This window comes from Aplidium turbinatum, chromosome 12 (genome assembly GCF_918807975.1).
Source record: "Aplidium turbinatum chromosome 12, kaAplTurb1.1, whole genome shotgun sequence".
NCBI classification, from domain to species: domain Eukaryota; kingdom Metazoa; phylum Chordata; class Ascidiacea; order Aplousobranchia; family Polyclinidae; genus Aplidium; species Aplidium turbinatum.
In genome coordinates this window covers 21,727,004-21,795,555 of record NC_137483.1, presented here as the reverse complement: position 1 = coordinate 21,795,555, position 68,552 = coordinate 21,727,004, and the positions used below count along the sequence as shown (strand labels likewise).

The window sequence follows — 68,552 nt, the reverse complement described above, 5'->3', positions numbered from 1 at the left end:
CGAGTTTCTTCAAGATTCCATAGAGAAAGGAGTGACTAACTCTGTCGAATGCTTTTTCAAAGTCAGTTATCATGATGTACAAGTCCCTGTGTTGTGTTTGGGATGCTTCCAGGGCGGCTTGTATGTTCATTGTGACATGCTCTATTCTGCGGTTTGGCAATCCACATTTCTGATTTATGTTAAACTGTTTTATTCGCATCAACAGCGCACGGGTGCAAAAGATTGACACGGCGAGAGAGCACAAACAAACATAGCCAGGTCGAAGACTTTTCGAAAACCGGCCTGCCACACCCCGCGGCGGCGTGATTTAGGGGTGACGATGCACCCGGAGGGGTAAGTCCACCAGCTTAGGTCGCGGGGCCAGGCTGGGGAGTCGAGGTACCTGTGGATGGAGAGTGTGGATCGAAAACGTTACATGACCCGTCCGCAAATTTAGAATGGCGGAACGGGCCAGGGAGACAGGCTCTTTCTGCATTGCCCAGAAAGATGGCCTGCGACGGGCCGGGCGACCCGTCGCGTGTGGACGCTGGAACCGGCAGTAATTGACCGCCGGGCGGCGCCCACGTCTCCTTCACGCGACCTCGGCGCAGGTACTTGACTCTTATATCCGGTCTGCCAGTAGGTAGAGCGGATAAAATTGGGGTCTACCACGAGGAAGAGAGTCAACTAATTAAGGATAATTTGGCTCTCGTGGCAGACGAAATTCAAATAAAAATGTGGAGCAGAGGCTCGATTAATCAATAGAAACAAAAAATATAGGTGGGAATGTCATACATACTCACTGGAGAAGAGTAAGCTTTGATTCGGCGAGCACGGATGTGCACTGGCCAGACGTTGAGGCAGGTTCGCCCAGCTGGGTCGGGGAGGCTATAGCGATCGAAACCAGAGGCACTGATTGGCTACATTACCAGGAAAAAGTAGAAAATTGGGGTGGAAATTTTGAGGGTGCATCGAGTTGATCAGGGGATCGTGTTGATCAATGCGTTGAAAGCAGAGCGAGGTTGATCCGAGCGGGCAAGAACAGCGTTACGAGGCGAAGGCAGCGTAAGATAATTCGAAACAATTGATTGATTAATACATAGAGATATAGTGATGATTTAAGTTACTTAATTTCTGTTAAACCAGTCTCGATTCACAATGTAGCCTACATGAGACATTTTATTCCTTTCCTTTGTTCATTTTTGAATGCTTGGGTTTGATGAGACCGGAGCATTATAAAAAAGATGACACTGGTTTATAGACATAAGTTGATGATACAGTAGAATTCGCCTATAACAGCACCTCTAGGGGATTGCAAAAACTGACGTTATAGCCGAATTAACGTTATAGACGAACTACCGCAAACTATTCCAAAATTGTCTTTTGATTAAAGAAAGAGGTGTATAATCCAGTCAGGTTTACTGTGTACCACCAAACTGACAAAAGTCACGCAGAAAATACAGTAAACAAAGAAATTGTTTAAAAAAAATAACCTACAGCGAAAGGTACAGGAAATTTGCGCAATACAGCTCGTGATAGTGTTTCACGCGGGAAAAAAGTTAATTCAGTTAATTAAAGTCCCTGCTGCGAACGACGTAGCAAAATAAATGGAAGACATTTTGCAAGCAGCAGCGCTAACTGGATTAAAAGACTGACCATTCGTGGTGAAGGTGATGGCTTAAAGTGACGTTATAAACGAACAAAAGACGTCTGGGGACCAATAAAGGGTGCTGTTACATGCGAATTGACGTTATAGGCGATGCTGTTGTAGCCGAACTACAATGTACGTCAAAGATAGGAATTCTGCCGGGACCGAGAGAAATGTGACGTAATAGGCGAATTGACGTTATAAACGAAGCCGTTACAGGCGAATCCTACTGTATAAGGTGATGAATTTTAAGACAATTGATATAAGGTTATGACGTCTAAACGGTTTGCTGTCTTGCGCGCTCGGATACTTACTGCAACGTTTCTGTTATTGGGGAATAAGTTTCTGATCGCTGAAGTCGTCTTTTCTATGAAGTAGCCCTTCCACAAGTGAGCCCGGCGTTCCAAGCTTTCCAGACGCGGAAGGATCCTTCGATTGAAAGGGAAGCCACTTTTCTAGCCACCTCTGCTACCCCACGAGCAGGAACGCCCAAGGCCGTCAAAGCTCGAGAGCTTGACCTTCCGGTCTCCTCAGTGCAGTAGGTACACTCCAAATTTTTGCGTACGTCCCAACCTTTTCCAGTTAAAATTGTCTAAAAACCTCAAAAAATGTGGCAAATGTTAAAGAGCTTTTGCTCGCGATTTCAAATTTGTTGAAATAATTTTTTGATTTTTAATCGTGCTAAAAGGCAAAAATGTTGCTCCTTCGGCGCGAAACGTGCCGCCTACGACACTATATAAGTAACTGAAGCTTTCAGTAATGCGAAGGAGGGTCTGGGTGGCGACCTCCCAGAAGTAGATGTGATAATCCAATAAGCCCCCTGTCGATGTCAAAGTATCGTTCCCGCCCCTGCTTAAATTACCCCCCCCCCACTCTCAGGAAGTGTCCGGAGCAGGCATGGATTTAGGGGGGGGCAGAGGGGGCAGTTGCTCCGGGCCCCCCGATTTTTGAAGGGCCCCCCTATGTGGAAAAAAATGTGATTTTGTGTTATTTTTTTCCTTTTGGCCTTTAAAGTTTCTGAAAAATGCTATGCAGTACTGGACTGATGCTAGGGGAAGGTCTTGACCTATGAACCGGGTTTACCCATGAGCCACCCCCTTCAAAAAAAAATCTGTTGCACTTTAGCGCCAACGTGTACTATTTCTGAACGTGTTAATGTCTCAGAAGGTTCCATGGAAAATTCTGGGTTAGAGCTGAAAGGCGTTTTCCAGTTGTAAAAAAAGTTCTGTTTTGAGCCTTCCAGAGTAAATTTTTGGTGCCATTGATTTTTTGTTCTGGTACTTAAGGTTTAGCTCAGTGCAGGAAGCTGTATTTCGGATATGCAATGGTAGGCATTAGTGCTGAATCTTAATCAGATTGTGGCTAATAACTTGCTTTAATTTTTTAGTTCTGATGTAAAGCATGCCAATCAGGCTGGTCTTGACCCATGAGCCACCTAGGAGCATGACTCTTGAGCCATGGTTCATGGGTGATGCCATTTATTTCATAGTATGTATCACTGTATAGGTGTATTATGTTGTAAGTCTTAAGTGTAATTTAGCTTGGTAGGCTAGCTTTTAATAGTAGCCTACTAGCCTGTTCCTGTAGTTAAACCAACAGACCAAAGCTGTACCGGTAGGCCTATTTTCAAAATGTTGCACAATGACTAACAAGTTTTTAATCACTTTTTAATTTATATTCATAGTCTACTTATATGTTATTAGTATAGAAATTAAAACATATCACCTAGTTTGAAAGAAGCACAAACAAGGTAGGCCTAACACCAGGACAGGTGAAGCCATTTCCACATGCTCAACTGAGAAAAAAGTGACAAACCGTAAGTCTAAGCGAGTAAAATCAGCAGTCATCACTGACTCGCCGGCTAAAGCAGCATAAAATGCTACCACACCCAATGCTGCTGAAGATGTAAGCCTCCAGGTTGCTGCAAGAAAATCTGCTCAGATGGGACAAAGAAAAAAGAGAAATCTTTTTAAAGTGCTGTCAGAAGATTTAGAAAGTGAAGCAGAAAATGCAACTGTTCTGCATCTTAATGACAACACTTCGGATGAAAGTGAGGGGGACGACATGATCAATGATTCGAAAGATGAAACTACGGTTAGCATTGGGGACTTTGTGGTTTTTAAGTTTTGTGAGAAGCGACACGTGCACTATAGCCTATTGGAAAGATCACAAAAGAAAAAAATGATGAGGTTTATGTAAAGGTGTCATTTTTGAGAAGGAATCCGAAGGGAAATGATTTTGTTGAACCTGTTGTTGAAGACATTCACACTGTGCAAATATGTGATGTCGTATTGTTGCTTCCTCCACCAAATCCTTGTGGCTCCATTAAACGGACACAAGGGATCAAACATTTCTCTGTAGTTTGAACCTGCTACAACATTGAATAGGTTTTGTGTTAAATGCATAAACTGAGGACAATTTCTTTAGCAGCATGTATAATGTATTTTATTAATCAGGATCAACTGAAAAAGCTCTCCCTCCCATCAAAATTTGTAGATTTTCCTTCCTTTCTAGCAAAGTCCCAAATGGGGTGGGGGAGGGAAAATGGTCTGCTGAAATCTTTCCCCCACTTGTGCTCAGCCGAACTATTTCCCTCCCCCACCCTTATTTTGAGTAATTCTAGGAGGGGCGAAAAAACTACGGATTTCACTGGGGGATTGTTTAGTTGGTCCATTAATAGTACCTTTGTAGCTTACTTTTTGTATGCTTGTGTTTTTTTGCGTCTAAAGTACATTTCATAACAGAAATCAAACAAAATTGGTTGGTTTAATTGCAGTGGCTTATGGGTTAATTGCGGCGGTTCATGGGTCATTACCAGCAGCACCCTTGAGCCACTTTGAAAACTTTCAGGAATATGTTTATAACAGTTACGCTATTAAAGATATTGATCTGAAACTTGCCCATGATCTGCCCCAATAGTTATGATAAATGCTTTAAAATTTTGAGCGTTCTAACTTCAGCAAAACAAAAGTTAACGCAAAAAATCTAAAAAGTGGCTCATAGGTCAAGACCTTCCCCTACTGTAGACGTAGAGACGGCTTTTCGCGCCGTAGGCGCAAAAAATTTTTTTGCACGGGGGCCCCCCGATCTAAAAGTGCCCCGGGCTCCCCATCAGCTAAATCCGGCCCTGGTCCGGAGCCCCTGTTTCATGGGGTCAGATAGTCCAATTAGTTAGAATATTCGTCTGGCAGACCGAATTTCATTAGACAGCTAAGTAACATTTTAAATCCTCAATAAAACTATCTTTAGCCTACACTAAGAATATTACCACATTGGTGACCATTTTTATCTGGGAGATTGGCGAAAATATCTGGAATATTTTATAAAATTAGAAACTACACAAGCAAACAAAGCATGTTAACGCTGTACTATGCTCTTGCACGCTCAATAATAGGCTACAATATGGCATTTTATGTTGGGGTTCAAGCACACAAAAACTGCTCAAGAAAATTTCAACAATGCAAAATCGAATCATTCGCACAATAACCTTCAGCAACAGAAGAGCAAAACTTTCACCACTGTACCAAGATCTCGACATAGCCTACTTCCTATCAGTAATTTGCATAAACTAGAAATTTCTAAATTTGTCTTTAAATTTAAAAAATATGCTATCACCTGGCTACTTTGAACCTTACTTTCAGGAAATTACTGAGGTGCATTGCCATGGCACGAGAGCTTCTCAAAAAAATAGCTTTCACTTACGTAGTGTCAGCTCAAGGCAGTCTGAAATTCTTAGGCCCAAAAATATGGATTGATTTACCTTCAGAAATAGTTGGGGCTACGAGTATTAAAACTTTCACGAAAAAACTAAAAATTAATTATATGAATGAACTTGGTCCGTGACTGTTTTTATTGTCACAACATTGACGATTATTTCGGATTGAACATCGTTAGTAGGGGGAAGGCGGGGCAAGTTGTGCAACGGGGCAAGTCCCAGTTTGAAAGGAAATAAATAGCGTAATGAATCTTTAACGCCATTATTATATTTTACCTAAAATGCCTTTGAAGCACGTGAATCAGTTATCAGTTTTTTGGGCAGGTTAGGCTTGATCAACGATATAAGGTGTTTAGGTCTTAGGATCTAAATTCGGATGCAAACGAAATTTTGATTTTTTGGATGCACAGTAGAACTAGTCAAACTTTAGCAGTAGGGGTCAGTAGACATATGATGTAGTTGTATTTTCGCAGGTAAAATTTTTTCGTACATTTGTTAGTTTTACATAGTGAGCATTGCCTCATCAGTCATCACCTATGCTAAGATGTCCAAAAATGATGTTTTATCAGATTGGTTGAAGTAAAACTGTTGACAAATGGTTAGCGAAGATGTTTGTTGCTGATAAAAATTTTCTTACATGAAGGTTTTTGTAAAAAGAAATCATTACAGGGCAATTTTGTGTGATGCCGATGCAGCGATATTATAAATGATATTAATTATTTTGTAGTGACAAATTCTTGGTGTGGAACCCCGTACAAGCCACACCCTTCTATTATTGTGGCTGTGCAGTGCATGTCACTCGGTGGTGTCACTCACTCGGTCAAACGTTGGTGCAGAAGGAAACAGCAATCGTGGACGCCTTTTTTTCAGACAGGAGCAAGTCCTTGAGCTTTTCGAATATCGAGTTAAAACATCTGTTCATTAAATACAACACCCCCATCTACCAATGATTGTTATTTTGTCCCACGTTACGCCTCATCCCGACTCCAGCGCAACATTAAATATGCCGTAGTGAAAGTCTGGAACTCCTTACCAACGAGCATGCGTAAATTGTCATTTTATTCTTTTAAAAAGCAACACAAATATTCACTCATCGCCAAATATTAGCACGACTAATTTTGTACTACCTCTATGTTACCGATTGGCTACTAAATGTTTCTATGCAAGACTATCATCTAACACCTTGTCTCAATTTTCGTTATTGAATTATTCATTGTGTTCTCTATACTATGTCGCTTATTCGTAGTGATCTTTTAGATTACGTAACTAACTGTTATCGCAATTCTAGATCTTCTATTAGAATCTGGGGTATCTGCTTGACTCGAAGACCCATGGTCTCTTCGCAGATTCCCGTTGCTGGGAATTCCTTTTTTATTGTACTATATTTACCTACAACAAAATAAATCAATCAAACCATTCCTTCCAGTGCTGCGGTGGAGAGACTTTTTTCTGTTGGAAAAGATGTGCTCAAGCCAAAGCGGACAGGACTTAGTGACTCTCATTTTGAAATGCTCGTGTTTTTGAAAGATGCGTAACAATAAATTTCCCTTAGAATGTGTTTTCTATAACGACGTTAAAATGACAGTGTAAGCGAATGATAACATTCGTTTTCAAGGTCATTTTTGCGTCACTATAGGGACTTGAAGAGTGTTTCCTAGTGTCATTTTAGACAAAAGTAGCGGTAGCGCGCGCTACTTTGGTCTAAGTAGCGGGTGCCCAGCACTGCCCACCTCTGTATGTCATATGTGTAGTTGTGTACTGTATATCAGTAGGCCTACTCCTGGTATTGGAACTGTGTGGTAGGCTGATTAGCTGTGCAGTGTGCATTGTTCATGCCAGTATTATATTTGCACATTGGTGCTGCGGCTGTTACATATACACTAAGGCAGTAGTTCTTAACCTTTTGCCTTGTCGGTACCACCCTGAAATTACCAACCAGTTCCCGCACCCCCTCCTAGGATTGGCTTAGAAGTAATAGTCGCCTACAGTTCGGAATTTTTGTTGAAACCTGGTAAAAACAACTTTGCTTCGTACGTCATATTATAACAAACCTTGATAATTCAGCATCCCCGCACCACCTAGGCACAGGTGTCGGACCCCTTAGTGGTGCGTGCACCCCTGGTTAAGAACCCCTGCACTAGGGTGTCCCACGTTTAGGCGACTTTTCAGGAAAATTGGGTTCGGGTCAAATTCTGACTGGATTTTCGTCACTGATTTCAAAAATGACGTTATTTTTTCATTATGACGTCACCTTGATGTGCCAGCTAGCGGGATTTTGTGATTTGACCTTATCACGAATATGGTAAGAGCTAGAGAGTTGGAACTTGCGCCAAGATGACCGAAAGGGACGATTTCTTATTTGTTGTCAACACAATATGAAACGCTAACTGCAACAGAAAAGGAGTTATTTTCAAAAAACATGTTATTGCTCATTTTTGGACAAAATAACGAGAAACATGGCAATTTTGCTACAGTGACACTTTTATTTCGATTGTTAAGTTGCTGTGCTACGCTACATTGTTCAACAATTAAGTACAGTGGTAGTAGTCTAGGATATTGCATTTACAATATTGATTACCTCACAATTGATTTTTACATGCATGTTGCAATTACTTATATTAGCTAACTTTAAACCCTTCATCATTTAGTTCAAAGATCTATCAAACAAAACCACCATTCAACAACACAACACAGTTCAATGGGATTATTTATCACACCATACTGTGCAAAGCAGCACAAATGCGCAAGTCTGTTTTGGCCAAATCATTTTGGTCATCTCCAATCAAGCCGTTCACAACGCCTTTCAGTCTGCCAATGAAGCGCTCAGTTCCTCGATTGTTGTTGTTGATCACTGATGAAGAAGAAAAACATGCAATGCATGGAGCCATCTTACTTTCTTTGGAGAACAAATCACGTAAGTTGCCACGCTTTAAAAGCGTCTGCTCGATATCAACGTTTCTTGGAAAACTTTTCTGTCTTACCGCATCAGCAGCAAAAGGCGGAGCTTCAGCGTGGGAACTTAAATCAACCTTTTTAAGGCTCAACCATTGGGATGCATGCTTAACGAAATGTTTCAGAACATCGCAAGTAGCCCTAAAAAGGACTGTTTTGGTAGCCTTAAAAAGAGGTTTTGAATTTATGAGCGCTAGGGATACTAGAGCAGCAGATATGATTCCGCAATGGCTCGAACAGCTTCCGGAAAATATTGTTCCTGTGCGAATTATTGTCTCCACAAAAATTTCGTCCAAATAGCCACAAATCATATCTCTGCTGGTATCCCCCATTCTTTTCAGCTTCGTTTTACAGTTCAGCCACATGTTTTCTACGTGATTGGTGTGTTTCAGTGGCTGACACGTAGCGATAACGGTGGTATACTGTTTGGTGCAGATACCTAAAAAATGCAATATGAAGTGCCGTATAACTATAATCATTTTTTTAATTTAAAGATTGGCTACAAAACGTACCATTCATCTGGCAACTAGCATGCTAAATGATTGTTTTGACACAAATTCGTTTTTTAGACGATTATATCCCCACAATTCCGTATCAGTAGGCTACTGATTAGTTGTAGGCTACGGTCATTAAAACTTCTTCAAATTCTTTCTATCAGATACACTAAGTAACTTGCGGGTAGTCTACGTGTCGAGGGCTGCAGATGATTAGACGCAGTCCCTCGTTATTTATTCATGGGAGACACTAGGCTAACACAGGTCTATTGACTTTATTGCATCTTTGCAATGAAAGTGAAAGAGAAACAAACACTCACTAGATAAATTGGAGTATGCACACATTCGTCGGAATGGATTTCGGTGCCAGGAGCAATGTAGCGTACAATTTCCGCCTGAGAGTAGCTCGGTCTCGGCGTGGCACCAGTTTGAAGAAACATTTCCTAACAAACATTGGAATTAGAACCACTTTAAACCTGGGGGGTGTTTATTGACGTATCATAGCTTATTGTCTGCAAATAACAAGTAGCCTATATCGATTACAAGATATTGGCCAATTGTTGTAACAACTGTGTTCGTTGGACTTAACCACTAAGCAATTATTACCATGCAGGATTTTCACCACAAAGATGTTGGCTCAAAACTGTTATCATAACTTAGCGTTTAGTAGGGCTGAGTAATAGGGTGGATAAAAAAAAACGAATTTTTAAGTTCAGCTTAGTGCATCTCCCAAAAGATGCAGTTTGGGCTATCTTTTACATTGGTACTTGAAAAAACATTTTTTGACCCCGTTTGACCCCTATCCAAGAGCTCTCTAGTGACCGCCGAACCAAAATTCCTTAAATTGGCCATAATTTTTTTTCTAGTGGGTGCAGGCTTGTGGTTTTGGTGTCTATCCCCACTAAATCAAGTCTTGGGAAGTCATTTCTGCAGTCTAAAACCCTCTATGGGCTAGCAAAATGACATCAGAGCCTTTATTCAGCAAAAATGCTTAAAAAAGTTGGGAATTTATTGTTTTTTTTAAAAAAGGGCAAAGAAAAACAAATTCATAATGCTTCTAAAGGTATTGCTGTTAATACACTGAAGCAAACATATAAAAGCAAACAATTATCAAATGAAGTTAATTGCAAAAGTGCTGCCTTTAATTTTTGCATCCAATTATCCATAGCATTACAGTATATATTGGACACAAAATGCATGACAACGGGTTTAGGCGAAATCAGTACCATATGTTAGTGTTTTGTTGAGAAGCTTATATCAAATCCTGCAGACATATCTTTCTTAAAAGAAATGATGACAGACAGGACAGCCACAATAGCCGGATTTGACTCTATTTTATTCGCACGAGTCAGAAGGAAAGAAAGTAGGATTCTTAGTGCGGAAAAACGACAAAAACACTCTAAAAAAAGAAACGCAAAAACTGCTTCTACTGTAGCTCTTAAGATAAGGAACTTCTCTGGTCAGCTTGTTTACATCACATCGGTGAAATCGTTGTGTCACATATCTTTGAAGATTTAAAGCTAGAGGTTTCAAAATAACCAGAAATGAGCATCTTCATGAGACTCCGCAAGAACTGGGATCCTATTCCACAGTGGCCAACTGCTAAGTACACTGGATATCAACAGCTTTCCAATAACAACACACGATCTCATTCAGAACCTCAAAGATAACATTGCTCAACTTGCACAAAGCAAATACAAGTTCATTTGAGGCGATTATAAATAACTTATGAACTTGTGCATTGCTTATATCAGTCCTGGTCTACAAAATGTGAAATTCTACCATTCTGGGGCCACACACAAGGCCAGATGGATGGCCAAATTGATTCATTCCTATCGATTGGTGCTACTGGAAAATCAAAAAGCTAAGTTACCTAAGGGAACTATCACATCAGTTTCACAAGTGGCTAAACTCAAAGATCTCATGAATTTTATTTCACTCATCTACTGTACATATTGGTTTCGGTGTAGTGTTGCTGTAGATGCTCCTTGGAACTGTTTGACTATGTACAAGAACATTCTCAGATATGGAGCAGTGCATTAGTTGATATCAGATGCTGCTGAATGTAGCTTCAAACGTCAATTTTGGTATCTCTCTGCTGAGACGGTACCACTGGACTGGCACTGTTCGGCTCTGAAGTTCAGGAAGAGGAAAACATCAGATGGCTGATAAACTTATACATGTAAAACCTACAGATCCTGTTTTTACACCAGCAGATCGGTTTGGCACTGGCTAGCTACGGGAAACCACGTTTTCCATCAGAAATCAATCTAGAATCAAAACTGACAGATTTTATCACAAAGGAGTCTCGGTTTTTTTCTCTGTTTTATAGATAAATGATGATTTTCTTTCTTTATCAGTAGAGAAATGGTCTGAATCAGAGTCGTACCAGAAAGCTGTTTACAATGTGGCTGAACATGGAGTTAAACTGAGCACCGATTAATTATCTACATAGTGCCAGAGACGAGGAACACTATCAAAACACTTTAAAAATAGTGGAAGCCAACAGAAAAGACACACCTAATTTGAGAAAGAGAAAAAACTAATATCCTCTTGCACAGATTAGACTAGTCAACCACATTGCCTTCTGTGACAAAATGTGTTAAAGGGTTACTGTATACATACAGATTTAATACCAGGCTTTCGTGTAACAAACTTACTAGCCTATTGTTAACTTTCTATGTGTATTTGATCTATTTCCAGTGCAAAATTAGAATTTTTGACCACTTCCGCTCACTAGAGTTGTATTTTTAGCTATTCCAACGCGTAAAAAATGTGAATTCACTGACAACTCGTATAGACAAGCATATTCTTTTAATTCCCTGTACGATAGATAGTCGAACAGGAAAAGTTTTATGCATATTATTTTGTTGAAACATACAAATTCTGCTGAAAAGCGTGGAAATACCGGTAATTCAATATTTACTTAATGAATAATGGGAAACCTGAAAATTTGAATGGGATGGTGGCCCACATAAACGTGCCCCAATTCTACTGATTTTTGGACCAGCAAAGATTATTGGTTGGTGGAACAACCTCACAAATCTACAAGTCAATAGTACAAAAAAAAGTAAAAAACAAGGGGGTTGTGTGCACACAACCCAGGATGTGTTCAATGGGATGCTTATTTAGAAGCCAAATGCAAGTTTTGCCTCTATTAAACATCATATAAACTCAATTAAGTTAAGTGTGATCAGATATTTACAAACATTGAAATACACAATATCTAAAGCTGTAATAAATGCAATAGTTAAGTTTACACTATCAAATAAATATATATATATGCAACATGCAGCTGCACTAACGTATGCTTCTGTAGTCTATTGGACCTCATATCACCTCACCACCTCATTGGACTAGAGGCCAGTTTGCACACAAATGGTCACATCGTAGTGTGTTTTACCTAGGTTACACTCTTTTTAGTATATATTTCATCCATAAAACTTCCCGAAATATCTAAAAATGCCATTTCTTTCCCATAAAATGCCTTTATTGAGCAAAAATGTCATTATGCAATTTTGGCTGCCCATGCATCATTTTAGACTGCAGAAGTGACTTCCTAAGACTTGATTTAGTGGGGTTAGACACCAAAATCATTAGCCTACACCCACTAGAAAAAGTATTATGGCCAATTTAAGGAATTTTGGCTCGGCGGCCACTAGAGCGCTCTTGGATAGGGGTCAAACGGGGTCAAAAAATGTTTTTTCAAGTACCAATGTAAAAGATACCTAAAACTGCATCTTTTGGCAGATGCACTAAGCTGAACTCAAAAATTCGTTTTTTTTGATCCACCCTACTGAGTAACCTTCTTCTTTCCGATCAACACCAGGCAATGTATAGTCTTGTTGGGCCAAGCATATTTCAGAGGTTAAAGACGCCAAAATAACAGGTCGTTGGCCGCAAAAGGTGCTCAATTGCTTTTTATTTTGAAATTGTTTACTTAGAAGATAATTCTAAGCTGCTTACCCAATACCAGAACATTGGTAATGTTTTGGACTTGGATAAATCAAACATATCAAGAAAGTACGTAACATGTTAGTACTGTAACCTACTTTGTTGTGGTATCAATTCCACCGAACATCCATTGTTGGGGCATTGGACGCCCTTGTGCATTTCCAGGTCTCCGTCGTGCGACGAGAGATTCGTCAATGGCCACGACGTGACCCGGTCCACCGATCTGACGGTTATTTCTTAGCAGATCTTCAGAACAGACCTGCAAAGTTATCAAAATATACCACTATTGAAACTAAACTTCAAAGACGTAATCGAGAGCTAGGCTAGAAACCCTTTGAAACCTTAGCAACGTAACGATTGGGCAGTGGCGTAGACCAGTGCTAACTGCTACTCAAACTTTTTTATACAGTGTACTGGCAGAGATCTTATTGTCATTCGGCGTACCGTCACACATTTAAGACGAAAAATAACTAGCAATAACAAGGCCAATCTTAGTTTTACAAGTGTACATTGAGCAAACTCACAAACAGTTTTTGACTAACATTTCCCCAACGGTGTGCGCTTATCAAGTTTTTGCAACGTTTAGACATACAGCATAAGATGAGTGTAAAGAATAATAGAATGTCTGTACATTTGTTTTGCGCAGGTTTTAATTCGTTTCGATTCCTTTCAAAAATTCTAATTTAATAATTGCTTATTCTAATTTCATTATGTTTTGAACACAATTAGTCTCTTTAGATTTGATGATTTCATCGAGTCATTGTTAAGCACAACTCCGCAAACGACATATTGCGGTTTTGGCAGACTAGCACCATCAATTGCTACAAAATTTTGACACTTTCAATATCACTTTTGCCCAAATCAGAATCAATTAGGTTTGAAAGTGAAAGTTTCTTATTGATGTATTTGGTGGTCTGCCCCTATTTCGTTTTCCATACTTCTTCTAGTAGTCGCCTTTAAATAGAATTATAGCGAATCATATGGCCAAAATATTTCAATTTCCTTGTTTTAATTGTTTATAGAATTTCCGTACCGCTTTGCATTCTAAACATATTCGTTTGTGATTTTATCCTTCCATAAAATTTTAAGCATTCTTCCATAAATCCACATTTCAAATCTTTTAAGTCGTTTTACTATTTGAAATGACTAAGTCTATGTTTCTGCATTGTAAAGAAATGTGCAATCCAATGAATAAAACTATTACAATGCTCAAATTAACAAAAACATTCAAATTTTTGTTATACCTATACATTAGGGTGTCCCACTTTTAGGCGACTTTTCAGGAAAATTAGGTTCGGGTCAAATTCTGACTGGATTTTCGTCACTGATTTCAAAAATGACGTTATTTTTTTCATTATGACGTCATCTTGATGTGCCAGCTAGCGGATTTTTGCTATTTTGGCCTTATCACGAATATGGAAAGAGCTAGAGAGTTGGAACTTGCGCCAAAATGACCGGAAGGGACAATTTCCTATTTGTTGTCAAGACAATATGAAACGCTAACTGCAACAGAAAAGGAGGCATTTTGAAAAAACATGTTTTTGCTCATTTTTGGACAAAAAAATGAGAAAAACGGCAATTTTGCTTCGGTTTTGCTACAGTGATGCTTTTATTTCGATTGTTAAGCTGCGCCACCTTGTTTAACTATTAAGTACAGTGGTAGTGGCTAGTGTAGTAGTGGTACACACTCTTGAATGTCTCTTCCATGTAAATGAGATTTATTTTACACACGCAAAAAGCTTTTTGGAAGGCAAAGTGAAAGGCCCTAATGCATACGAAGATGGTGGTTTGATGAACACAATTAAGAAAATACCAAAACTTAAGCCCCAACATCTGAAAATCCGACAAGATTGTAAAGTTTCCATCACAGCTATAGCCGCAAATCATTTAAAAGCCAAGATTTTATACTTTTCTGAGCACAAGAAAGAAGCTAATGATTCATCTTTTCGTAGCGACCATATGTGTCTTCTTGCTCTGGCAGCTCATTTAGTGATGGATGTTCCAGGAAATTTGAACCCCTACTTTTTTATCGTCAAGAAAGCGTGTCCCACGCGCGTTGAATAACAACAGCGAGTGGTTACTTCAGAATGCTAATTTTTGGGTATTGTGTTGGGCCTCAGGATATCCCCAAACTTCAACGTATGGTTTCTTTCATTGTTTGTGTTTATTTTCGAGCATTTTTAGTCATCCATCTTAAACCTTCCGCTGCTGAAGGTCCCTCAATTGTACTGTTTACAAGAGATTAATTACTTGCATATAAATCTGTTGATGAATCAGTATTTAACGCTGTTCTGAAACATTTCGTTAAGCATGCATCCCAATGGTTGAGCCCTAAAAACGTTGCTTTAAGTTCTCACGCTGAAGCTTCGCCTTTTGCTGCTGATGCCGTAAGACAGAAAAGTTTTCCAAGAAACGTTGATGTCGAGCAGACGCTTTTGAAGCGTGGCAACTTACGTGATTTTTTCTCCGAAGAAAGTAAGATGGCTTCATGCATTGCATGTTTTTCATCTCCATCACTGTTTCGGCGTATGATCAACAACAACAATCGAGGAACTGAGCGCTTCATTGGCAGACTGAAGCGCGTTGTGAAAGGCTTGATTCGAGATGAGCAAGATGATTTGGCCAAAACAAACTTGCACATCTGTGCTGCTTTGCACAGTTTGGAGGGATAAATAATTCCATTGAACTGTGTTGTGTTGTTGAATGATGGTTTGGTTTGATAGATCTTTAAACGAAATGATCAAGGGTTTAAGGTTAGCTAGTATTAGTAATTGCAACATGCATGTAAAAATTAATGCTGAGGTATATAATCAATTGTAAATACAATATGCTAGACTACTACCACTGTACTTAATTGTTAAACAATGTAGCGCAGCACAGCAACTTAACTACCGAAATAAAAGCGTCACTGTAGCAAAATTGCCGTTATTCTCATTTTTTTGTCCAAAAATGAGCAAAAACATGGTTTTTCAAAATAATTCCTTTTCTGTTGCAGTTAGCGTTTCATATTGTGTTAACAAATAGGAAATTGTCCCTTCCGGTCATTTTGGCGCAAGTTCCAACTCTCTAGCTCTACCATATTCGTGATAAGGCCAAAATAGCAAAAATCCCGCTAGCTGGCACATCAAGATGACGTCATAATGAAAAAAATAACGTCATTTTTGAAATCAGTGACCAAAATCCAGTCAGAATTTGACCCGAACCTAATTTTCCTGAAAAGTCGCCTAAAAGTGGGACACCCTACTATACATTGCTCGGTTTTATTTATCAGCATTAATCAGAAGGAACATGCAAAGAGATACCTTGAAATGCGTAGGATGGCGAAACTTCTTCTTGCGGATCTCACATTCAAATCTAGCTGTATTCTCGTGAATCATCCCATGGTAGGCGAGACTGTGCGACCTGGTGAATCTCTGGCCGCATACTTTGCACTGGTAAGGCTTGATGCCTAACAAAGATCAAAATAAATGTCGAAAATTGAAATCACAAGATAGAAATCAGAAGTTTCAAAAATTGCAAAACTACAAATGAAGCGAAAAACAATCAATGCGGAACATCTTGCTGATTCAATAAAACGAAAAAACTAAAGCGACCTACGTACTAATGCTGCACTTTGCGCTACAACGCAAAAACAGCCAATTTAGCAGCACGAGCATTGTTTGCTTCATGAACAGGAGATCAGAATCGCTGTGAGCTTCATATCATAAATGCTTAGTCATTTATCCGTTCATGACTCATCATTTCTCCTTGATCATCCCTCATAGTTCGTATGACTCGAGATGGTTTTCATATCATTTCAAGTTTGTGCATAGCACAAGCTTGATCAAATAAGATCACAGTGTAAAAGTAGTATGATTTGAATACAGAAATAATGCCACGCAAAAACAACATTGACTGAAATAAACGTGAAAAAACAGACATTAGAACCTTTAAATAGAAATTTTTAATTAAAATGTTGTTTTTGTTTGACATGTGTACTTGCACTTTGGACAGCATCAACAAGAAAACTTGTTTGTAGACGCTTTCGTGTGCTAATGTGCAAAAGCTGATTTCGGCAATTTGTCAACAAAAAAGTGTGGTCTTTGACTTTCGTGTCCGTGACGTCATGCCTTGTATCACATTAAACCAGATTTTTTGTCTGGGGGAAAAAGATGGGGACGTTTATTAAAATCCGTGAAATTAACGAAAACTTGCTTTTAAATTGAAGGAAAAACTACCTGCGTGTGCACTAGGGTGGGTCAAAAGAACTTTTTATTTCAAAACGTGGCGGCAACCCCTCCGATTATGAGGTTGGTACTAGAAACTTCCCCAAAAAAATTTGAGCAGGTTTGTTCAAGTATTCGCCAAGCAATGACCCTTTGAAATTTTCAGTATAGGAACATGATAGGCCATATAGGAAAACGTATGGTAAAAAAAATTTTGGGGGGGGGGCTTTTAAGTGATTTTTTTATCTCTATGCTCTTGCTAACATCTACGATAATAATCATTTCTGACTGAAATCACCACATATCTCGTATCAATCGATGTTTAAAAGATACAAGAAAAGTTTAATTTGATCGAAAAATAGTAGCAATATTATGCCTATTTTTGTAAGGGCAATCCCAGGTTTCCCTTATTTTCCGTTACTTCAGGCAAGGAAATCCTTTTTACCGTTAACATATAATTGCGGTGATGAGGCAAACGAAACTGAACTAAACTCCCAATACGTCGATAATTACATATTGGAGGATGACAATGTGGCTTTTTTGAAATCTGGATAATCCCGCCTAATCTGGATAATTGCCCTTTCTACACAAAGAAGAATTACATTTCTTTCTTCATCAAAATCATCATGGGTTAAAATCCCTTTGTACTCTTCCATAATTCTCACCCCTCGGTCTGCCACATCGTTTACAACTTTGATGCTGTGGGAAATGGGAAATGCAGTAAAGGATGTAAAGCAGTAATGGTAGTAACAGTATAACAGTATTAAATAACAGTATTAAATAACAGTAATGGTAGTAGTAATGGTAGCAGTAATGTAATGCAGTAAAGGATGCAGTAAAGGTGTGTGTGGGAAATGCAGTAAAGGAAGGAATGAAGTGGAAGGCCATGATGATGAGTTCTGCCATGGCATCGAAACAGTGACAGACTTCTGTTATCTGGGTGATCGGATAGATGGAAGTGGTGGATGTGAAGCAGCGGTGACAACAAGGGCAAGATTGGGCTGGGCAAAGTTCAGGGAATGTGGGGAAATGTTGTATGGCAGAAAATTTTCACTAAGGATGAAAGGAAAAGTATATCGGAGCTGTGTGCGGCCTACAATGCTATATGGTAGCGAGACATGGGTATTGAGAGAGAGTGAACTGACAATCCTGAGAAGAACGGAAAGGTCAATGGTGAGAGCAATGTGTGGGGTGAAAACGAGAAGGGAAAAAAGGACTGAAGAATTGTTGGATATGCTAGAGATGAGAGAGACCATAGACCAAATGGCAAGGGCAAATGGAGTAAGATGGTATGGACATGTGATAAGGAGGGAGGAAGGAAGTTTTCTTAGAAAGGCCACTAGATCTAAAGGTGGATGGGAAGAGGAAACGCGGTCGTCCAAGAAGAACGTGAAAACAACAAGTGAAGGATGAATTTAAAAAAGTCGGACTGAAGGAGGAAGATGCAAGGGACAGGGTGAAATGGAGAAGAGGGATAAAAACAATTGCTGCGCGGAAACAATCGGCCACCCCCACTAGTGGGGAACAAACCGACGATGGATTATGATGATGATGATGCTCTTTATCACTTTTTCCAATCTTTTATAATTCTGAAACTCCGGCCATCTTTCTACTGCATACTTCAAGAAACCAATGTCTCCCATACTGACTTGCAGCCTATGAAACAATAAAGCAGATCTTGCACCAACAAATTCATGCAATTTTGTGTCAACGTATTCTATGATAGACATAGCGCTATATAAAAAACAAGCATCATTATGATTATATTTGCATCAACTTCATCAATTTACTGCAGAAGGTCAAAAAAACAAAATTGGCAGAAATCACATGACTTACATCTCCCAATCGGTTTTCAACAAAAAAGTATAGCTCAATAGCGTCGCCAGGTTTTTATTTAAAAAAAAGAAGTTTTGCAATATCTAAGGAAGGGGGGCGCTAAAAGGGACCAAACTTCATGTTGCACACTGTATATGATAAAGTGGGCCTTATAAAGTTAAAAGCATTTTTTCAACCTCACCTGCTTGCGGTTCTTCTTGGCGTTGTCACCGCATTACCTGAAGTCTCCGTTAATGTTGATGCACGATTTCTGTCGTTAAAAAGAAGCTAATGAACACAACTGGCCGATGAAAAATACTGCAATATCGGATATGACTCGTTGCTCAGAACAAAAACTGACATGAAGCAGAAAAGGATACAACATATTTACTACCTGGCTAGATTTTCAAATGATGCTCCGGCATGCATCATGCGTGCTTCAGCAACCATATGTGGTTTTGCATCCAATCCAACTCAAGAAAATGATGGATAAAAATTCCGCATGCAGGAAAAGACGCCAATATTGACAAAAGTCAGCAACTGCGAGTTCTTTTGGTGTTTGGGATATGCCAGCAACGTATTTACCACACGGTGGCCACCACTATTATTCAACATGAAAGGGCCATTCCTTTTCTTCATCATTTACAACAAAACCGCATGGACCAAATTCTACAAAAAAAAACAAAAAACATTCAATAAAATCAATGTGAATGCGTCACAATGTGAATGCCTGCCACACATTGTGCATCTGAGTGCACACACACGAGCACTACCAGAACTAAGCATCCGATAAAGCCTTCTGTGTAAAAGAAAATTCTCAAACAGAAAGCACTAGAATTTATATACAATATGTCATGAGTTCTAAATTAATGTCTTTGCACTGTGACACTGTAAGTTATATTAAATGTGAAGTAAAACACAAACCTTTATTTCTCTTTCCGATGCAGCATTTGCCTGCTTGCCACAAGTATAGAATTCTTGTTGCAGTGAGATTTTCTTTGCAATATACTGGGCATATATCGCCTTCGTGGATTGTCTTCAACTATTTCGTCACGTGTGGAAGTTGTTACGTTATTCAAACGATGAGACCCCAGCTTAGCCGAAGCTACAAGTTTGGACGCTACTTCAGATTGAGTTGGTTGGCATCAATTTTGAAAAAGGCGGTTACAGTATTCAGTGGCACGTGAAAAAGTTGCTGAGTTATTGAAAACAGCGGTGTCATGACTTGTCGTTTTCGCCTCACAAATGTGACTTGTAACACCGTTTGAAAATGGAATAGTAGCCTATCGTTTATATTGTTTGAATTAATAGACAAACAGTTGTCACAGGGTTCTGGAGAAAGGCGTTGTGAAATATTTAACGAAGGAATTGGCGAGGAGTCTTTATTGGGCTATAGTATAAAAAAAAATTCACAAGTCGATTTTGAGTTGGTAAAACAGTTGGTGAGCTATTGCACAAAGATTCATCTGAAACACATCAATTAATAAGCTAAGCATGACAGAAAAAGCTGGAAACATACAACAAACAAACACTATACAAATGCATTCGACATACTATTGCGATAAACATGATAGCGAATAGTCAGTTATTTTGACATAAACATATGCTATATAATGTAACTGCAGACAGTGCACACCGTTTCGACCTCCCGGTCTCATCAGTGTATATATTTATATAGTTACCACACTCGCATCAATCAATGATTTTTGCAGTTGAATATTGTAAATATAGAAGACTTTTGAAAAGGTGATATGGTATATATAATAATTTCAATTCCAAATACCTTTTGTAAAATTAGAAATAGCTTTCTTCTTATTTCCGCGGTTAATGTTCACTTTTGAAATGTCTCAATTGTCAGTTTTCACTGCTTTCCTTCTTGCGGGTCGACGCAAATTGATTCGGTTTCGCAATGTTGATGACAGGGTCCTATTTCCGAAACTACGACCTTGTTTCATAGAAAACCGGCTCCTCATTGTTGTTGCACTGTCACTATCTGATGATTCTATTATCACAAAGTTAATGCTGTGATCAAACATACTTTTGCACATACAATGTATAACAATGTGCCGCTGTTCTGTCATGGTGTGGGCCGCTCATTTGCACATACAATGTATCGCAATGTATGTGCAATTGTTTTGTGTATCACATTGCACTTTCCACAAAGTAACATTACACACAAAAGTTCATATCTTTACACACGATGGAACAAAATGAAAATGTCAACAGCAAATTTACCATGATTAGGAAAAGCAGTATCATCAACTTCTTCTTTCACAGCCTTCAAGCATGGATAAATTTTCATATTTGCATGAAATGTTGGATCTATAAGTCAAATGAAATGTTTTCAAAAGTTAAATAGCTTTGTGTCATTAAATATATATATACTTTAGGAATTTAAAAAATGCATATTACAGCGTCATCAATAATTAACGTTACAACTTCACACAACTGTATTTAACATCAATATTTAGCGTTTTTGCAATTTAGCGCTAAAGACCAATCCATCAGTGCGGCTACCTGGGCGGACTACCAATGGAGCTCGCAGTGGAAGAAGAACCTTTCAAGACTCCAAAGTTTCATCTCTGACACCGGCCCCCACCCAACCGGAATGAATTTGCCAAGGAAGGCCTGGGTGCGGCTCAACCGTTTGCGTACTGGCGTCGGACTATTCCGCTCCAGCATGCACAAATGGGAGATGGCTTCATCCGCGATCTGGGAGTGTGGCAAGGAGGAACAAACCACAGACCACACCATCTGTAACTGCACCATCTACCATGCGCCACTGATGTGCGTGGTTTGTGTGAACTGGATGACGAATCAATTCAATGGCTGTTCGACACCTGCCCAAACATCTATTCTAGACCGCGAGCGTGTCGCCTCCACTGGTGACGTGCAACCCCGGATAGTCACTCAAAGACAAGGGGCGGCATTAGTGATGGACTGATGGTGTGGGTCGCAGTTAACAAATCAAGAAGGTGTTCATTGATTTTTGCGGACCAAGGAGTGAAATTGAACCAAGAAACTTACCGAAACGATATTCTTGTTGCCAGTGGCGGCTCGTCATAAGGGACTGCGGGACTGCAGCCCCTCAACATTTTTGTGCATATGTGAATTATAATACATATAGATAGTTTTGCCATGTTTTTTTACTTTATTTCGCTTGAAGAATTAAAAAATTTTTAATATTAATTTTTTTTGTAATAAAATTTTTTTTTTGTAATAAAAAAATTAATTGGCAACTCTGGGTCTGCAAATTTTGTAGGTCCGGTGTTGCTTGTTCTTTTTTTTTATGACGTAAGTTTTTCAGAAAAAAGTTTTCTAGCATCACTGAACAGTAAACAAGCGCAGTGGGGACTGCAAATAGAACAGACCCTGGTCAGGGATTCCAACTTTGGTTCTCGTAAATCTTTCGGGTAAGCGTGTGGAAGCTATTGGTGATTAGGTAAAGGGATCGTAGGTTACTTTACTTGATCTGTGTTTTGAGAAGTCACTGAGACAGACTGGTTTTGATGTGAAGTAAAGGCAATTACTGTAATTATTTTTAATCATTTCAGACCAGTAGAAGCATGAGATGTATTGTTCACGCTTGTCTTGAAAAGAATTATTAAGCTTTGATATTTTCAAGTAAGACTTCAAATATGTGATACAGATTTGTACACTTAGAAAATCGGTGTCCGGTACGCAACTTTCTAAAAGGTACCATTAAAAAATCCCCTTTGAACAACAAAGGAAAAAGGTAAATAATACCTAAATCAACTCATCGGTTTATCGCTGGCTGATTTGGCGCTAAGGGTTAGGGCGGTGATAGTCATTGCACTGACGTGGGTTTGATTCCCACCACGGCTATGCTCTTTTTTCTTCCGTTATTACCAAACAAAGTTCGAAGGGGATTTTTTTATGATACCTTTTCAAAACTTGCGTCCGGTACAGGTTTATAATTATTTACATTAGGTTACTGGTTGATGCAGCCCCCCCATGTTTTAAGACCACGAGCCGCCACTGCTTGTTGCCTTGGGCAAAGAAACACTTTAAAAAACGTAACTGGTCATTCCAACAAGATTCTACTCTTCACATGGAGCAAAGAGAACGCAAAACTGGCTTTCAGCCAATGTGCCGTTCTTCCTTTCCAAGGAAGAATGGCCTCCTTCATCCCCAGACCTGAAGCCCCTAAATTGTGGCATCTGGTCGTATCTGGAGAGCAAAGTTTCGACAGAACACCACCAAATTGTGGAAGCACTGAAGGCTAATCTGAAAAAGAATGGACCAAAATTCCTCAAAGAGTAATTTGTGACTCTTGCAGCTCCTTTTCGAAGCGTTTCCGACTTGTTATCGACGCAAATGCCGGACACATTGAGTAAAACTTGTTTTTCTTAAATATTTATTTATTTGATAATAATATTATATGTTTATTACTCAAACATTGTGTAGCATTTCTTAAATACAGTCGTTTGAAGTTGTAACGTTAAATATTGATGGCCTATTGACCCTCATGTATATGTCAAGTCTGAGCACTTAACTTTGATAACAATTTATATATACCGTAAAGTAGATGACGTTCGAATGTGCTTCAATTAGTAAGCACTTAAATGATGTTCGGACATGGATAACATTACCACAAACGTAAGTTAACCGAACTGGTCAAGTTTTGTTCAGAATGGACTTTCCACAAAGTAACAATACACACAAAAGTTCATATCTTTACACACCATGGAACAAAATGAAAATGTCAACAGCAAATTTACCATGATTAGGAAAAGCAGTATCATCAACTTCTTCTTTCACAGTCTTCAAGCATGGAGCAAGTTTCATATTTGCGTAAAATGTTGGATCTATAAGTAAAATAAAATGTTTTCAAAAGTTAAATAGCTTTGTTTCATTATACTTTAGGCATTTAAAAAAATACATATTATATGTCAAGTCTGAGCACTTAACTTTGATAACAATATAGACGAAATCGGTTAATAGTATACCGCTTAAACGAATCAATTGTTTATTTGAATCAAAACCTGAAATCCCAAACCAAATCCAATCTAATGTTAAGTAAAAACATCGGTTAAGCGTATACCGCTTAAAGGAATAAGTCGGATAAAAGCATCAGGATTTGCTTCTAGTTTGCATACTTCATTCATTTAATCGTATAATTGTACCCGTTAGCGAAAAGAGAATGTCTCTTTTTTGCTTCGCATAATTGTCTGCAATGTTCAAAGGCAAAATGAAGCAAAGGTGAGACAGACGCATTCGATCAAAAGAAAGACAAGTGTCTGTAATTCCAGGCCATAATCTTATGTGCTTAACATCGCACTTCAAAGAACCAATTTTCGCACAACTGGGCTTCATTAAAACAGAAGAACACACAAAAGAAATAATCACACTTCCCAATAAAGAAGTTTAAACGCTTTTGATGTCATCCGTTGGCGACTGGCTTTCCAAGGAATGGACGTGGACAAATTATGACAAATTATTTCGACTTGAGAGGGAAGTATTGGAAAGCATGTCCAAAAGTTTAAACCAGAAAACTTTGGAGAATTTTTTTTAATTGCTGAAAAAATTAGCCTACTGTTGTGAAATGCAGTGCGTAATTTTGTTTGTGCAGTTTCGTTCAGTTGAAGAACATTGCAAATTAATTATTTTACCAGACAGCGCAAAAGACTTGAAAAAAAAAACTTTGCGGTTCAAAACAAACAATGAGTGTGAGCCGTGTTTTTCTACCATACTACTACTTTTGTAGGCCATGTTCCATACTCAAAACTACACAAGCTGGTACGGAGCTAAAAATAGCATGGTTGAATCAAAAACGTCAACGTCAAAGTTCGCGTTGTGACCTCACAAAGATCGGTGAGATTAAAAGAAGTCCGATTGCCGCAGTTTGCCGAAAAATGCTTTGATCATACACGCTCTCCCACAGTCAGCAAAGCTGGTCTTTTTTACATTGTTTCAATGTCTGCAGACAATAAATCAATGTAAAAAGGGCCAGTTTTGCTGGCTGGAACATACAGCATAGTGTTATGTAGCACAGAACTAGTAAACTCTTTAAAGTGTAACCAGAATTGTAAACAGTTGTAATGTGCGTTGCAGCCTAGTCAGCATGCAGAGTTGCAGACATCTTCTCAACAATTACGCCCATTCACAATAAACCTTTTTTTATAGTAAATTGGTTAAACGAATCAATCGTACAATCGTATCAAAACGTCTGGCAAATAGGTGATTCGATTAACCGATTTCGTCTGTATTAGGGTGGCTCATTTTCCTTGATGTTCTTTAAAATTTTTGTCAGTTTGGAATAATGTTCCATTTTGCTCACTGATATTTGCAAACCAAAACTTTTTGTTGGGTTCGGACCTTTGACCCTGGTTCACCCAAGGAGAAATTCTGAATTTTTCTGAAAAATTAGTAAATTTTGAAGTGGTTAAGCAGTATCTGAAGAGGGGATTTCTCAAAATTTGACCACGTGATTTTGACGTCACTTCCACTATTAACTTCCACGTGGAACATCTTCACCCTACTCCAAGTCTGAAAGTCACTAATTTAGTTGATTTTACAGTCTTTTCGCAGTCAGTGAATCTATAACATATAGACCAACAAAAATTTTTGGCACAAAGGATGAGAGTCATTTTAGAGTATTTCAGGGCCCCTGATTCCGAAAATGCACTTAGTTTTTTCGAATCGGCTCTAGTTTTCGAGATATTTGACAATAAAAGTATTTTTGAAATAGTTACTCAAAAGCTTTGAATTAGCAAATTACTTATTTTCAGCCCTGTTTACCATTATGATGTCATAATTGTACTTGTCTAGTTCAATTGATTCATATTGCACGAAAGTTCAAAACGCAAGCAAAGGTTGAAATGAACTGTGTTTAACGTAAGGAAGACATAAATATTCAATGTAAACAGTTGTGAATCAGTAGGCCTATATCACAAGAAAAATATCCCGAAAGTCATGTGTTTATGAATGCAGCTTTATATTGAAAAGGTAGGCCTACTGAAATGGATACTGTACAAATGAAATTTTATTCTAAGCCTTTGCTAAGGCCAAGTCTTTGCTGGTCCAAGTTTTTTTCTGGTCTATAGGCTAAATAAATGGCATATAGGCTAATAAAATACGCCTTTGACAAGTAGGATGCTGTACAAACAACCCAGATATATTTTACTGCATGAGGCTACGCAGAGGAGCAACGCATTCTGCAATAGACACAGCGCTATATGAAAACAAGCATTATTATTACTTTGACATGAAGCTGGGTGATCAAGATAAGTCCTGGGTTCCTCCTAAAGTATGCAAACATTGCACTCAAACCCGTTTCTGGGCTCAAGGCTAAGAAGTTCAGAGTGCCATGGCATAAAGAGAGCCGTGGAATCACCATGAAAATTGATACTTCTGTACGGTGAGCATGTTCAAAGGAAGTTGGAACATCATGTTTACATGAAGTGTGCAAGGCAGTCATTGCGTGGACGTTGCTATTGCTGTTTTTTGTTTGCCCTCTCTTGTTTCAAGTGGTGATTTGCTTGAAACAATAAGAAAACGGGCATGACTGAGAGTAACCTCAATACCTTCAGTAATGCTTTGGAGCAAGGTCAAGTTTTTTCTCAAAACCATTTATGCCACCTACTGTAGTAGTTAAAAATTTAGTTATCAAAAGTGGTAGCTGGAATCTTGGCTAACTCAAAAACTAGAGCCAATTCGATAAAACTTAGTGCATTTTCAGAATCAGGGGTCTCGGGCTCGAAATACCTTAAAATGACTCTCACATGTCCTGCCTTTATATAAAAAAAATTTTGTTGGCCTGTGAAAATCGATAAACATCGTCAAATGATTCAAGAAACTGAAAGCAGTAGATATTTACTACAGTGAACGGTGCACAAAAAAAATCATGTCTGAAATGTGGTAGAATTCGACATTTTGAAAGTAATACACGTGTCAGTGTTCATGGAGCTGCTAATTAAACCACTTTGCTTGCTACAAGTTTGTGTTACTGCCTCTTATTGTGTCCATTAAGATGCTAGAGTGCATTAGAAGATAGCGAGTGAGCAGTTTCAGGGATAAGCAAAAATTCAATATTTTGAAAAAATTCAAACCAGGTCAACCAGGGTCAAACGTTACTATTTTTTTGTGAAATATGGTATAGGAGATACATTTACCAAAAGGAACAATATTACAAACTGACGAAAAATTTTAAAAAAAATAATTTTTTTTTGAGATTTTGCGCCAGCCTAATATATATATACAACACATCTTATCTGAAAAGTTAGGCATTAAAATCACAACAGTTGCTGTAATTTTTGTCATCGTAGTCCAAAGGTCTAAAACCCGGAGCACGTCTTTTAGTTGCTGACAGTTAGGTGTCTGCCAAAGGTATGCGCACACTGTGGGAAAAAATATTTAGATACGATGTACTGTGGCGCCCGGTCATTTAGGTGCTATTTCCAGTGAAGTCTATTTTGTTAGGTGCTTGATGGTAATACTGCAGATAGTGGGGTACGCAGGATTTTTTCAAGGGGGGAGGCATTCCAAATGCTTTTCAAATCATAAATGAATGAAAAAAAACGCTCATTTGCTAATTATAACCAGGAAGTTATATTGTATAAGATTAGCCTAACTAATAGCCTATCATACTCCTATCATACATACTCAGTCCTCGAAATTAGCGGCGGCACAAAGCAATTGCCGTGGTAAATACCGCCGCAAACGTCATAATGGCCATTCTGCTACGGCAATAAAAATGCCGTCGCAAAATAAGCATTTAATTCGGACAAAAATTGTTCAAAATTTCTCCCTGTGTTATTTAGTCGCAGAGTGAGTTTAATAAGCAGAAACATCGCACCAAAACCTCACCTCGGACTATTTTACTTGCTGTAAACACTCACGCAGTCAGTCTTCGAAATTAGGATATTTTTACTTCGCAAAAACGTTGACGAGGCCAAACGGCAAAAGTTGAAATTGCCTCGGCAATTGCTGTGAACGTTTATTTGTACCAAAACAATTTATTTGTACCAAAGACAGGCAAGACACAACAATAACACAGGGTTGAGCATTACAACAGTATATTACATATTTACAAATAGTTCAACATTCAAACGTTTTCGACTTAACTTAAGTCCTCATCAGGAATCTGTAAATAATTATAAACTACAATAAATTTCACTTCTTGACAGTGACTACCGTAACTAACTAACTAACTAAAAGCATCGAGAAACACGCACGATTAAAAGCACTGGAGTGGAAATTTATTTGTTTGTATTGTATTGTACCGAAAAAAATGTACCAAAACATGTAAAACGAGAAGAGAAAAAAATAATCGAATAGTCTATCACGACCGCACTGTTTGATTTGTTGTAATGTAATAATACCAAAAGTAGCGATAAAGCGAGCAACGCGATACGCATGCTGTTACGGTGATTCACGTTAAATATTGGGGGGGAAAAAGTAAGTTAATTTTGGGTTGATTCAACGTTCAAGGCAGCACAAACCGATTTAATTTTCCCGGCGGGTTATGATGCGTAACAACAATGTCTAATGATAAGAAATTTACGTTTGTTTTACATTAATTCGACATCTAGCGACGTTGAATTATCATGAAATAACGTTAATTGCGGTACACGACAACTGGGCGAGACAAAGTGGGCGATACCCACTTGGGCGAGACCAGGTGGGCGACGAGACAAGTGGGCGACGGACCAGGTGGGCGACGAGTCAAGTGGGCGACGAGCCAAGTGGGCGACGGACCAAGTGGGCGACGAACCAAGTGGGCGACGAACCAAGTGGGCGACGAACCAAGTGGGCGACGGCCAAAGTGGGCGACGGAATCGAAAGTTTTAGCCGTTCGGAAAAAATGTGACGTTTAATTTTTACTTTAAAATACAATGGTTGATTTGTAGAAGGGAAGCCATGAGAGTTCTCACGCTGAGTTTCACGAAGCAAGAAGCAACATTTTCATTATTTTTTGTGTAATAGCGCTTTGCATTGTGACATCATCTTGTCACATTATTTTGCAATTTGCGGCGTCAGGGTTTATCGTGAAGCTTAAGAGAAACCTCTCAGGAAAGAGACAAACGAATGGCCAAAGAGTGGTTGAAGTCAGTTGTGAACGTTCCCTAACCGTTATCAAAGCTTGTCAGTATAAAATATGACTTTTAATTTTTACTTTAAAATACAATGGTTGATTTGTGGAAGGGAAGCAATGAGAGTTCTCACGCTGAGTTTCACGAAGCATTGGAAGCAACATTTTCATTATTTTTTGTAGTCTAGTAATAGCGCTTGCTGTTTGATGTTAATTTGCATTGTGACATCATCTTGACACATTATTTTGCAATTTGCAGCGTCAGGGTTAATCGTGAAGCTTAAGAGAAACCTCTCAGAAAAGAGACAAACGAATGGCCAAAGAGTGGTTGAAGTCAGTTATGAACGTTCTCTAACCGTTATCAAAGCTTGTCAGTATAAAATATGACTTTTAATTTTTACTTTAAAATACAATGGCTGATTTGTGGAAGGGAGGCAATGAGAGTTCTCACGCTGAGTTTCACGAAGCATTGGAAGCAACATTTTCACTATTTTTTGTAGTCTAGCATAGTCTAGTAATAGCGCTTGCTGTTTGATGTTAATTTGCATTGTGACATCATCTTGACACATTATTTTGCAACACACAATCCAGTCTATGAATATTATAAACACTTGCGGTAGGTCACTAGGTCAGCCAGTGGTGAGATCTTAACTACTAAGTAGCTGGTTTGGTAGGTACATGCATTAGACATTTGAATGTTTGTAGTGATTTTCAAGCGAAACAGAAGTTTTTGTTAGTTGTTCGAGTGTGTTATTGTTTAAAATACATGTAAAAACTTACATACGAATCATTAACTACGGAGATTAGCATAAATTTGATGCTCTAAAAATAATCCATTAAAATAAAATTTTTGACAGAATATCTAAAACTAAAGTCATATTTTTCAATTTTTAGGTTATAAACAAAATGGCCCTAGCAATGACTGTCAGTCACAATGTGTTCTGTAAACTGCTGATGCGGCTATGCAGCGTCTAGACTAGAGCAATCGGATTAAAGTTTTATTGGTACTTTCACATACAACATTGTAAATGTAAGTTAATGGCAAGTCTCTATGAGACATTGGATTTTCCGCGCACATACGATTTATACCGTCAAGAACACTAATTGTGCGCTGTTTTTTTTTTCGGTCATTGACCGATTTTTTAGAAAAATGTCCGAAAAAAATATAGCCTAGCCAATTCGGTCAAAATGTGCAAACAAATATAATATTATAGTCAATTCGGCCAAGTGTTGCAAGGTTGAGTTTCGCTGATGAACGTTGAAGAAACGTTTGTCTGTTCCAACTTTTCTCAGGTAAAACACGACAACGTTTCTCAGCGAAACTTAATGTTGTAGCGAGTCAGAAAGTGCAAATTTTGGTTTGTATCAGCTACTTGAAAGGAAATATTTTCATCAGAAAAAATGACCGAAATAAATAAAAAATGACCGAATTTTTACAAGTCATTTCGGACAAATGACTGAAACGTCTCAGCGAAAAAAAACAAACAGATTGCGCGTGCTATGTTGGTGGCTGCAGCGTTTTTATTAGCATCGATGGTGACCGGAAGTTTTTGCAACATACTCCATCGATAATGATGTTTGAAATTCTTGATGATACGTTGGTCTGAAAGATGGACAGAAGAAGTTGTGTTTGCTGGAAATAAAACACAACTTCCACTTGCTTAAGGTGAGTTTTGTCGATGTTGTTGTTACGATGGTTGTTCAAGAGCTTTTCCCGTGCCTTCCATATCCGTGAAATTTGCGCCTGTGCCACATCAAATTTTGCTGCAACAACTCTCTGCGGCGTTTTCCTTTCTAACTCTTTGATTACAATTAGGCTATTCTTACTACCACTCTTTGACCTTTCGTTTGTTTCTTTTCTGAGGGGTTTCTCTTAAACTTCACGATAAACCCTGACGCCGCAAGTTGCAAAATAATGTGTCAAGATGATGTCACAATGCAAATTAACATCAAACAACAAGCGCTATTACTAGACTACAAAAAATAATGTAAATGTTGCTTCCAATGCTTCGTGAAACTCAGCGTGAGAACTCTCATTGCCTCCCTTCCACAAATCAACCATTGTATTTTAAAGTAAAAATTAAAAATCATATTTTATACTGACAAGCTTTGATTAACGGTTAGGGAACGTTCATAACTGACTTCAACCACTCTTTAGCCATTCGTTTGTCTCTTTTCTGAGAGGTTTCTCTTAAGCTTCACGATAAACCCTGATGCTGCAAATTGCAAAATAATGTGTCAAGATGATGTCACAATGCAAATTAACATCAAACAGCAAGCGCTATTGGTATTACTAGGCTACAAAAAATAATGAAAATGTTGCTTCCAATGCTTCGTGAAACTCAGCGTGAGAACTCTCATTGCTTCCCTTCCACAAATCAATCATTGTATTTTAAAGTAAAAATTAAGTCATATCTTTTCCGAACGGCTAAACTTTCGCTTCCGTCGCCCACTTTGGCCGTTACCCACTTGGTCCGTCGCCCACTTGGCTCATCGCCCACTTGTCTCGTCGCCCACCTGGTCTCGCCCAAGTGGGTATCGCCCACTTTGTCTCGCCCAGTTGTCGTGTACCGGTTAATTGCTCAATCAGGTACCGGTAACAAATCAATAGCTCCCTGCGAGAAGATTGCCTCGATTTACGTATACACTCACATAATTTCGGCACAATTAGGATACTGCGAGCAACACAAAGTCTGTTGGATAAAAAACTAATCAGAGTCGGAATCATCAGAGGATGAGGTTGTCACGTCGTCACTGGAATACTTGGACGCAAAACTGCCCTTTCATGAACGCGATGCCATATGATCGGAAGCAATACTTTTCTTTACTGCCGAAGAACCGTTTATTCGATGAAAGAATAACTTTTGCGTAACAATTAAACCAGTATTTGTAAGGTTGCAAACTTTTTACAGTTCACAAGAGCATTGTCAGCGCATAAAATAGCTTGCGTAATTCTCTGGGCTACCGCCGTGTGACACGATGAAGAAGTGCATGAAATTTCGTTTGATTAAAGCATACGGCAATTGCCGCCGCAATCCAAGGTTTGTTGATATGGCGACGGCAATGTTTTCGCCGTCGTAGATGGAAGCTAATTTCGAGGGCTGCATACTCATATCTTACTCAGCTTGCATTGACGATGTTATTTTGCAACAGCTAGGTTGAAAGTCATTTGGAGAGATTTTGCACCGGTATTTAAAACTAAGTGGGTTCTACGTTCTAGGCTACACAATACACTGTACTTGCATAGTACATAGGTACAGTACTTAACCACGCACACTGATATGTTTCAAACTGAACTTCACCTTTACACAGCGGGGAGAACTGTCGCATAATCAAGCATTTCTGATAAATGATTACCGGTAGTGATTACACAGGCCAACAAAATGGGATAAAAAAATTGTGTCTGTAATGTAAGATGTGATTTGGGGTATATTGAGGCTGCTGATTTCAAAAATCACATCAGATTTTACCCATCACATCAGGTTTTTGCACGATAGTTTTTTCTCATAATATTGGCTTTTTGGCCAAATTTTCTCTTACTGTTACCCTTTTATAAACCCCTTACGAGCCAATAGTGTTTGAATATTTGTCATAATTATGGAAATGATTTTATTTTGTAACATTCGGAGATGTATGATGACACCATGACCATTGGAGTGACCGACCTATGTTCAGAAGGTACACTAGTCAGAAGGCCTCCTAGCTAGATGGTCCACTGGTCAAAAAGGTCACCTAGACCATCTGTCTATGGTAGACCATCCAACTTATATATATACTTTCTGAGAACAGTCCATAAACCACCCCTTACAGGCAGGGTTACATTCACTTTCGCCTGAATGTTTAGTACGGTACCACTCCACTTTTTGATATATAACATCGGTTTTATCTTTTTCGTTTTGTGAAGAGTTCACCATAGCTACTGCTGAACGTGGAGATTTAAACTTATGTGAAACTTGTCTATAACTCATTTTGTCATATTAGCAAGGTGTTAATTCTGTTTGTGGTGTGAATAAGTAGCAGGATGGCATCTTCAAGGAGAAAGTGTGAACCCGCGTCCATGAGGGAGCACGTCTTTTAGGTGCAGACAGTTAGGCACCAGTCCAATAGGCGCACACACTGTGGTGTCAGGATATTTCAGTTTATAAAATGGAAAAAAAAACTTGGATGCTGACAACTGTAAAGCCTGTTACAAATTACACCAAATGTTTGTGTTAAAGTTGTTTTAGGGATGAAGATGATGTTTTGAGAAGAGCGCTGGAGTTGCGAGTGGAGGGTCGTAGAAAACAAGGAAGACCAAAGAAAACATGGAAAAAGCAAGTTGAGGAAGAAAGCAGCAAGGTGGGCTTGACAAGAGAGGACGCGTTAGACAGATCGATGTGGAGGCAGGGTGTGAAGACGATTGCGGCACTTGGAGGTGAATCCGGCCACCCTCGGTAACAGGGACAACACCGGATTAAAACTGGACTACTACTACTACGTATAATAAATAAAACAACTTACTTTGGTTAGTTTGAATCACCAAGCTTTCAACATGATTCAACAGATGAGCGCCAATCAGTTTTTTGCAGTGACTTTCACTTGTCTCTGTATAGCAACGAAAACAGCCTGGAAGCATTTGACACCTAGCAAATACATATGCATTGTGACAATGTGATATAAAACAGCAGGAATGCTTATAAAAGTGGGTCTGCTACTATTTGGCTAGTCCGATTCGGCTGCAGTCTTTTTCGGCTGGTTCGTTAGATTTACGGAAGGATTATGGTTGGACTTTCAAAAATTTGGCGAATACGGAACTAGCCGAATCGGACCAGCCGAATCGGACTAGCCGAATCGGACTTGCCGAAACGGGCCATTCCGTGTAAAAGCAGACACTAAAACACATTTCAAGATGATTTTTTTAAAAAAAATCTCAAAAAACATACTATATAAAAACTTCATTAAAAATCATTTATATTCATTCTAAACATGACGTTTTTACTTCAAGGCGTTGATACTTCGTCATGTATCAAAGCGTTGGATAGAAATTTTGCCTTCTCCCTGCAGAATTTGTCATTTGAGTAACCTACTCCCAAATTGCGGAATGGCCCGTTTCGGCTAGTCCGATTCGGCTATTTCCCTATTCGGCTACAGTCTGATTCGGCTAGTCCGATTCGGCTAGTTCCCTATTCGGCTACAGTTTTGAATTGTATTTTATTCCACAATAACGTTTCTTTTGCATTCCGACAAAGAAAAATAAATTGAAATGAAATGAAATTTAGCGCAAAATGTTTGAACTATTAAATTGAAATGTTTGCTTACATAAAATCGACATGTATCCTACGTCACCATCTGTATGCAAACTTAGAATATATTAGAATTCTCAACTATTACAAAATTCCAAATCCAACGACGCCTTCTGTTTATTTAGAGAATGTTGTATTTTATTCCACAATATCGTTTCTTTTATTTTATAATATAGTAAAAATTATCGAAGCTTTAGAAGAGTGGGGTTTAGACCCAACCACTAACCAGGGGCAACAAAAATGGTTATTACAAGTGGTGTTTCAAAGATAAAACACTTCGCGAAAGAGATTTTGATCATTTAAACGGACTTAAAGAGTGCCGAAAGCGAAAAATAGCCTACGTTGCTCTGGGAGCAAGTCTTTTAGGCGCAGACAGTTAGGCGCCGGTCTAATAGGTGCGCACACTGTGGCGTCTGGATATTTAGGTGTGGAGCACTGTGGCGCCCGTTCATTTAGGTGCTATTCCTAGTAAGGTCTGCAGATTGTATCAGCTTGGCAGGTAGGGCAATGCTTTTCACACAAAATTTTTTATTGAACAGAAAAATATGTCATGGCTTCCGTGAGTGAAGCTGCTTAAACCGGCAATGCTTTTCACGCAAATTGTTATACCATACTGAACAGAAAAATATATTGTTTTTTAATGCGCGTGTTCGACGTTTATTTGTTAGTTGAGGTTTGCGTCGGCGAAAGCTTTATCAATAAATTATTCAAGTTTCTGACTGAGTTCACTTTTAGCTAAGTCAAATAATAACTACACTAAACATCAGTAAAAAATATACCGTAGCCTATATTCAAGCGGGTGGTAGGCTTGAGTGAAGATTAACTTAGTTTTCCGTCGAAACTCCGACTAGGTTTAATAACGAGCAAAGTCGCACCATTACGCTTGCAACTTGTAGGCAGGGTTCATATGCCCCATAGAAATGTATTCATGTAGTAGAGCGTTATCTCATTCGTGGTTACGTATCCGCCGCACGACCAATCCATCCCGAGTAGAAGTAATTACGAAAGATATATAACAGATTAGGTAAAGTTCTATCTGGCTGCAACCTGTGTTCAGGATGGGTCTGCTACTATTCGGTGAGTCCGATTCGGTGAGTCCGATTTGGTGAGTCTGATTCGGTGAGTTTCTAACCTCTAACCCCTAACACTAACCCCAAATCTCTAACCCTAAAACGGCAATGATAATTAGGCTACGGTACTCGATAATTAAAAAAAAAAATTGAAAAAATCCCCCGTTAAGGGATCAGACTCACCGAATCGGACTCACCGAATCGGACTCACCGAAACGGGCCATTCCGGTTCAGGATGCATAGCAAATGTCCTGTGTAGATGTGCTAATATCAAGAGTAGTATAGCGGTGTCTCGCACCTCATCTCCACACGCGCATTGACAAAACAACATATTTTTCTGTTCAATATAACATTTTGTGTGAAAAGCAATGCCGGTTTAAGCAGCTTCACTCACGGAAGCCATGACATATTTTTCTGTTCAATATAACATTTTGTGTGAAAAGCATTGCCCTACCTGCCAAGCTGATACAATCTGCAGACTTTACTAGGAATAGCACCTCAATGAACGGGCGCCACAGTGCTCCGCACCTAAATATCCAGACGCCACAGTGTGCGCGCCTGTTTGACCGGCGCCTAACTGTCTGCGCCTAAAAAGACGTGGACCCGTTGCTCTTGTCCGCAAAACAGCAGCTGATTGCATGGCTTTCTCATACAGTATGGCAATTTAAAAGTAGATGATAGAGTTACTTACGCTGCTGAAATAGTCACGTAACTATTCACGGCAATATTAAGTAAACCAGCTAAATTAGACACGCTATTTTCAACGAGGTCTTCCCGCTGTGAGATCAATTATAATTTCAACAGAATGCATTGTTTTGTTCGCAATGTGTGAGAATTAAATTGAAAGCCGATAAAAGAAAAGATGTTTAATGGTCTTGGCCGCAGATATTCCCTGTAATAACGACGTTTTCTTACCGCTACTATCACCTAGCTAACCTGACATCATTGTTTTATGCGACAACTTAGGTTTGACATCAACTTCAACGATCATGAAATGTTACGTAATAAGAACGACTATTATCCTACAACTAAACGCAAAAATAAAAAAATCGATTTCTTAAAACAGCTCTTTCTGTTTTGTCTCGTGAGCTTTACATATTGCTCAACAAGTGCATTAAGTTTAGAATTGACAAGAAATCATTAAATTTGAAATTCAAGTTCGAATCACTGGAAATAAACGTATTCAAAACTTTTACTTTTTGACGCCGTTTCAAACTCCGTAATCTACATCAACAATGATGTTGCGGCAGTAAAAATGCGTTCATTTTGAAAACTGCCCAGCTGGAGACAATAGCTTGTCTCGTGTATACGTTGAATCTGTCTTTTTGAGGTGAAATTCACTTGCGAACATCTCGACTTTTACTCGAGTATATACGGTATTCGATAAAAGACTGTAAAGACTTTCGATAAAAAACAGAAGAGAAAACACTTCGCCGTTGTTAACGCTTTGAAGGTAAGTAATTAGCAAAACGTGCGATACGAGGTTAATAAAACAGATAGCGGGTTTCCACTCTGTTTGAAATCATGACTTTTTTGCGTTTTATTTCGATAACTTCACAGTCTTGATCGTTGTTATTCACTCGCACGAAAAAGGAAATGAATCGGCTTGTTTTCCAACTGTTCCAATTATGAGCTAACAATATCAAAATTATTACGATTAGGCATACAAAAACTAATCGTTTCAAGCAGCGGTTCTAATAAATTCGGTTTGCGACCTGGGTGTTAATATAAACAAGACACTAAGCTTAGTCAAAGACTACTTTAAATGAGTAAAATAGCGTTATGGTTATGACGAACTGAAGTGACTGACGTCATCACCTTTCTCGCCCCCTAAAGTTTTTTGAAAAGTCGGCGCCTACGATTGTGGAATAAAATACAAATACAATTCAAAACTGTAGCCGAATAGGGAACTAGCCGAATCGGACTGTAGCCGAATAGGGAAATAGCCGAATCGGACTAGCCGAATAGTAGCAAATCCCCCAAATTGACATCAAAAACATTTTTTTCAATCTGACATTGTTAAATAAGCATAAAATTCGCAATATTTACCCACTTGGCGTTTACTTTAAATTAAATGTCATGTGATTTATTTAAAGTTTAGGTGATCGTATGATTGTATCGTATGCTGCTCTAAACAATTGGCCTACAGTCTACGTCCTGTCCTAGTTGTGGTCTGGCGATGTTAAGGAGGCAGTTACGTTTGTTTTGTTTATATCACAACTTGAAAACGTCGATCTTTATATAGTGTTGACTGTTGATTCAAAGTCTTCCAATCTGGAATCAACAGAAATAATCCGACTTGCAAGTGGAGATGCGACCTTGATAGTGAAAGTGTTGCATTAGTGCAAAGAAACCACATTCTATTGATGTAAAGTGAATAAATTTACAATCAAATTAATATGCATTCCCAATTACTCTTAACGTGTTAGATAGCGATAGTTGTGTTTATTAAACGCTGCACTGCCTGTGTGCTTTTGCTACTAGTACACCACGTTTGTTTTGTATATTAGTCTGCTATTTCGTTTGATTAAAGCACACGGCAAGTGCCACCGCAATCCAACGCTAGTAGATAGAAGCTAATTTCAAGGGCTGCTTTTACTATTTCATGTGTTAAAAATTGTACATCAATCAGTTAATGTTTTATGCTTATCATGACTTTTAGATGGTACTGGTATCACAACAAACTAAATTATTACAGTAGTCCCCGATTATTAACTCCAATTACTGAATGTATAGGAGTGGCAGAGAATCGCCCCTGCTTAACAAGCCCAAAATTGTCTGGTAGAGACAACTGTATTTGAGATACAAATAGTTCTGGTCATTTTTCTTACCACCAATACACCCAATGAATAAGTTTTTGTTGCCATTTCAAAGCAAAAATAAGAGCTAGAAATCTTCATTAAATGAATTAATCTAAATAAAATTTGGCAGTGGCTATTTGACCAGCACCGGTCTTTTAATCTAAAACACTATTTGACCGGTCATGACATATTTTTTCCTTCACCTTCTCTTTCAAAACATAAGACAAGAGGAGAAAAAAGTGGCTATGTAAGTTCTAAATTCAACAGTTTTATTCAACTGAATTAGTGACGCGTACAATATTTCTCAGGCTGGAATTACCAAGGGTATAAGTTCAATCCTACCTGGAAGCGCTTTTTTTAAACTAAATTTTAACCCGAAATGACTCAATCGTTAAGCTACTGCATTTTTGTGGTGAATTTTTACTTTGAGTTTAAGTAGCCTAAAGCCCAATTTTTCATGTCTTTTCAAATATGAGTAATAAAGTTAGAGTTTTTTTAATTTGTTGGAATTTGAGAATTCCTCGGGGTAAGTTTTCGTTCATCATAAAAGGATGTGACCGTGTTTGCCAAATGATACATTGCATTTTTGTTCTCAACAAGTTAGTTTGGCGTATGTAAAAAATTACAATACGGTAGTGATGCAAACTGCGCAGCGTACGCGGCCGCTTTTGACTTTTTCGCCATGCGCAAAGCGCCACGCGAAAACACAGCCGTGCTGCGCAAACTTTCAAGAAATATCAGTTTTGAAACTTCAAATTTAAACTAGAAACACGTATAATTTTTTTTTCCTTAACGGAAACCCTAAGCTGGAAAGCTATGCAAATGGCTTGCAGTTGACAGGGATTTTGGGGCTGGCTTGTAAGGGAAGCTGTAGTGTACGGGTGTGTTTGGTTAATAGTCTAGCTCAGGGGTCATCAACTGGCGGCCCGCGTACGCGTACAAGTAGCCTATAACCAAAATACATTTCTTGAGGAGTTAAAGAGCATGAAGACAAACAATACTTTCCGGAAAGCATATTTTCGCTTTGCATGCGATTCCACCAACCGACCAATCAGATTGTAGTTCTAGGTGGGGATCGCTTGAAGTTATTCCAATGCGATGTCCAGCCACACTGTGAGCATAGGGTTGCTTATTTTAAGTTTGTAAATGTCATGTACACACAAATGTGCGTATCACCTTTATTGTGTTTCACGAGCACTGTTCCCTTTTTGCAAGTTTTTGTTGGCAAAATAGGTCGGTGTGCCAACTCAATTTATAACAAATTGGCAAAATATTATATATACATAAATTTAGAGACTTTTTCTGGTTGCATTATGAAAATATTTAGCTTAGTACTGCAAAATGTTGTTAATCAACAATTCTTGCCACGCTGACAAGCACCGCAAGTGACAGTTGTCTAAATTCAAAGAAAGACGGTTTTATAGACTCACAAAAGGATGAAAAGCCAACTCATTGCTTTTTTAGAGGGAACATTGTTCATGAGTTACGACAGAAACGTTTTTTTGGTGATTTCCACAAGCATTTGTTTCATGGTGCCTGGTTTCTTTCTCCCTGTTATTGGAGCCTATTTTTCGCTGATATGTTTGTAGGTCACTGTTGTTGCCTGTATTGCGATGTGTCAAACGTTTCCTTGTTTACTTAAACTGTTAATTGCAAATGCAAGATATCTTTTGTGAAGCGAAGTGACAACACCACTCTTGCTTGGCGATGAATATTCTGTTTAAACCGCTCACCTCGCTATAAGTGCGCAAAACAAGTGGCCTCGTTTATTAGGCATTGTTATAGAAGTCAAAAGTGTTGTTAAAGGAGCTTGGCCTGGCAGTAGTGTAGTTCGACCAATTTTGTTGCTGCGGTATTCTAAGACAAATATTAACAACATGTAATGCTGGATACGAAATGCGTTCTTTTCTGGCATGAGAGTCAATTTTATTACCTAAAATTTTATTAGTGCAGCCCGCCACAGCTCTCCTTAGTGCCAAAGTGGCCCGCATGCAAAATAGGTTGGTGACCCCTGGTCTAGCTGATAAGCTCAGCTCCCAGTTACCAGGCTATAGGCCTAGCGCCTGGGTTTTTTTTTTTTTGCTGAGACTTTTCGGTCATTTGTCCGAAATGACTTGAAAAAATTCGGTCATTTTTTATTTATTTCGGTCATTTTTAGTAAGGATGTGCTGATTAATCGGAATCGGCATCGGTAGGTATCGGAATCGGCATCGAAAGAAATTGCCGATTCTTTATCAAAGTTTCCTAATCAAAAGTAGCGCGAGCGCGTGGAAATACCGATCAAAGAACGGCTTCTTTGAACAACCGCATCAGCGTCAACGAGCATTCGGAGAGCGGTAGTCTAAATTATGACGTCACCACCATCTTCGATCGAAAGCGAACAAATTTTGAGCACAGGTGGCAATATTTTTACGCCTCAACGGAACAGACTTACTCCAGCAACTGGAGAAAAGTTGATGTTATTGCATTTTAATTTACGTGCCTTTAATTTTGAATATTAAAAAGCAGAAATGTTCTTTGTAATTATTGTTTAATCGTTGTAAAATTCGTAGTCACTGAAAGTTGCTTAATGTTAATTTACTAAGCAGAGAGAAGTAAATTCCAAGTATAGGCCTGTTACGCTTAATGCGTTCAACAAACAATCGTGTGATTGCGCAAACGTAATTAAATCAGCTACCCGGTAATCTTTTTTCACGTGTTTGCTAAGCAAAAAGATTGGCTGCAACTCCGTGTTCGAAAACAATACTAATTTCTTCACAAGATGTTTTTCCTTTTTCGCCTATTGATGCACTTTGAATGCAAGGCTGGTGTGTTACTTTTTTAAAGGTTTTTGTATATTCAATACCGCTGCGTTCATTTTTATTTACAATCTAGTCTTTTTTTCTTCTTGTTTCTGGCATTTTCTTAAATTCTGCGAGAAAAATACTACAAACCGCACAAGATAATATTTTGCACACTGCATTAAGCTACATTGATTTTGCACTCTGTGAGCGATGGCAATTTGTCTCTTTTAACTGATTTCCGCGACAAATAAAACGCGTGTCTATCACCACTTTGTAGCGCGCAAGCAGTGAAGAACTACCGTAAAAAATCACGCTGTTTAAAGCAGGAGACAAAGTGAACGCTTTTAGACATTTCAAAGGCAGCAACTTGTAACAAAATCGCAACCACTTGTATAGCACCAACTAAAAGCAGCTTTAATCATCATTTAACCAAAGAATCGGAATCGGCATCGGCAAATATTGAAGAATCGGCATCGGCAAAAATTTTGTAATCGGCGCATCCCTAATTTTTAGTCATATTATAGTCAATTGACTATATATTTTTTCGGACATTTTGACCGAATTGACTATATTTTTTTCGGACATTTTGCTAAAAAATTGGTCAATGACCGATAAATGACCGAAAAAAAAAAACCCAGCCTAGCGCAACTACCGCATTACTTACTATAACAGTTAGCCCAGTGAGTTCAGGCTATAAGTTTTACTCTTGACGTCTTGTCTGTCTGTGTAGTGTGTAGTTCAGGCATGGGCAACTTCTCCAGTCGGCGGGCCTGATATGTGAAAATAAAGTACTTGGCGGGCCGGATTCATGAATCGCTACATTAATCAGGTATTTATCTACCTATACAAGGAATAAATCGTATTTAATTAATGTAAACTTTAAGTTTAAAGCCTCAAAGAACTCAAGAATAACTAACAGTTGCTATTATTTGACGTAGTAAGCATGTAGTTGGGAATTGCGGCAGAGAGTGGTCGCGGGCCACATTATCATGCAAAGACCGGAAACTGTCTGCGGGCTGCTCAAAATCCCGTCACGGGCCGTGTTGTGGGCCGTATGTTGCCCGCCCCTGGTGTAGTTTATACAACCACTGACATTAAAATTGCATTATTGCTTACAAAAAGTGTTCAAAAGTCGTGATACTGGATCCAAGAACATTCTATTTGAAAAAGCATGATGTCTTAGAACTTAGATGCATTGCTGATACGACAATATGATCTGGTTAGCCTAGTCAATTAGTGCACAACTATACCGGTAGGTTACCAGTTATATGCCATGGGTGTTTTTTTTGCGACAATTGACTTTCTAAACAATAACGCGTTAAGATATTTTTTGAAAATTTTGTAATTTGCTGTGCGCAATGCAGTGTCATAATTCCAGATAAATTGCAGTGTGCGGATAGGTGATTCAGTTGCGGTGCGGTGAGCGGAAAAATTTTTTGGGTTGGTTGCATCTCTACAATACGGTACTTCTTTAAAAAAAATGCTTTCATCAGTGTTCAGATTACTTCTAGACAGTGTTTTTTTGAAGGCAAGTTAGTTTAAAATGAAGCGCTTCCGAGTAGAATCGAACTTATACCCTTGGGGGGGTGCCAGCATGAGAAATATTGTACGCGCAGCTGATTCAGATGAATAAAACTATTAAATTTAGAACTTATATAGCCACTTTTTTTCCCCTCTTGTCTTTTGCTTTGAAAAAGAAAGTAAAATAAAAAGTATGTCATGACCGGTCTAATAGTGTTTTAGATTAAAAGACCAAATAGTTTATGGCTTTGCCAGTCAAATCATAGGCAAAGCCATAAAATTTTGTAATCAACAAAAACAATTTTGAACCACCTACAACCTACATATATTTGATGTCATCTTTTGGTAAGCATTCTCTAATGGTAAACAAATTGACTAAAGTAGACACATCAAGATTCTGCAATTCATCAATGGAATATTCTTCTTTCGATTTAAAACTGCAGTTATCCAATTGTTGTGGGACACTTTCATCTTTTATCGACTGAAAATAAGAGCACTTAGTAAATAAGTACGGTATTTGAATAGTACTTCTTCAGCATGAAATTTTTTTAAAATAATAACACGATTAGGCAATAGCAGGATATAATTGTAAAACATACTAAAATATAGATGTCCATTCAGCGGAAACTAACCCTGGTTATCAAAACCTACGATAATACCAACGAAATCGGTTAATAGTATATATACCACTTAAACGTATCAATTGTTTATTTGAATCAAAACCTGAATTCCCAAACCAAATCCAATCTAATGTTAAGTAAAAACATCGGTTAAACGTATACCGTTTAAAAGAATAAGTCGGATAAAAGCACCAGGACTTGCTTCTCGTTTGCATACTTCATTCATTTAATAGTATAATTGTACCCGTAAGCGAAAAGAGAATGTCTCTTTTTTGCTTCGCATAATTGTCTGCAATGTTCAAAGGCGAAATGAAGCAAAGGTGAGACAGACGCATGCCATCAAAACAAGGACAAGTGTCTGTATTCCCAGGCCATAATCTTTTGTGCTAGACATCGCACTACAAACAACCAATTTTCGCACAGCTGGGCTTCATTAAAACAAAAGAGCAGACAAAACAAATTATCACACTTCTCAATAAAGAAGTTTAAATGCTTTTGATGTCAACCATCGGCGACTGGCCTTCCAAGGAATGGACGTGGACAAATTACTTCAGCTTGAGAGGGAAGTGTTGAAAAGCATGTTCAAAAGTTTAAACCAGAAAACTTTGGAGAATTTTTTTAAATTGCTGAAAAAAGTAGCCTACTGTTGTGAAATGCAGTGCGTAATTTTATTTGTGCAGTTTTGTTCAGTTGAAGAACATTGCAAATTAATTATTTTACCAGACAGCGCAAAAGACTTGAAAAAAAAAAGCTTTTGCGATTTCAAAGCAAACAGTGAGTGTGAGCCGTGTTTTTCCACCATCCACTATTTTCATAGGCCATGTTCCATACTCAAAACTACGGAGCTAAAAATAGCGCACTTGCATCTAAAACTTCGCTCAAAGTTTGCGTTGTGACGTCACAGAGATAGTTGAGATTAAAAGAAGTCCGATTGCCGCAGTTTGCCGAAAAATGCTTTGATCCTACAATATGCTCCCCCAGTCAGCAAAGCTGGTCTTTTTTACATTGATTCAAGGTCTGCAGACGATAAATCAATGTAAAAAGGACCAGTTTTGCTGGCTGGAACATACTGCATAGTGTTATGTAACACAGAACTAGTAAACTCTTTAAAGTTTAACCAGAATTGTTACTGTAAACAGTTGTAGAAAGTATCAGTTGCAATGTGTGTTGCAGCCTAGTCAGCACAGACATCTTCTCAACAATTACACCCATTCAAAATAAACCTTTTTTAGTAAATTGGTTAAACGAATCAATCGTACAATCGTATCAAAACGTCTGGCAAATAGGTGATTCGATTAACCGATTTCATCTGTACTGCAATTCTAACTAAATATGATAAACTTTTTATAAAATCAACAATACCGGTACTTCATTAACTTGGCGTTTTCTATGAGCTGGTGGCCAGGAAGAAGTCGAATGTGATCCTTGAGCTGTTGCACTAGTTTCTGGTGGTGAAGGAAAAATTGATGGACATGCACCGGGTTTCAAGTAAAGTCTTTTTGCATATCCCATTTTGAATTTTAAAAAATTTTTGAAGTCTGCTTCTTGAAAATGCAGACTACAAATTCTATGGTGTGGTTTTGGTCCACTCCACTGACTTGTGGTGTTGACAAATTTATTCCATTTCCTTTTTTGCGTACTATCTTTGGGAAACCCAAACAATCCAAGTTTATGCACTGCTGTCGTGCCACAGCCAAACACAACACAATAGTCAGGCATAGTATTTGCTATGATGCAATATTGTTTCTGCAATAGTCAGACTATGATGCATGACCGGTATTGATTTTATGGACATTTAATTTTTAGCAATACTACTACATTTATACTACCGTACCTCACCTTTCTCGTAACATTGCTACTATTACTCAACGAAATATCCTAGAAACTTAAAAAAACGTGTAAAACTATCCTGCAAAACTTCTTGGAACGCAATGCCAACGAATGAAAGTAATAAAACCCACACAGTTGAAATTATCTTACGCAAAATCAAAACATACAACAGTAAAAAATAAAAACAGATCAACTTGAGAATAAAGGATAGAGCAATAGTACTTGCACTGATAATGACGACCATGACAGTTTAATTTTCGAAGCGTTTTATAATTTTAAACCCTGAAAGTTAATGTTTACGGTTTAGGGCAAGAAAATAGAAAAGGAAAGATGTAGCCTACCAGTGAAAGCATAAAATAGCTCTGAGATGTCTTTTGTCTTTAATGCATGAGAGAGAGAGAGAGAGAGAGAGAGAAACCTTTTATTTCGTCTGTTGCGACAATAGTACGGTACAATATAAACAATACGAATAAAATAGTACCATAGCTATCTAAATACCACAACAGACAGGAAGCAGCGAAAGACTATATCAGTCATCGAGTCAGCTGCTTCCCAGTTCTTAATGTGACAAATGTCAAGCATCGGCAAATTACGTTGAAACAAGATTACGTTGAAACAAGAAACAAGCATGAGCGATTGTCAAATTGTTTTGCGGGCCACGCTAAATTCTTTGACGGGCCGCAGGTTTGTCACCTTTGGTCTAGACCAGGGGTGGGCAAACTACGGCAATGTTTTATTTGCACACGAGATGTACGTCCACGTTAAATCATTCCAAATGAAGCTGTCATTGTTTCTCAGACTTGTTCCTCAAATAAACAAGTCGAAGAACAGGTCTTTGCTGACAGACACCAACTTGCATGATGCTATGAGGATATCTACCAGGCCAGCAAACTTGCTCCCAATTTGCAGAAGATTGTGAAAAACTGTGAAAAGTTGCACAAGTCTCATTAACTTTTGTGATGATGATTGCATAGCTTTAAACATAACTGAGTGTGAAATAAAAAAATTGTGTTTAATATGAATATGCGTTTATTTACACACCGGGTAAATTGTCCTACTTTGTAATGAGAGTGTGTGGCCTCCCGGCTGCAACATTTTTTCAAATGTGGCCCTCAGTACAAAAAGTTTGCCCACTCCTGCCAGGGTTGTTGGTATTTTACCCGACCCAAAAAAACCCGGGTGGGTTTTTTTAATAAAACCCACTTAAAAAAAACCAAAAAAAACCATAAAAAAACCCAGAGCATCATATTTGTCCAGTTTTTATTGGAAAATTAAAAAAATTTACAAAAACACTACAAGGCACTTACAACAAACTTTAAATTAGGACTTAAGGATGTGATTGTGAAGTAATTTCCAAGAATAAACTGAAAACGCAGTGGATATTGCACAGTACACAAAAATCAAGTAATGTCACTTTGTGTATACTACACTAAAACTCATTTATGCAAGAAGGCCTTATAGTTAAATTGGTGAAAGTACTACTCTACTGTAGTCTGTATATATGATGTGAAATGCAATTTAGGAGGCTATTTACCAATTACAGATTCTGGATTCTAACGCATGGCTGTTTCAGAGCATTTGCCTAATTGGCCACGCAATCGCTCAATTGCTCATCCATTACTATATATAATATATATATAAATGATAAAAAATATTTAAACATGATGGCATAAATGCTCCTTGCCTTCAAATCTAAACAAATGATGCAATAATGTGATTTCTACCACTACCACAGTAGCATCAACTTGGTATAGAAATCAGTGGATGATGCAACATCCAACTTGATCTTGAAACTAATGGATGATGCAACATTCAAGCAACAACAGCCCTAGTGCATTATTTTATTGAGTTATGCAAGCGTGTACTGTGAGTGAAAGGCACTTCACTCGTAAAAAGTAGTTTTGAGGTGAAATAAGCATGAATCTACTTTTTTTTGCATCTTTTTTAAAAAAAAACAATAAAACCCAAAAAAACCCGGGTTTTTTTAAAAAAACCCGGGTTTTTCTCAACCCTGACTCCTGGTCTAGACAGTGTTTTTTTTAAGGCAATTTAGTTTAAAATGAAGCGCTTCCGAGTAGAATCGAACTTATACCCTTGGGGATGCCAGCCTGAGAAACATCGTACACGCCGCTGAATCAGATGAATAAAACTATTAAATTTAGAACTTATATAGCCACTTTTTTTCAGTTTTTCTCCTCTCGTCTTTTGCTTTGAAAAAAAAAGTAAAATCAAAAATATGTCATGACCGGTCTGATAGTGTTGTCGGCTGCGTAACCGAGTGGTGAGAACGTCTGCGCGACGTTCGAAAGGACGTGGGTTCGACACCGGTCCAGAGCACGCGGCTGTGTCTCGGCGAAAGACACTTAAAGGCAAGCCAAAATAAGGGGAGCAGTTGACTCGAAGACTATATGTCACTTCGCTGCTTCCTGTCGTCTGTTGTATCGCATCTGTGATCGCAGTGTACTGTATGTTATCGCAATGGACGCAAATAAAAGCATGATTATGATTGTGTTTCAGATTAAAAGACCAGTGCCAGTCAAATAGCCAATGCCATAAAATTTTGTAATCAACAAAAACAATTTTGAACCACCTACAACCTACATATATTTGATTTCATCTTTTGGTAAGCATTCTCTAATAGTAAACAAATTGACTAAAGTAGACGCATCAAGATTCTGCAATTCATCAATGGAATATTCTTCTTTCGATTTAAAACTACAGTTTATCCAATTGTTGTGGGACACTTTCATACTTTATCGACTGAAAATAAGAGCACTTATTTACATACTAAAATATAGATGGATTCAGCGGAAACTAACCCTGGGTTAGAGGTTATCAAAACCTACGATAATACTGCAATTCTAACAAAATATGATAAACTTTTTATAAAATCAACAATACCGGTACTTCATTAACTTGGCGTCTTCTATGAGCTGGTCGCCAGAAAGAAGTCAAATGTGATCCTTGAGCTGTTGCACTAATTCCTGGTGGTGAAGGAAAGATTGATGGACATGCACCGAGTTTCAAGTCAAGTCTTTTTGCATATCCCATTTTGAATTTAAAAAAATTTTTGAAGTCTGCTTCTTGAAAATGCAGACTACAAATTCTATGGTGTGGTTTTGGTCCACTCCACTGACTTGTGGTGTTGACAAATTTATTCCATTTCCTTTTTTGCGTACTATCTTTGGGAAACCTAAACATACCAACTTTATGCACTGCTGTCGTGCCACAGCCGAACACAACACAATAGTCAGGCATAGTATTTGCTATGATGCAATATTGTTTCTGCAATTAATCAGACTATGGTGCATTATTGATTTTATGGACATTTAATTTTGGCAGTGGCTATTTGACCGGCGCCGCTCTTTGAATCTGAAACACTATTTGACCGGTCATGATGTCACTATACAGCAGGCCTTAAAACTCGTATTTTTTTCCGGCAGCCATCCTGGCCTACCGAGAACTCCTTCTCGGCAGCCAAATCTGCGCGCTTGGAGGCCAAAATACAAATAACGATAGCACAAGTAAATAGAATTAAACTTGCAACAATGCTAAAATGATCACTTAGCGCTGTTGAAGTCTGGGTGACGCCCTGCAATACAATCGTTGTACCACGCAATAACTGCTTCATCAGGATTGTAATCCAGTATTGCGGGACCATCTAACGACACTAAATTGTTTCAACTGCATTACCGAATACCGCCTTTCATAAAAGCTGACCATTTATACCGTTATGATGTCACCATTGAGGGTGTGAAATCACTAACACATAGCGGGAACATTTCTCAACTATGAAGACACGTGTTTTCTCCTCGGATGTCAACTAACCTAGTTCTTCTTTTTAACAACGATTCAATGTCCGACAACATTGCATCTACATAAAAACGACAATTGCCAGTCGCTGTAAATTAGCACTTTAGATTAACACGTTGTTAAAATACTGTAAACGTTGGGAATTACAAACAAGACTTAATCAAACAGGCAAATGAGCAAAAGGTTTTTTTTGAACACCCTATTCTAGATCAGGGGGTCACCAAACTACGGCCTGCGGGCCAGAACCGGCCCGCGAACTGATTTCATCCGGCCCGCCACGTGCTGTGGAAATAACAGCTGCTTTGCCTTTTTGTGTTATAGAGACTTCTTTGTTAAAATTGTTTGTTCTTATAGTTCGTTGTTGTATGTTGAATTTGTACATTTTTCCACCAGGCAGCCTACATATTGGTGTTCTGTTTTTATCATTAGGCCACCACAAATGGGGACAGCCTAGGCCAAGAGAGAGAGAGATAGAGAGAGAAACCCTTTATTTCGTCTGTTGCGACATAAGTACGGTACAATTATACACAATACAAATAAAATAGTACCATAGCTATCTAAATACCACAACAGACAGGCCAAATTTGGAAAGATGTAATGTTATTTCAAGAGCACTATGCCCTGTAGTGTATCACAGCAGGGGATAACTTTTACAGCAACCTTTCGATTTTCATCACAACTTTGCTATTCCACCGCTGACTTTGTTATTTATTGTGCTCAATTCAAGTCAATGGAGATTCTAAATAGTTGTACATCTTTTCGCAATTGGCATCCGGCCCGCAGCTGTTAATCTGGAAGCAATCCAGCCCTCAGAGAAAAAAGTTTGGTGACCCCTGTTTTAGATCATTTAATTATCGGAAAATTCGTCTTGTTTATGTTCAGTTATGTTCGTCTAATACTGCTCTATAATCATGCAAAAATCGCAAACCTGGGACTTGCGATTTCGCGTCACGGTAATTAACGCTATTACTCGCGCACAATGGATGAATGCACGTTGGCCGAATGAGCTCACGCATTTGCGAATGCACGGGTAGGCTACAGCTGGTGATCGCAGATGGATATATTGATTACATATATACAGTAGCAAATGTTCCCGCACAATACAACAGTGGTGATTATAACGCGCTGACCTAAATCTGCATCACTCTTTGATACTACGTATTTTCGACAGTTAATCCACGCTCATTCTATTGCAAAATTAAATAATTGGCTAAAAGAAACCGGCGGCCAAACTTGGCCGACCGAGAAGGTAGCACCGGCGGTCATTCAAGCACTACTTAGCGGCCATGGCCGCGATGGCCGCCGGCTGCTTTAAGGCTTGATACAGGCACCTTTTTCTTTTTCAAAGCAAAAGACGAGAAGCGCGTATATAAGTTCTAAATTCGACAATTTTATTCAACTCGATCCGTGGCGCGTGCGATACTTCGCCGGCTTCTATTCTAGAGGGAATGAGTTCGTGAGTTGCCTACAGCCCAATTTTTTATGTCCTTTCAAATGTGAGTAATAAAGTTAGAGTTATTTTAATTTGCTGGAATTTGAGAATTTCTCTGGGTAATTTTCCTTTCGTGGCCGTGCTAACTACCGGTACTGATATATATAGCCTACTCAGGGCTTCCCAAACTTTTTTGCTCGCGACCCCTTTTAATCTCCTAAAACTTTTCGCGACCCTTCACGGTTAAAATGATAAATAGTGCGAAATATAGCCTACTTTTGTGATATTGATGGAAAGGTTTTCAAATTAAAACTTAAAACAAGCTAAAGGTACTCAATGACTGTTACTTTACAATTTACACGCAGCCTACTGGAAAAAAAAGAAAGAACCAAACACATTTATTCGGTTGCATATCAGTGTGATGGATGCAACCGTTTTTCGCTACTAAGCAAGTCCAGCCGTGGCTCAATTGGCTAATGCTGGTCCCAAGGCGGTTTCAATGTTGCTTAGTTTTGATGGTGTCTGTTCATCAACGTTAAAAACGCTGACTCGCACAAATTGTCGTCGTAAGCTCCAGCTCGTGTCCAAGCATTGGTTTTATTTAAAGTCGGATGTGGCTTTGGAGGCCTACTCTGCAGTGGAAAAGACGTGGCCAAAAGTCACATTGTATGAAGAGTTGGGAACGTGGTTGTAGGCTATTAGCTTTTTTTTGCTAATGTTTTATTTTTTCTGAACCTTTTGTTTCCTGCTTTTTTTTTATTCGAAAAATACCGTGCCTTCCCTCGTTCTCTTCTTCCAGATTGACTTATCACTAGCAAGTTGTTCCCACTATTCTAGATCAATGCTTGCTGGGTTGAGGGAGACTTTAACGGATCTTTGTAATTGCGTCATTGGTGAGACGATCCTCTCAACAAGTAGGCCTACCCAGCATTTGCCCCAGTTTCCTCTGCTGGAAATTTTCAAAACAAATACGTCAAAACAAATGACAGGAGTGCGGTTAGGCCTATAGCCTACTGCTGAATCAGGTGATGGTAGATATTTCGCTCTAACGTTAAGCCAAAAAGTGTGAAGGTTTTTTGCATAAAATTTATAAATTTCCACAAAATTTAAACTTCAAGTCAGAAGATAGATCAGTGATTTCTTTCTGAGGGAAGTGCTCGGTAGGTTAGCTACTTTGTTTTTGCGTTGCAAATAGGTTTTGAATTCAATATAATGTGGTAGGTCCAATTCTGGAAAAAATACTTCTGAAACTGTTTCAACAGATTTAACAAACGTTTAATAACCAAAGGCTTAATAACATTTGATTTCACATCATTTAACCAAAAACTTTTCAGTAAATGAGAACATTTCAAATGAATCATTTTCATTTTCTTGTTTCTAGACGTTTTATGTGGTACATGTTACATGTTGATGAACGCTTTAATTTTAGATTTCAATGTAAAACAAATGTAAAAACATAGATGTTTTCTCTATGGAAGGACAAATTAAGTTCGTTCAGTTTTTTAGGAAAATCTGATAAATAGCTTAATTTCAAGAACCAGATGTCATTGCGAAAATGATGGCAAAGACTGCATTTTTGGTTCGTTAGAAAAATCACGACTTCAATTTTCAACACTAATACCTAATCTTTTTAGCTCCAACTTTTGAAAGCCATCTTACTTCACATTGCAATAAAAGGGTTTTGAATTCCGATTCCGTTTCACCACACCAATTTGCGAAAATACGCGTACTGCCCAAGTAGCAAAGATTGGCGTCTAGCCAGCTCCACGCTAGCGAAGTTATTGGCGACGCGCCAGCGATAATCGCCAGCCAGCCGCCACCGATCTGCTCATCGCATAACCGGCGTAACGCTGGCGAAATTCGACAATAAAGTCGGCTGTGCGTAAGCGCCTCGATGGCGAAAGTCGCTCAAGTTAGTTAACAACGCGCTGTCTGTACGCCTACGAATTTCGCTAAACTTACTGGCACGTTTTTCCGGCTGCGCGCACTGTCGCTGGACTGACGAATGTCGCCCTGCTGAAGCCCCTTTTTTTTCGGCCACCAGCAGCAGCTGTTGTTTTGCGACTAAAACTTTTTGAAGCATTTTGTGTATTAATTGTCTTTTTGTGGTTAAAGCGAGACGCAATTCAAAAATGTAAAACAACGAAAACAATGAAGATTTTTAATACACTGACAAGTCCAAGCCATGGGAGAGCAAAGCTAAAGACTATAAACATGAGGTTATTTGTAAAAGCCCAGCAGCTGCATAAGTGAATTTTGACAGTTTTCGCGAAACAATAATTTTTAAGCAAAAAATTCTATTAAAAAAAAACTTTCTTGGTTTTCGAAACTATAATGAGTTTGATTAAAATGTTTGCTTGCAAGATTTACCCTAGGCCTAGGGTAGGGGTAAGTAAAATTTACTCCCGGTTAGAAACCAATTGTGTACTACGTACTACAGTATCATAACTATAAGCATATATTGTAGGCTAGGTATTGCAATACGTCAAAATCACAGCACTGGAAGAAAATACACAGCAACATCAAGAACACTACCATTGCTTCCACTGTAGCCTACTCTCTGATGTAATAAAGATTAATACGAAGCTAGCAGAGAAATTCAGATTAATGAGTTTTTTGTGCTATCTGGCTTTGCTATCTGTCGCCAGCCGCCTTCAAATACCGCTTCAATGCAGATTCGATATCTTTGTCCGTCGCCTTGGCTTGCCTTCGAATCACATCTGTAATAATACAAAATGAGCTCTCTGTGAAAACAATTTCGCTCACAACAACAACTTAATTACACTACTAACTCATTATTAGATAGCATATCTTATGATCGTGGATGAAATGTCGAAAATATGTAGTAAGAGTGACGCAGAATTAGGTCAGCGCGTCATAATCACCACTGTTGTATTGAGCGGGAACATTTGCTGTTGTATGGAATATATCCAGCTGCGATTACCAGCGCTGTAGGTCTTGTTTGCAAAGTGTTAATCCGAAGTGCTAATTTACATTGGCTGGCAATATTGTCGTTTTTATATCGATTCAATGTTGTCGGACATTGAATCGTTGTTAAAAAGGAAAACTAGGTTAGTTGACATCCGAGGGAAAAACACGTGTCTTCATAGTTCAGAAATGTTCCCGCTGTGGGTTAGTGACTTCAAACCCTCAATGGTGACATCATAACGGAATAAATGGTCAGATTTTATGAAAGGCGGCATGCAGTTGAAACGATTTACTGAGCTGCGAGCAGTTGAAACAATTTAGTGATCGTTAGATGGTCCCGCAATACCGGATTACAATCCCGATAAAGCAGTTATTGCGTGGTGTAACGATTCTATTGCAGGACGTCGCCCAGACTTCAACAACGCTAAGTTATCATTTTAACATTGTTGCAAGTTTAATTTTATTTGCTTGTGCTATCGTTACTTTGGCCTCCAAGCACGCAAATTTGGCCGCCGAGAAGGAGCTTTCGGTAGGCCAAGATGGCTGCCGGAAAAAAACACGAGTTTTAAGGCCTGCCCTAGTCAACAATTTGGGTCGATCCTTTCCTGAAAAGCATAGGCTAACAATATATACTGCATCATGTTAGCATCAAAAAAGGTTTTGCCATTTTTTACATCATAATAATAAACCAGTAGAGTAGTAGACTACTATTTCTGGTGCTTTTGTGTGTATCTCTAGTTTTAGAAGCACTGTGAACACAAATCAACACAACACTTCAAAACTAACCGCAGCTATATCTTAGAAACATCGTCCATTTTCCAGGAATAGGTTGAATGCCATTCTTTGCTGCGTTTGTCTGGTTGAATGGCGGTTGCCAGGTTTCAGATCCAACTATTATGGACAATTGCCATAGCACCATCCTCTCCATCAAACTCTATTATATGATATTGTTCCATTTCTGTATCTTTCGTCCAAGAAAACCTTGTATCAATAATAGGCTATGAACAAAACTACAGTTAGTTAAGAATAAACCTGTGAACAAAACACATGTAAAACAAATAATTCGTCATATGGTTTGTTCCGATCTTAATTTTGTAATATAATATATACAAAAACTAAATTAGTAATACACAATCTATACAGCAACCAGTATATACCTGTACCACAGACTAACTTCAGACTTAGGTTTTTATTGCATTGTAGCACTAAAGTAATTGCATTACCGAAATCTCTATCAATGTGCCTAAAAACTTGCTGAAAAAACACGATAGCCTAATTTGTTTTGTAGCTATTTCCTTATCTACTTTTGCCTTAAGTTCATTAGTTACATCTTAAATGCAATAAAACATGTTCATATAAATTACGTCTCACATTATTTAGTGGTTTACCGCAAGTGACTAGAATACTGAATACCAGACACCATCAAATCAACCACTTAGTGAATTTGTTAGCAACACAATTGCATATCGCAGTAACCTAACGACTAACGAGGTCCCTAACCCTAAGCTTTATTACACAGCAGTCTACCCAATATCTGAGCAAACAGGTTTCCACTCAATCGCGTGTTTGAAATGGCACGTGACTTCAATCAAGCGCAGCTAAAACGGAATGAAGCGCGGCCTTTCGTAAGAAACTCGACAGCGCGTTGTCAGCAGAAAACGAGCAAAATCGAAAGCGCGTCTCTCGCACGAAAGTCGACCGCGCGAAGCCAGCAGAAAACGATGAACTTTGAAGAAAAAAAGTCATGACGATATTCGCCATGCAGGTGCTGGCCTACCGCTAACGATTTTCGATGTCGCCAATGTGAGCGCTCGCAGCCCTGATGACGCCAGCTGCACGCCAACTATTGCTACCTGGGTGGGTGCGTTATTCTCAACATGTTTGGTTACAGTTCATAACTTGCACAGAAGTGTTAATATGCAGTACTTTGAGTAAAATTGACACACTCTCTGCGACCTCTGAAGTTCGTTACGCGACCCCTTGCGGGGTCGCGACCCCCAGTTTGGGAAGCCCTGCCCTACTACATAATTTTTCATTCAGGCACGTTTTAAACCTTTCAAGGTTTTTCCACCTTTTCCCGTTCATTAACGTGCTGGTAGGATTATATCGATTTTTGTAGGGTAGTATTTTTTTCGTCCCGGACGCGTTAATGATGAAAAATAAAATGATTGATTAATTGATGTGACCGTGTTTGCCGAACGAAGCATTACATTTTTGCTCTCAACAAGTTAGTTATATACAATGCTTCTTTTAAAAAAATGGTAGGCCTAATGGTATGTAAATGTAATGCAACTCAAATTAAAAATTGACGTTAGTGGCGCTAACCACTCGGCCCAATGTTGCCACTCTCCTGTCATGGAAAAGTACTAGATTTGACTGAAAAAAACACTAGATTCACAAAAAAAACAACACTAGTATCATACTGTAAATACACGATCATTTAGGAAGTGGCTGCATTTACGGCGCCGTAAACAGTGCAGGATTAAGGTGGATGCTATTGATGCTGCAGCATTAGGCCCATTCCTGAAATAGGCCCAGACGAAAACAGACGTGAATTTTCCGTACGCTGAACAGTTTTCCTTTGCTTAATTAACCCACAAATAATTCTTATTATGAAATTTGTAGTCCGACTTTCGCACGCCTAGGCACAGTGTTACGCCTAGGCACGTAAGATAAAGCAAGATTTTGGCATAGACTACTTATTTAAGATGAAAAATTATAACACTTTTCGAGCTGTTTCAGGGCCCTTCATTACTTCAGCCGCAGATAAAATGCACGGCTTTGTTAACTCTTCCCCAATCGTGTATGCTTTTTTTGGTTTTAACTATTCGTAGAGAAACTAGATAGGATTCATGAAGAAAGGATTTTTCGGTAGTCGTCATCTTTTCATTTGCTTTTTTTAATCGTTCATATCAGAGAATATTCGTCCAAAATATTCAAGTGGCTTGCCTTCAAGATTGTTGTGCTTTGAATGAAAGTGACGAACAACTTTAGAAGGTTTCATAACGTCATTTGGCAGAATTTGGGAGCACACCAAACATTAGGGCCGTGACGATTGTTCACTACCCGGAACTATTGTAAAACCAAGCTCCAAGTATTTTTATTGTATTGCCTGACAAATTCCCCTTTTCGTTTCTTACTTCCCTCTGTGACACTCAACTTATCTGCATATGCCCTTTTCGTAGTTTACATTTGCACCTACTGATACTTGGTTCATTTCCATTTTGAGAATTATTTGTTTCAGAAGTCTTAGTTTTTTCCTTCTTGTTAAAATACACTTGTTGGTTTGTTGATTCCATATTAATCCTTCTGTAGTTTAACAGGACAAGCTATTGCAGCATCTGAAAAGTGAAGAATGACCTTGTATTACAAAACTTTTTGAAAGCTAGACGCAGTTTATGACGAAACAATCATAAACGGCACAAAATCTAGGTCATCGGAAGGTTAACCTTTATTATTAAACAGTTCTGCTGTATCAACGAAGGAGAGATAGGCTATGCCAGTTTTAGCCTACTGCTGTGAATCGGCCAAGCGTAAAATGAGTTTTACAGGAAGTATCAACTTTGCAATGCTTATGATTCCAGATTAAAATTAGCTTGGCAGAAAGTAAGATACGGTACTTCGCGGACCGGCGGTTGAGAACCACTGAGTTAGGCTAAGCTTTAGGAATAGATTAGGTTAAGGCAGTAAGATTAGTACTCATTATGGTTGGGAAAAGAGTTAGCAATCATTATTGTTGAGTTCAATGTTGTTTCATTGCCGGTTCACAAGCTAACACCGTGCAAACAACTGCCGGTTCACAACAAAAAATGATGGAAACCAGTGTCAGTTTATAACAAAAAATGATGGAAAGCATTGGGGTTCACTTGGACGCTAGCGACTGCCTAAATTCTAAGACAATTGCTAATGTTTTTTTATTCGATATGTTCTGCCGTTGGGTCCAGTTGAACGGTTCCTGACATTCTTGCCTATGATGAGACACACCGCTACGCGCATGGCTAGCATACTTCTGAACTTTCTGAAGGAAAATGGCTTGGATGTTACTAACTGCAGAGGCCAGTCGTATGACAATGCGTCAAACATGTCAGGACGGTACAACGGTGTCCAGGCAATTGTGAAGCGAGAATGTAAATATGCTGCTTTTATTCCATGCTGCAACCACAGTTTAAACCTGGTAGGAGACCAGGCTGTTAATAGCTGCGCTGGCTGTACCAGGTTTTTTCATTTTGTCAATGGACTATACGTTTTCCTGTCTGAATCGACATATCGCTGGCAGAAACTGAAGAATCGCTGCACATTAACGCTCAAAGGTTTGTCTGGAACCCGATGGTGTGAACGTGCAGATGCTGTCAAAGCGCTAGTAGAAGGGTGGAAGAGCATTCAAGAAGTCCTGGATGAGTTTGCGGCAGATAAGGAGCAGAAGGCCGATACGAGAAACCAGGCCGACGGATTTTCGCGCAGGATGGACGAACTTGAGACAGCAGTTATGGCGACTGCCTGAAACGATATCCTATGCCGTCTCAACAGTACGAGCATTAGCCTCCAAGACCCTACAGTCAGTCTGAATACGGCAACTAGTTTATTGGCATCACTGGTCGACACGATTCAATTTGCACGGGACAGATTTGACGTGTATGAGCAGATGGCGATCGAAAAGGTTCCTCACGGCGAATACAAGGCTGAAGAACGTCGAGGCCGTAAGCGAAAGCGAATGCCTGATGAAGGAGCTGCAAACGAAGAAAACCTCACCCCTAGGGAAACATTCAAAACCCATATATATCTGGTCATGATCGACAGACTGTTAGCTGAACTGGAAAAGCGAATGAAGGCGTATGAGGATATATCTACAACATTCGGATTTCTTTCGGAGCTAACGTCATTGAGCATAAAGCAGATCGAGAATAAAGCTCAAAATCTCGTTTCCTCGTATCCAGATGACTTGGAAGACACGCTGGTGGCTGAGCTCATACAGTTTGCTGCATTTATGCGCACCCAGAAATCGGTGAGTGTGAACGAGTCAGCAGAGCTTACCATGTACAAGCTTTTGTCGTCGTTGAACCTTTCTCAAACATTTCCAAACGTCGAGATTGCTTTGCGCATCTATCTGTGTTTGATGGTGTCTCATGCCTCCGGCGAGCGGAGCTTCTCAAAACTGGGAATAGTCAAAGGAGAGCTGCGGTCCTCGATGAGGGAGGAAAGGCTAAACATGCTGGCGCTTATGAGCATTGAACATGAGGTGCTGAGCAGCCTTGACTGCACTGACATGATCGAAGATTTCGCGCTTGCTAAGGCTCGAAAAACAGTAGTATAAGTAAGCAGCACTAGCGCAGCATTGACAATATGCCAACGTTAAGTTGATCTGGATTAGCCTTTTCTTCATTAACTCCGCTTTTCAGGCAATATTGGTATTGAATTGTGTTGGTGTTACATAGCCTGATGTTACTCTCGAGTTTTTACGATAACACGTCGTTATTATTGTTCATGTTCATTAAAATTTGGCTGACTGCGTCGAAAGCAATAAAGGCTCTTTGGTCGGTCTGATTACGCGTGTACGGTGGAGTCAGAGTGTCGAATGCATATGTACCAATGCCTAGAAAAAATAGGCCTGTTTTTGCGCTGCAGCATCAGGCCCAGTTTCGTCTTAATCCGGCCCTGGCCGTAAATACAGCCGTTCCATGCCTGTTTTTTAATCTTTACGTCGCTTTTACTGCGCATGCGCGCTGTTGCTGATAAAAGGTGCATACATAGGTAACTAAATTCAACTATTTTTGCCAAGTGATTCAGTGGCGCGTGCGATCTTCGTCTGGCTCATACTCCCAAGGATATGAGTTCGATACTTCCAAAAGGTATTTTTTAAAACTAAATTCTCACCCGAAGTGACTCAATCGTTAGGCTACGCATTTTTGTGGCCGTTCAGTTTAGTTTGTTTTTAGTTGTGAACATCACAACGAAAAATCAGTTTAAAATATGGCACGGTCGTAACACATAAAAATTTTATAAATATTTAATTTTAAAGAAAAAAAACTCACTAGCCTTTTTTTTCTCTTCTAAATTTATAAAATTTTTTAAACTGATTTTTTGTTGTGATGGTCATAACTAAAAACAAACTAAACTGAACGGCCACAAAAATGCGTAGCCTAACGATTGAGTCGTAGCGTAGCCTAACTAAAGATTTGAGTAGGCTACAAGAGTTCTGAATGGAAGTCAAGCGCCACCAAACTCTATTTGTTCATGGTTCATCCCCGACGCCGACACACGACCCATCGGCCTAACACTACCAAGACAGGCATGGGTGCGCCTTAACCCTTAACTGTCTTCGTACGGGCGTCGGGCTTTTCCGCTCAACCATGCACCAATGGGAAATGGCCTCTTCCTCCTCCTGTGAATGTGGTGCCGAGGAACAGCTGACCGCAGACCACACCATCAATGACTGTTCCATCTTCAAGCCACCTAACGGAGTAGAAGGTCTGCGTGTCATGGATATGACGAAACCAAAGACTGGCTGCTCTCTAGTAGCCTTCCAGTGAAGTCCGGGAACATTGTGAATCTGGGGTGGTAAAAGGATAGACCCTCATCGGCCCCAGAGGCTCACACGACGACGACGCCATATTTTAAACTGATTGTCCTGCACTCCTGCTTTATAATAATAATCGTAGTTTTTATTTGCGCCCATTGCGATAACATACAGTACACTGCGATCACAGATGCGATACAAGTTACAACAGACGAGTGACGACAGGAAGCAGCGAAGTGACATAGCCTATACTATAGTCTTCAAGTCAGCTGCTCCCCTTATTTTGGCTTACCAGTGATGTACGCGCATACAAAAAATATTGACGCCGTCAGCGTAAACGCAAACGTTCGAAAAACATACGCCGTATGTGTCAACGCAACTTGTACAAAAAGTTGGCGGCATCAACGTTAGCGCATACACTAGCGTAAGCTAATTTTGTTTGCTAGGTGCCAAACATTCACACGGTATAAACCACTCGAAACGAACAAGTTTTATTTTAATTTTCCACGAAGAAGCACAAGCATCTGAAAGTGTTCATCTGACATTTTGCTGTGTTTTGGTTCCAATATGTCTTTGCCCATTGAAAACATTCTTTCAACTGCAGCACTGGAAGGTATTGGCGTGTTGTAGAGAAAAAAAAACATTAAAAAGTATGCGTTGACGCTATGCGCTAAAAAACCGCAAAAAATTTACGGCGTAGCCTCAAGCACAAACTATCCAAAAAAATGTGGCCGCAAGCGTTATCACAAACAAAAAGTCTACGCCGCAGGAATGCGGCGTATACGTACATCTCTGTCAATTAAGTGTTTTTACCGAGACACAGCCGCGTCCTTTCGAACGCCGCGCAGACGTTCTCACCACTCGGCTATCTGGTATCATGCACGCTATAACGTCCGCGTTTTGTCGCTTCTACCTTTTTCAAACTTAGATCTCTGCTATGTTTGTCATATACTGTTTTTTCGTTGTGATGGTCAGAATTAAAAACAAACTAAACTGCCACAAAAATGCGCAGCCTGACGATTGAATCCCTGCGGGTGAGAATTTAGTTAAACAAAAACACCTCTTGGAGGTATCGAACTCATACGGTATCCTTAGGAGTATGAGCCAGACGAACATCGCACGCGCCACTGAATCACTTGGTAAAAATAGTTGAATTTAGTTATATATGCACCTTTTTTCAGCAACAGCGCGCATGCGCAGTAAAAGCGACGTAAAGATTAAAAAACAGGCATGGAACAGCTGTATTTACGGCGCCGTAAATGCAGCCACTTCCGATCATTTACATGCACAATGTACAAAAATGACAGCCAATGGCATTAGTGAGTGTTAAAAGTCCTTAAAATTTCAAACTAGAACTGAATTTCCTTGAAAGTGAGAGCCCTGAAGTCATAGCTATAGGAGAGTAAAACATTTTGGGCGGCCGAACAAAATTTTCCCCAAATTTGGCCTTTGCAAATATATTGTCAAAAACGCAATATTACAATCTCTGTGGTAGTGTAGTCTAAGAACTCCACACTCATCAAGTGTAAGCGGACGAAATGTAGCCTAAGCCTAGCCTGCCATATGGTAGGCTACGCTACCTACTTTAGTCTACTTTGAACACTTTTCACAGTCATTTGTGTGTATTTTTTGAAGTATTTATGCTTAATACCTCAAAATTGGTCATCATTGGGTGTAACCAGACAATACAATCGCTGCCCACTTTGAAAAGCACTACACAAACATTGATGCAGCCAAACAAAAATAGGTGGGGCTACTTTGAACACTGTTAAAACTTATGCACACCAACATAGCGGTAAATCGCTAAAAAAACACTAGATGCAACCCAAAAACACTAGATCTAGTGCAGGCCCGGATTTAGGGGGGGGGCAGTTGCCCTGGGCCCCCCGACTTTTGAAGGGCCCCCCTATGTAAAGAAAAATGTGATTTTGTGTTATTTTTTCCTTTTGGCCTTTAAAGTTTCTGCAAAATGCTGTGCAGTACTGGACTGATGCTACTGTAGACGTAGAGATGGTTTTTCGCGCCGTAGGCGCGAAAAATTTTTTTGCACGGGGGCCCCCCGATCTAAAAGTGCCCCGGGCCCCCCATCAGCTAAATCCGGCCCTGATCTAATGGAAAAACACTAGGAGTGGCACCACTGCCCGAAAAGACTTTTGATGATAAATTGCTGGAGCTCTTGTCAATAGTGACGTTTCTCGAGCAGTGTTTCCACTTTTTGGTCATTTTGAAAAAAAAGAAACATTGAACTTTAGGCCTTGCCAGCGCCATTGAAAACATTTTTTTTTAATGTATTCTTGAATGTTCAGTTTACGCATTTTAATGCTTAATTCCCGTTTGAAAATTTCATTTAGTAGGCCTTTAAGACGAATCGCCTGTTGACTGTAGGCAAGGGATTGGTCAGTCTCTGATCCACCACTCATCTGTTAATAATTGTTACTTTGCAGTCTACAATAAACTCGCAGAAAGCTAGGTTACTCTATACATGTTTAATCAACTGTATAACCTAGTTGTTTTTTGTTACAGAACAGCCTTTTGCATTCTGCAGTCACAGCATCTTGCTGGACAGACATCTCAAATACTTTGGAAATGAGGTGCACCTCAGCCACTTGGCAATCCTTCTTCAATGTTTAGCTTGTGGTGTAGGCCAGTGGTTCTCAAACTTTTTTTTGTTGCGACGCCTCCGGAAAAGTTTTCTGGACTTGCGACGCACCAGCAAATAAAAGTTAATGAGGAAACTTATTATTAAAGTTTTGTTTGGTGATACAACAACAAAAAGCAACAACAACATATTATTTAATGTGACGTGTGGGCTTGCTTGTTTTTACAAAGTTCATTAAATCTTGGGAGAATTTTTGAAATTGCCACCCGCATTTTTCTTTCAGTGTTTATTGGTGATCGAAATTTGCTTTTCATCACCGCCAAGGCAGAAAATCCTGCTTCACATAAATATGACGTGACAAATGGGATAATAACTCGTAGTGCTTTCTTCACCAAAGCTGGATAATCGCCATTCATTGAAATCCAGAAATTTGCCGGATTTCCTGAATTAAACATCCTTTTCAGGGAATTGTCACAACAAAGGTCAATGTAGGCTTCTTTTTCTTGTGCAGTAAAAAACAGTGGAGTAGGTTGGACGAAAGGATCACGAATCCATTCGTAGTTTGATAAATTTTTCGGAAAGTATTTTGCAAATTTCGACTCAAGCTTGGACAAATGTTGCCCAGATATGCTTCACAGATTTGAAGGCAGCGTCATACTTTTCTTTTCAAGCAAATTGGACAAGAAAGTGAAGTATCGAGAGCTTCCATACAGGTTTGCTATATCTTCCTTCAATATTGTAGCAAGAGACATAGCCCATCTTCAAGTACTCGGATCTGGAAAAGCAAACAAAACAACTGTGCTATGAGGCTTACATGACAATCTGCACTGGTCGAGTGCGAACGCGGAAACGCACAACCAAAGAGGAAAAGAACAAGTATCACTGCGTGATCATGTCACCGTGTTATGTAGGTGGCAGTGCATCTAGTCGTGACGGTTACAATAACACAGAAGTTTACAAGACGAGTTTATGACAAAATCGAATGCACTTGATCATTTCTATTGGCAAAACGTGTGGTCAAAAGTAGTGGTAGCACAGGAATTCAATCTCTTACCCAGCCAGAAGAGCACACATGGTCCACTTAGCTAGCTTGTAGCTATTGTTCTTTAGCTCTGTTGTCAACACAGAGCCTCACTGTGAATCCAACTTGCGTCTCCATTCTACTCCATTACAACAACGGAAATCCCATTCATCGAGAGTCTAAAAAAATTGAAACTGGACTTAGATTGGGGTAAAGTATGCAACTAAATTTTACAACCGCAGGCCCAAAGCGTGAGTGCTTGGACACCAGTACCTCTGTAAAAATTCGAAACTATCGTTTTACTCGTGATACAAAAACCAAAAGCAACTGAGTTATTTCATTGCTATCAATTACAAATTATTGTATTTCTTTCACCTTTACATTGATGAAGCTGGAGTCCGATGTTGCGGTGTTCATCACTGCGTCACCAACTGTCACGTCACCTGCTCACTCCTGGCCACCAACTCGATATTGTTACCAAGGTTCCACTTGCGGTAACGATGACCAACCGAAGCAACGTTCCCAGTTGAGCTTTCTGCACATGTCCACGATTAATGTTTGCGCAGTAAACTTCGAGTAGAAAATAAGTGTTGGGAGCGTCTAGTAATAATTTAGCTACACCAGAAAAAATCTACCCAGGGTATTTGTACCCAGATTATGAACTGGAGCAGCGCGGTCCAAATGGTTTTTCCGCTGGCTAAAAGCTGTAAAACGCGGGTCAACGTATTCTAAAAAGGAAGCTATCCAGAGTGACATTTTTGATCTGACATAAATTGTGGACGTTATATGCAAAGTATCTAAGATGCTCAAGCAAACCGACAAAAATATGAGACGCTGTGCCAAGTGAATACAAGTAACAGCAGTCTATTCAAGTCACAACCTTGTACGAATGGGTTGGGGTTGGCAAACTTAAACTTTTCACCGCCCTTGAGAACTTGCTGTGAGAAGTTGTGATTAATGTATGTGGCCTCCATTGAAAGATTATGTGGCGCGTTCAGGCCCTCATCCTGCAATAAAGTCCGACAGTTAAACACATAAAAACCACAAGCTGTACCGTTAAGCTAGTGATAAACTTGTAAGTTTTTCGTCATGACGAGGGAACTGTGTTCGGAAAGCGGGTCCATATTGCTACTACCACATCGAACCTGCAGCATCAGACTAAAACAGGTCGTTAATATCTACATTTTTAAGTTGTTTTGTTTTGAGTTCGAGGCTAAGCTTGACATATAGGTCGGCTTAAAATTCACATGTCGATTTTGCAAAATTTGTGTAGCAATTCCGGTATCTTAACAAGACTGCAAACTAAACTACAATCTTCAAGCAGCTGGAAAGTTCGACTTGATCTTCCTTTAATAAACTTGGACAATTCTATTTTTTGGGTTATAAATAATCCCAGGGTTTATCGAACAACATTTTTTGAAAATGAAACGTTATCTTTCATAACAGCAACATCTTTCAATTAAAATGATTACGTGAAGACCAAATCATTTTCACCTGCAAACATTCACATATTTGGTAAATAACACGTCGCACATGCCAAACGGTTCCATACAATCAACAATGCTGTGAATCCATGATGGACTTACCTGTGGCGGCTCATTGACTGTCTCACTGACTGTCAAGAGGTCAAAAGCAGAGTCATCGCGCTTTGTTATCGGGGACACTTGGCCAACACAGTCCTATTGACTTTATTGCATCTTTGCAATGAAAGTGAAACAAACACTCACTAGACAAACTGGAGTATGCACACATTCGTCGGAATGGATTTCGGTGCCAGGAGCAATGTGGCATACAATTTCCGCCTCGAGAGTGGCTCGGTCTCGGCGTGGCACCAGTTTGAAGAAACATTCCCTAACAAAACATTGGAATTAAAACTACTTTAAACCTGGGGGTGTTTATTGACGTATCATAGTTTTTTATTGTCTACAAATAACAAGTCGCCTATATCGATTACAAGATATTGGCCAATTGTTGTAGCAACTGTGTTCGCTGGACTTAACCACTAAGCAATTAAGTTATTTTGGCAGCCGATTGTAGCATCGAATATCGCTGTCTATTCGATGTCTATCGCTGTCTATTCGATGCTACAATCGGCTGCCAAAATAACTTAAACGTTTAATTGGAGGTCTCAATGGCTAGCGTGGAAGCTACACCGTTCTGGTTAGCGAAGCGTTACTGCTGCTCGCTGTGCTAGTGAGTAATCAGCCTTGTGCTGATAGCCGGGAAGAACGCCTTTCTTCACACTAAGCAATTATTGCCATGCAGAATTTTTACAATAAAGATGTTGACTCAAAAATGTTATCATAATTTAGCGTTTAGCAGGGCTGAGTAACCTTCTTCTTTCCGATCAACACCAGGCAATATAAAGTCTTGTTGGGCCAAGCATATTTCAGAGGTTAAAGACGCCAAAATAACAGGTCGTTGGCCGCAAAAGGTGCTCAATTGCTTTTTTTTTTGAAATTGTTACGTTAGAAGATAATTCTTACCCCATACCAGAACGTTGGTAATGTTTTGGACTTGGATAAATCAAACATATCAAGAAAGTACGTAACATGTTAGTACTGTAACCTACTTTGTTGTGGTATCAATTCCACCGAACATCCACTGTTGGGGCACTGGATGCCCTTGTGCACTTCCAGGTTTCCGTCGTGCGACGAGAGATTCGTCAATGGCCACGACGTGACCCGGTCCACCGATCTGACGGTTATTTCTTAGATATCTTCGGAGCAGACCTGCAACGTTATTAAAATATACCACTATTTAAACTAAACCTCAAAGGCGTAATAGAGAGTTGGACTAGAAATCCCTTGAAACCTTAGTAACATAACGATTGGGCAGTGGCGTAGACCAGAGCTACTCAAACTTTTTTTTATACAGCGTACCCGCAGCATACCGGCAGAGTTCTTATTGTCATTCGGCGTACCGGTCACACATTTCAAACGAAAAATAACTAGCAATAACAAGGCCAATATTAGTTTTCTGATGATCCTTATTTAGGTGAAACAGGCTGTTAAGGTTTCAGATATTAATAACTATATTTGATGAAATTAAACAAACTGTTTTTTGGAGAATTAAATTACGTTTAATCTAATCGAGTTCAATTCGTACCAGGTGGTGATTCATATTGCATTAGTATGAGAATGGCGAAGATTCCGACACCAAGATTGGCTCGTTTTGTTCTGGAGAATTCACTTCCATGACTCAAGACTCGTTCTGACGAGACTAGCCTTCAGATGAGGGAAACGATGGTCGTTTTTCCACTACTGTAAAACATCGCAGTTAACAGTGTGGAGTAGGTTATCGTTCAGCTCCCTCTTTCAGAATCTTTTTTTTTTTTGGTTTAATCCGAAATAAGTTTTCTCTTCTTTCGTGATGTTGACGGCATGGCAGAGTACAGTCCTATGTTAGCCGCATTTATGTCTTCGGACGAGTTACTCTGCTGATGTAGATCGGAACTACAACCGTCAAACTCCAAGTTGCTATTGGCTTTCTACAGCATTTTGTTCGAAAGTTCCTTTGTTAGCTGTATGGAAGCTTACCCTTACCCTTAACCAAGTGGTGGAGCGTCATGTCAAGCTTGTGACTGAAGCAAGAATCTGTTGTAGCTTTTGAAAGAAGGGATGGGCTGATTCATGAGAAGGTGCAATCTCGTCAACTTATGAAAGAATTCAACATTAAGAAGGAATTTCCACTAGATTGACATGTTCACCTTTTTAGTTGTTGAAGTCTCAATGTAGTACTGGTGGCCTAGCACATGCTGCAGTATGGATCATATCAATCTGTGTGCTGGTATTTCCGTGACAATGATTTAATGGCAGATCACAGTCTACCCATCACCAATTACAGTATATGCTGTATATGTCATGTTTTATGCACCTACACTTTGAACAGGTGTCCAGTTAGTAACCCCCACGTCGTGCAGTAAAGTTGTTACTTGCTACTGTGTACATGACATGAGCACTACTTTGTATTACCAGTCACACTACTGTACCGTTAGACCATGGTTGCCACTGCCAACATGCTCTCAATTACCCCTTGTATTCTTTACGTCATGTGTACCATATATTATGCATACTATGCTGTATATTTATTGCATATTCAATAAGCAAAAGTATCCAAGTCATCTGTAACCTGCATATGCATTTACCCATTATCTTGTGCTTGCGCTACCGTTTTTGTCCAAAACATGGTAAAATATACGTTTTTTGTCATAACTTTTTTTCTAGTGAGATTAAGGCAAAAAGTTTTCTTAGATCAGATAGAAACATTATGATTCTGCATCATTTGAAACCAAACTCATGTTCCTAGCACCAGCAGTTCGAAAGTTACAGCCGATTTGAGAATTTTGGGGGTACTCCCCCATAAAAGTGGGGGTAGCACGGCCAATAAGGGGTGCAACTCCCCAAAACCAGTTTTGTTATTGTTTTTTTGCCAATTTGTCAGGGATCTAGACCCCCCTTTTTTGAATTTAAAAAAAAAGTTTTTTTCACTTCACCCTACCCCTCAATCATACATCTCCCAATCGGTTTTCAACAAAAAAGTGCAGCGCAATAGCGTCGACAGGCTTTTATTTTAAAAAAGAAGTTTTACAATATCTAAGGAGGGGGGGGGGGTGCTAAAAGGAACCAAACTGCATGTTGCATTCTGTATACGGTAAAGTGGGCCTTAAGTTAAAAGCTTTTTTTTCAACCTCACCTGCTTGCGGCTCTTCTTGGCGTTTGTCATCGCATTACCTGAAATCTCCGTTAATGTTGATGCAAGATTTCTGTCGTTAAAAAGAAACCAATGAACACAACTGGCTGATGAAAAATACTGTAATATCGGATGTGACTCGTTGCTCAGAACAAAAACTGACATAAAGCAGAAAAGGATACACCATATTCGATGATAAATTAGAAATAGTTGACCACGCTAAATATCTTGGAGTAACTATTGACAATCAACTTTCGTTTAAACCCCACATCGATGATCTAAAATTGAAACTTGCTCGGTCCGTCGGCATCTTCTCTAAATTGAATTCTTTCATTCCTCCGAAAACCAGACTTCAATTATATCACTCGCTTGTGCATCCCCATATACAATATGCAATAACAATATGGGGTTCCACTTTTAAGACACATGTCGACAAACTCCAACCATTCCAAAACAAAGCAATAAAAATCGTTGCGGGAGGTAGATGGTCGGATCATGTGACTCCATATTTCAAACAACTAAATGTTCTTAAAATAAAAGATTTGTTCAAACTCAAAACTTCAAAATTAATGCATAAATATGAAAACAATTCACTACCATGTACTTTTTCTAATTATTTTGAAAAAGCAAAAAATGTTCACTTTTGCAATGCCAGAAATGCAATTGACAACCTTTGGATAATTATTATGTTCCCCAATACTCATCTTCAAAACTTCAACGTGATTTCAAATACAAAGGTGGGGAAATTTGGAACTCAATCCCATTGGAAATGAGAAAAAACTCACTTAACTCTTTTAAAAATCTTTATAAAAATTTACTACTATCGTATT

General features: G+C 39.0%; 3 protein-coding genes across 7 annotated transcripts; 1 reads left to right on the top strand and 2 right to left on the bottom strand.

Moving 5' to 3' along the window:
- Positions 1-7,811: 7,811 nt before the first annotated feature.
- LOC145781165 (uncharacterized) lies at positions 7,812-44,725 on the bottom strand. 4 transcript variants are annotated; one of them, XM_082592937.1, is made up of 14 exons: positions 44,256-44,725; positions 42,597-42,754; positions 33,317-33,438; positions 23,505-23,591; positions 20,998-21,084; positions 20,546-20,764; positions 19,687-20,228; positions 19,157-19,431; positions 18,965-19,033; positions 18,478-18,603; positions 16,045-16,190; positions 12,841-13,001; positions 9,109-9,231; positions 7,812-8,733 (listed from the first exon to the last, which is right to left on the bottom strand). In XM_082592937.1, exons 1-6 carry the CDS (start codon positions 44,610-44,612, stop codon positions 20,610-20,612), a joined length of 966 nt encoding a protein of 321 aa, XP_082449063.1. In that variant the 5' UTR covers positions 44,613-44,725; the 3' UTR covers positions 7,812-8,733; positions 9,109-9,231; positions 12,841-13,001; positions 16,045-16,190; positions 18,478-18,603; positions 18,965-19,033; positions 19,157-19,431; positions 19,687-20,228; positions 20,546-20,609. The 4 variants fall into 4 exon arrangements, with proteins under 4 accessions (XP_082449063.1, XP_082449064.1, XP_082449065.1 ...); XM_082592938.1 differs by having other exon boundaries at positions 18,516-18,603; XM_082592939.1 differs by lacking the exon at positions 18,478-18,603.
- A 12,813-nt stretch (positions 44,726-57,538) lies between these two features.
- Positions 57,539-58,207, top strand: LOC145780685 (uncharacterized). The gene has a single exon (XM_082592306.1). The coding sequence runs from the start codon at positions 57,539-57,541 to the stop codon at positions 58,205-58,207; it is 669 nt and encodes a 222-aa protein (XP_082448432.1).
- A 1,326-nt stretch (positions 58,208-59,533) lies between these two features.
- Positions 59,534-68,524, bottom strand: LOC145781193 (uncharacterized). 2 transcript variants are annotated; one of them, XM_082592972.1, is made up of 8 exons: positions 67,726-68,524; positions 66,139-66,293; positions 65,603-65,762; positions 64,758-64,881; positions 63,911-64,037; positions 63,406-63,565; positions 63,064-63,209; positions 59,534-62,784 (listed from the first exon to the last, which is right to left on the bottom strand). In XM_082592972.1, the coding sequence occupies exons 2-6, from the start codon at positions 66,158-66,160 to the stop codon at positions 63,465-63,467; spliced, it is 534 nt and encodes a 177-aa protein (XP_082449098.1). In that variant the 5' UTR covers positions 66,161-66,293; positions 67,726-68,524; the 3' UTR covers positions 59,534-62,784; positions 63,064-63,209; positions 63,406-63,464. The 2 variants fall into 2 exon arrangements, with proteins under 2 accessions (XP_082449098.1, XP_082449097.1); XM_082592971.1 differs by lacking the exon at positions 67,726-68,524 and having other exon boundaries at positions 66,139-67,531.
- Between the last annotated feature and the right edge of the window lie 28 nt (positions 68,525-68,552).

Bases quoted from the DNA above. Each gene is read 5' to 3' on its own strand.
- LOC145781165 (XM_082592937.1), bottom strand. From the start codon at position 44,612: ATGCCTGACTATTGTGTTGTGTTTGGCTGTGGCACGACAGCAGTGCAT. The intron at 23,592-33,316 runs GTAAGTTGTTTT...TTTTACTTATAG, and splicing joins GGTGATTCAAACTAACCAAA to ATCCAACATTTTACGCAAAT. The intron at 20,765-20,997 runs GTAAATTTGCTG...TTGTGATAATAG, and splicing joins TACTGCTTTTCCTAATCATG to AATCATCAGATAGTGACAGT.
- LOC145780685 (XM_082592306.1), top strand. From the start codon at position 57,539: ATGGCGATCGAAAAGGTTCCTCACGGCGAATACAAGGCTGAAGAACGT.
- LOC145781193 (XM_082592972.1), bottom strand. From the start codon at position 66,160: ATGCAATATGAATCACCACCTG. The intron at 64,882-65,602 runs GTAGGTTACAGT...ATGTTTTGTTAG, and splicing joins GGAATTGATACCACAACAAA to GGAATGTTTCTTCAAACTGG. The intron at 63,566-63,910 runs GTTGTGACTTGA...GGACATGTGCAG, and splicing joins CCCCAACCCATTCGTACAAG to AAAGCTCAACTGGGAACGTT.